This window comes from Psilocybe cubensis (assembly GCF_017499595.1).
Source record: "Psilocybe cubensis strain MGC-MH-2018 chromosome Unknown contig2, whole genome shotgun sequence".
Lineage (NCBI taxonomy): Eukaryota > Fungi > Basidiomycota > Agaricomycetes > Agaricales > Agrocybaceae > Psilocybe > Psilocybe cubensis.
The window spans coordinates 977-72,518 of NW_025952840.1; the positions used below are offsets into that span (position 1 = coordinate 977).

The 71,542-nt window shown below is 47.1% G+C and overlaps 9 protein-coding genes across 9 annotated transcripts; 7 read left to right on the forward strand and 2 right to left on the reverse strand.

Annotated features, from left to right (window-relative positions):
* Positions 1 to 13,684: 13,684 nt before the first annotated feature.
* Positions 13,685 to 14,210, forward strand: JR316_0013479 (uncharacterized protein; the record flags this gene model as incomplete). Its single annotated transcript, XM_047899069.1, has 2 exons — positions 13,685 to 14,161; positions 14,190 to 14,210. The coding sequence occupies 2 exons, from the start codon at positions 13,685 to 13,687 to the stop codon at positions 14,208 to 14,210; spliced, it is 498 nt and encodes a 165-aa protein (XP_047741831.1).
* Positions 14,211 to 15,233: 1,023 nt separating this feature from the next.
* On the forward strand, positions 15,234 to 15,759 carry JR316_0013480 (uncharacterized protein; the record flags this gene model as incomplete). The annotated part of the gene is made up of 3 exons (XM_047899070.1): positions 15,234 to 15,317; positions 15,342 to 15,710; positions 15,739 to 15,759. The coding sequence occupies 3 exons, from the start codon at positions 15,234 to 15,236 to the stop codon at positions 15,757 to 15,759; spliced, it is 474 nt and encodes a 157-aa protein (XP_047741832.1).
* A 9,323-nt stretch (positions 15,760 to 25,082) lies between these two features.
* Positions 25,083 to 28,613, forward strand: JR316_0013481 (uncharacterized protein; the record flags this gene model as incomplete). Its single annotated transcript, XM_047899071.1, has 2 exons — positions 25,083 to 26,270; positions 26,559 to 28,613. The coding sequence occupies 2 exons, from the start codon at positions 25,083 to 25,085 to the stop codon at positions 28,611 to 28,613; spliced, it is 3,243 nt and encodes a 1,080-aa protein (XP_047741833.1).
* A 948-nt stretch (positions 28,614 to 29,561) lies between these two features.
* JR316_0013482 (uncharacterized protein) lies at positions 29,562 to 30,842 on the forward strand (the record flags this gene model as incomplete). The annotated part of the gene is made up of 1 exon (XM_047899072.1): positions 29,562 to 30,842. One exon carries the CDS (start codon positions 29,562 to 29,564, stop codon positions 30,840 to 30,842), a length of 1,281 nt encoding a protein of 426 aa, XP_047741834.1.
* A 2,519-nt stretch (positions 30,843 to 33,361) lies between these two features.
* JR316_0013483 (uncharacterized protein) lies at positions 33,362 to 36,892 on the forward strand (the record flags this gene model as incomplete). The annotated part of the gene is made up of 2 exons (XM_047899073.1): positions 33,362 to 34,549; positions 34,838 to 36,892. The coding sequence occupies 2 exons, from the start codon at positions 33,362 to 33,364 to the stop codon at positions 36,890 to 36,892; spliced, it is 3,243 nt and encodes a 1,080-aa protein (XP_047741835.1).
* Positions 36,893 to 45,147: 8,255 nt separating this feature from the next.
* JR316_0013484 (uncharacterized protein) lies at positions 45,148 to 48,440 on the forward strand (the record flags this gene model as incomplete). The annotated part of the gene is made up of 2 exons (XM_047899074.1): positions 45,148 to 48,082; positions 48,136 to 48,440. 2 exons carry the CDS (start codon positions 45,148 to 45,150, stop codon positions 48,438 to 48,440), a joined length of 3,240 nt encoding a protein of 1,079 aa, XP_047741836.1.
* An 11,053-nt stretch (positions 48,441 to 59,493) lies between these two features.
* On the forward strand, positions 59,494 to 60,560 carry JR316_0013485 (uncharacterized protein; the record flags this gene model as incomplete). The annotated part of the gene is made up of 8 exons (XM_047899075.1): positions 59,494 to 59,500; positions 59,606 to 59,666; positions 59,944 to 59,986; positions 60,035 to 60,114; positions 60,182 to 60,229; positions 60,279 to 60,384; positions 60,443 to 60,486; positions 60,545 to 60,560. The coding sequence occupies 8 exons, from the start codon at positions 59,494 to 59,496 to the stop codon at positions 60,558 to 60,560; spliced, it is 405 nt and encodes a 134-aa protein (XP_047741837.1).
* A 3,600-nt stretch (positions 60,561 to 64,160) lies between these two features.
* Positions 64,161 to 64,477, reverse strand: JR316_0013486 (uncharacterized protein; the record flags this gene model as incomplete). Its single annotated transcript, XM_047899076.1, has 2 exons — positions 64,161 to 64,412; positions 64,463 to 64,477. The coding sequence occupies 2 exons, from the start codon at positions 64,475 to 64,477 to the stop codon at positions 64,161 to 64,163; spliced, it is 267 nt and encodes an 88-aa protein (XP_047741838.1).
* A 2,486-nt stretch (positions 64,478 to 66,963) lies between these two features.
* Positions 66,964 to 67,816, reverse strand: JR316_0013487 (uncharacterized protein; the record flags this gene model as incomplete). Its single annotated transcript, XM_047899077.1, has 2 exons — positions 66,964 to 67,572; positions 67,622 to 67,816. The coding sequence occupies 2 exons, from the start codon at positions 67,814 to 67,816 to the stop codon at positions 66,964 to 66,966; spliced, it is 804 nt and encodes a 267-aa protein (XP_047741839.1).
* Positions 67,817 to 71,542: the final 3,726 nt, after the last annotated feature.

Below are 71,542 nucleotides of genomic sequence, written 5' to 3' on the forward strand. Positions count from 1 at the left end.
TTTTCGATAACAACTATGTTATTACGATGACAGATAAGAATCTTGGCCTCGCGGTGTCTGAACGCGACTGGATATTAAGGAATGAGCTCAATCTTCTTGAAGATGAACGCAACTACGAAGAGTTAGAATTCGAAGTTGCGCAAGAAGTTATGAAGAGCAAAATGATTCAGATGCAAACTCTCGCACGTACCGTCGAAGATGAACATCTGTTTCTATTTGAACTTGGGTTGTCTCGATTCTTTCTATCGAATGTACCGGAAGACGGATCATCGTTCAAGTATCCTCAATTTCATGGTATACCTAAAATCCACAAGAAACCTACTGGATTTAGGCCCATAATTCCGTGTCACTCTGTAGTATTTAATCCTGCAGCCAAGTTTGTATCAAAAGAGCTTAAGCCGATTATTAAATCGACTCCTTCAATCATTCACGGAACGAAGGATCTCTTTACGAGATTAAGCCAATTGCGTATAGACCCCAAACGACAATGGTATTTTGTCACCGGGGATGTAGTTGCTTTCTATCCCAATATTCCGTTGGACTTGTGCATCGAAATCGTTTGTAATATGTACGAGGAATGGTTACTCAACGCTTCGGAAGAGAACACTGCATTAGCCCATATTAATCCAAATTCGTTAGAGAATAACTTGGTTAAATTGGGCATCTTTAAACGTGCTATCGAGATTGGCAATACGCAATTGATAACACAACATGGGTCTAGATATTTTAGACAAAAAAATGGCCTCGCAATGGGCGTCGCGGATTCTCCGGACCTTGCTAACCTCTTTGGAGCCCATTTTGAAATAAAGTCAAAAATCTTAGACCACCCAAACGTGGCCTTCTATGGAAGGTACATCGACGATTGTTTCGCAATTGTTTACGCCGAGTCCGAAGCACTTGCACTTAATCTTATTAAAGAAACAATAAAGTTCGATGGTTGTGTTATCGAATGGGCTGTTTCCTCGTCGGGATGTCAATTTCTCGATGCTTTCATATTCAAGGAGTCTGGAAAACTTCATTGGAAGCCATTTGTCAAGACAGGAAACAACCGAGAACGAGTTCCATGGGTATCACATCATCCTTTGGACGTCAAACGTGGCGTCTACATTGGAGAGTTATCCAGGTTAGCCGTGCTATGTAGTACTAAGGAAATCTACATCGGAGCAATTAGAGACCTTAACGCTCTCTATTTGATGCGCGGTTATCCCGAAAACCTAGTCATGTCTTGGTGTAAGAAGAATATACAAGAACGTTGGGAAAAGCGATTCGCTTTACGAGTCGCAGAGCACGACGAATCCATTCTTGTACTTAAAACCAGATTTGATCAGGTATGGAATTGGTTTTCAGCTGCTGAACTTGGAAAGACTGTTACCGAGTACTGGTCGGCATGGTATGAACATGCCGAGAAAGGTCTGTATAGTGCAGACTCGTCCAGACCCCTTATCAAACCAGATCCAAATTACGTTCACGACCTCGATGATGTTCGCCCGGAGCTGTTCACACAGATCCTCGTGGACGGAGAAACTGAGTTCGTACCGGATTTGAGGAAGATAGGACTACTCGGAAGTCGTTGGATAGTATCGCGAAAGCGCAATACTAATCTTTTCGACCTTGCAAATGTGTGGAAGAAAACAGTCTTTCGTAAACTGGATGAAAACATCGCTGAAAAAGGTGGTGTTGTTCCCGAAACTCAAAACGTTAATGAAACTTATCATTCTGCTCTAGTTGAAGCTGCTGAACAGATAAGTATCGAAAGTGATAACGAGATAATACTTCATAGACGTTCAATCTCACAAGAGAGGGAACATCCAGAATTCGGCAGAATATCCAAATTTTACAACCGATGAAAAGAATACTAGCGCGTAAGGCGTAAAGCATTAGAAAAAAACCCTAACCGTAAGTATTCCTTGCTATAAAGTAACAAACATCTACTTACAAGCAACACTTTGGATTAAATAGCTAAACCTAAACCCTAAACCCTAAACCCTAAACCCTAACCTAACCCCAACCCTAAGCTAACTAAGTCTAACCTTAGTAGGAAGTAAGGTAGGCGTGTGAACTTCCGAACGGCATGTGATTGTGAAGGGCCGGATCTAATTTAGTACATGGGAAAAGTTACTTAGTACTTCGGGAAAAGTTCCTTAGTACCGTGGAAACATTTTTGATGGACCGGATCATGAACTGTCCAATTAAGATTCACAACAATCAATCATTCTATTGTTTGATTGTTAGGTAAGGACCCAGGTAAGCTATTTATACTCTAGACATGTGAATATTCCCATGTCGCGGTTACTCGGAGCCACGTAACCAGAGTAATCTATATCCATGTGATTCACATCACAGTCAATAACCCACGATGTCAAAGAACAAAAGTGTTGGATCCACTTTTGACAGGTTACCATGTGCCACATCGACCCGTGACACTCTGTTCATCAGAGACCTGTCTAACTTGACAATAAACATTGACAGATTTGTGATAGTCGGTAAGATACATGACAGCTGCGCAGCATCACTTCACGCGCTGTCATCGGATGTCTAGAACATTCCTTCTAAGAATAGCCACTGAAGAGTCTATAAAGACGAAAGGGCTGGTTGTTGGGATCCCCCAACAGCCCTCTGGCCTTCTTTCTATTTCAAACTCACAGTTTAAACTAGTCGCTCGCACCTCGCTTCGCTCGGTGCTCGCTCCCCCCCTAAACCCTAAACCCTAAACCCTAAAACCCTAACCCTAAACCTAAACCTAAACCCTAAACCCTAAACCCTAAACCCTAACCTAACCCCAACCCTAAGCTAACTAAGTCTAACCTTAGTAGGAAGTAAGGTAGGCGTGTGAACTTCCGAACGGCATGTGATTGTGAAGGGCCGGATCTAATTTAGTACATGGGAAAAGTTACTTAGTACTTCGGGAAAAGTTCCTTAGTACCGTGGAAACATTTTTGATGGACCGGATCATGAACTGTCCAATTAAGATTCACAACAATCAATCATTCTATTGTTTGATTGTTAGGTAAGGACCCAGGTAAGTTATTTATACTCTAGACATGTGAATATTCCCATGTCGCGGTTACTCGGAGCCACGTAACCAGAGTAATCTATATCCATGTGATTCACATCACAGTCAATAACCCACGATGTCAAAGAACAAAAGTGTTGGATCCACTTTTGACAGGTTACCATGTGCCACATCGACCCGTGACACTCTGTTCATCAGAGACCTGTCTAACTTGACGATAAACATTGACAGATTTGTGATAGTCGGTAAGATACATGACAGCTGCGCAGCATCACTTCACGCGCTGTCATCGGATGTCTAGAACATTCCTTCTAAGAATAGCCACTGAAGAGTCTATAAAGACGAAAGGGCTGGTTGTTGGGATCCCCCAACAGCCCTCAAGTACTCGTCCTCTCCCAAACTCCTGCCGCTTGTGCCTTCCCAACTCATCCGGGAGCCCTTTCGTCACTGATCTTGCCCTTGACTCGGGGACGTTTCATCGACATGTTGGCTGCCTCACGGCAAGCGGGGCCCTTTTTCTTTCACTCGCTCACGCCTTCTATGTTGGGTTACGGAGGTCATACAAACTCGTTTTAGTCTAGCTGCGGGGATATCCAGCTATGATGACTTTGTAATTCGAGGGCGCGCAGTTCTTCAATGGGTATGGACATCAGGTGAGAGTACACTGGGGGTTGTCAGGACCAGCTCTGCTGGATACGCTCCTGGCAAGTCGGTTGCAGCCGGCGACACTACCGAATTGCTGGGACGTCCTAAAGCTTGTGGGTACCGCCGACCGCTGGAAACAGCCTAGGCACCGGTGGCGACCGGGTATGGTAACAATCCCCAAGATTCAGCGAAAGCTGGAATGGATAATCAGCAGCGAATCCGTAACGGTCACGCCGACGGAAGCGTTCAACGACTAGGTGGTAGTGGGGTCTTCGGATCTTAAGATATAGTCTTGGGAGTGGGGAAACCCACATCTGGTATCTAAACCGCGCCTCGCTGCTTACGAGGACGGCCCGAAGTCCAGAACCGCTTAAAACGCGGGTGACCCGGCCTCCCCTTAGTAAAGGGAGTTAACACAAGGATGGACAAATAGTTCGTCGCCGGAAATGAACCTGTGGCTGTAATGGCTGATGTGGCGCCCCTTGGTAAAGGGCTTAAAGGGTATTAGCCTGCCATGTCCAATGGCATGAGAGTGTCCCTTGGTAAAGGACTTAATAGGCAATAGCCTGCTCTTTTGTCATGAGCGGTATGTAGTGATCGTTTGCCTGTACGGTAGCGCCCATTGCTTGCACTGGTCCACGCCCGTAAAAAATCACGAGCCGCTGGCTACTTTCCATTTAACTCCCAGTTTAAACTAGTCGCTCGCACCTCGCTTCGCTCGGTGCTCGCTCCCCCCCTAAACCCAACGACTTTGCTATTATCCATCAGCCACTATGTCATCTCAATACTCTGCTGCTTTCTCTCGTGCCATGTCCCCCACCCTGGACGCACTCACCCAGGCCGTCGTCAACAACACCGTTTTCGGCGTCAACGATGAAGCAGGCCGCCATAACGCTCTGATCGACGAGCTGGCCACTGTGGTCATCAAAAAAATAGCTGAGTGCCGCTCCGTTGACCAAGTCATAGACTGCGTCTTTTTTGACTATCGTGCTGCCCTTAGGGAGTTTCTCCTCAACCTCGCATCGTGGTGCGATAAGAGGGAAACAGTCAAGGCTAGCCTCGAGCGCCTTGAATCTGCCGTTAGCGCAGGCAACACGCCCAATCGCCTTAAGGTGAAGGCACCCGAGTTCCAACTTACGAAGGAATTCGCGGATGCCGGGTCAGCGGAGGCTCTTCGAGTCTCCACTACGTTCTCTACCGCTCGTGACGCCTTCCAAAAGGCAATTAACGACGGCGCCATTCAGGCGAAAAAGGACGAGCTGACTTTTTGGGATGATAAATGCGCACTCAACTCTTGCTACGAAGCTGCTGCCCTCATCGTTAAGGCAACTTACGATGATCGCAAATCCAGCTACAAGCTCCCTGTTTTCTCTACAGATAACAAGGGAGTTCGACGTATAGCAGAGTGGGTAGTGTCTCCGCAAAAGAAAGCCGAATGCAGTGCGCTGCAAACCATACTGCCGGCGATCTTTTCTCACATCAAACAAATTGTCAACATGCGCCACCGCGCTTTGGCAATTAAGATTGAGAAAAAGCGGACGACTGCGGCAACAGCCGATGTCGAGATGGCCGACGCGACCAAACCAGGTCCGTCGATTCAATCCCTTATTGATAAGGGCTTGAATGCACGTCTCAAGAAGCTCAACCTTGGATCTGTGGGCAAGAAGGCAAGTTTTCGTAACCCTTCACCCATAATTCTGGATACTAATTACTACTCTAATTACCCAGACTTTGTCTGGCCAGAATTCGTCCAAGGCTCCTCAACCTCAGGCCAAGAAAGCTGGCCCTTCGAAACCCAAGTCGTCGTCGACGCCTTCGCAACGCAAGCCTCAAACCAAGGCTTCCAACAAGGTCGACAACAAGAAGAAAGGGAAGGGGAGAGCTCCCGTCAAGAACGATCCAAAGGGAAAGGGAAAGGCAAGAGCCTAGATGCGCGGTCTAATGTAGTACCTTTTACGTCGGTGAGACCCGCCTTCCCCAACTCTATTCCTGACGATATACTCACCATGACTAAAACAGACGCAGTTTCTTTCGTACACTTACATACTCCAATATCATTCTTGTTGGCTGGCCAGTATCGTAGTAGTGTACATTGTAGTCCTGGTGTTTCTGTCCCTGTTGATGTAGCAAACGATCTCTCTCTCGGACTTAATTATATGTTTTTCACTCTGCCTTCTAAAAGTCTGATCATGCAAGCATGGAATGATTTCCAACGAAGAATAAGATGGCGTATCTATTTTTTGTTTAAGGAAGGCATGAATAAACCTTTTGATCCAGATTATGGAGTAAGCTCAAAAAAGAAAGAGAAACCTCCTGTATTACCGCAATATATGGAACTTGGCCTTTCGATGGGACGTCGGTACGTGCAACGCACGATCGCAAGTATCCCGGAAGAAGCCCTTACGGAGATGCGAAAGCACGCGTTCTCTCCTAAAAGGGACAAGATCCGTAAGTTTCTTATCGATAACAACTATGTTATTACGATGACAGATAAGAATCTTGGCCTCGCGGTGTCTGAACGCGACTGGATATTAAGGAATGAGCTCAATCTTCTTGAAGATGAACGTAATTACGAAGAGTTAGAATTCGAAGTTGCGCAAGAAGTTATGAAGAGCAAAATGATTCAGATGCAAACGCTCGCACGTACTGTCGAAGATGAACATCTGTTTCTATTTGAACTTGGGTTGTCTCGATTCTTTCTATCGAATGTACCGGAAGACGGATCATCGTTCAAGTATCCTCAATTTCATGGTATACCTAAAATCCACAAGAAACCTACTGGATTTAGGCCCATAATTCCGTGTCACTCTGTAGTATTTAATCCTGCAGCCAAGTTTGTATCAAAAGAGCTTAAGCCGATTATTAAATCGACTCCTTCAATCATACACGGAACGAAGGATCTCTTTACGAGATTAAGCCAATTGCGTATAGACTCCAAAAGACAATGGTATTTTGTCACTGGAGATGTAGTTGCTTTCTATCCCAATATTCCGTTGGACTTGTGCATCGAAATCGTTTGTAGTATGTACGAGGAATGGTTACTCAACGCTTCGGAAGAAAACACTGCATTAGCCCATATTAATCCAAATTCGTTAGAGAATAACTTGGTTAAATTGGGCATCTTTAAACGTGCTATCGAGATTGGCAATACGCAATTGATAACACAACATGGGTCTAGATATTTTAGACAAAAAAATGGCCTCGCAATGGGCGTCGCGGATTCTCCGGACCTTGCTAACCTCTTTGGAGCCCATTTTGAAATAAAGTCAAAAATCTTAGACCACCCAAACGTGGCCTTCTATGGAAGGTACATCGACGATTGTTTCGCAATTGTTTACGCCGAGTCCGAAGCACTTGCACTTAATCTTATTAAAGAAACAATAAAGTTCGATGGTTGTGTTATCGAATGGGCTGTTTCCTCGTCGGGATGTCAATTTCTCGATGCTTTCATATTCAAGGAGTCTGGAAAACTTCATTGGAAGCCTTTTGTCAAGACAGGAAACAACCGAGAACGAGTTCCATGGGTATCACATCATCCTTTGGACGTCAAACGTGGCGTCTACATTGGAGAGTTATCCAGGTTAGCCGTGCTATGTAGTACCAAGGAAATCTACATCGGAGCAATTAGAGACCTTAACGCTCTCTATTTGATGCGCGGTTATCCCGAAAACCTAGTCATATCTTGGTGTAAGAAGAATATACAAGAACGTTGGGAAAAGCGATTCGCTTTACGAGTCGCAGAGCACGACGAATCCATTCTTGTACTTAAAACCAGATTTGATCAGGTATGGAATTGGTTTTCAGCTGCTGAACTTGGAAAAACTGTTACCGAGTACTGGTCGGCATGGTATGAACATGCCGAGAAAGGTTTGTATAGTGCAGACTCGTCCAGACCCCTTATCAAACCAGATCCAAATTACGTTCACGACCTCGATGATGTTCGCCCGGAGCTGTTCACACAGATCCTCGTGGACGGAGAAACTGAGTTCGTACCGGATTTGAGGAAGATAGGACTACTCGGAAGTCGTTGGATAGTATCGCGAAAACGCAATACTAATCTTTTCGACCTTGCAAATGTGTGGAAGAAAACAGTCTTTCGTAAACTGGATGAAGACATCGCTGAAAAAGGTGGTGTTGTTCCCGAAACTCAAAACGTTAATGAAACTTATCATTCTGCTTTAGTTGAAGCTACTGAGCAGATAAGTATCGAAAGTGATAACGAGATAATACTTCATAGACGTTCAATCTCACAAGAGAGGGAACATCCAGAATTTGGCAGAATATCCAAATCTTACAACCGATGAAAAGAATACTAGCGCTTAAGGCGTAAAGCATTAGAAAAAAACCCTAACCGTAAGTATTCCTTGCTATAAAGTAACAAACATCTACTTACAAGCAACACATTGGATTGAATAGCTAAACCTAAACCTAAACCCTAAACCCTAAACCCTAAACCCTAACCTAACCCCAACCCTAAGCTAACTAAGTCTAACCTTAGTAGGAAGTAAGGTAGGCGTGTGAACTTCCGAACGGCATGTGATTGTGAAGGGCCGGATCTAATTTAGTACATGGGAAAAGTTACTTAGTACTTCGGGAAAAGTTCCTTAGTACCGTGGAAACATTTTTGATGGACCGGATCATGAACTGTCCAATTAAGATTCACAACAATCAATCATTCTATTGTTTGATTGTTAGGTAAGGACCCAGGTAAGTTATTTATACTCTAGACATGTGAATATTCCCATGTCGCGGTTACTCGGAGCCACGTAACCAGAGTAATCTATATCCATGTGATTCACATCACAGTCAATAACCCACGATGTCAAAGAACAAAAGTGTTGGATCCACTTTTGACAGGTTACCATGTGCCACATCGACCCGTGACACTCTGTTCATCAGAGACCTGTCTAACTTGACGATAAACATTGACAGATTTGTGATAGTCGGTAAGATACATGACAGCTGCGCAGCATCACTTCACGCGCTGTCATCGGATGTCTAGAACATTCCTTCTAAGAATAGCCACTGAAGAGTCTATAAAGACGAAAGGGCTGGTTGTTGGGATCCCCCAACAGCCCTCTGGCTACTTTCCATTTAACTCCCAGTTTAAACTAGTCGCTCGCACCTCGCTTCGCTCGGTGCTCGCTCCCCCCCTAAACCCTAAACCCAAACCCTAACCCCTTAGTAAAGGGAGTTAACACAAGGATGGACAAATAGTTCGTCGCCGGAAATGAACCTGTGGCTGTAATGGCTGATGTGGCGCCCCTTGGTAAAGGGCTTAAAGGGTATTAGCCTGCCATGTCCAATGGCATGAGAGTGTCCCTTGGTAAAGGACTTAATAGGCAATAGCCTGCTCTTTTGTCATGAGCGGTATGTAGTGATCGTTTGCCTGTACGGTAGCGCCCATTGCTTGCACTGGTCCACGCCCGTAAAAAATCACGAGCCGCTGGCCTTCTTTCTATTTCAAACTCACAGTTTAAACTAGTCGCTCGCACCTCGCTTCGCTCGGTGCTCGCTCCCCCCCTAAACCCAACGACTTTGCTATCACCCATCAGTTACCATGTCATCCCAATACTCTGCTGCATTCTCTCGTGCCATGTCCCCTACCCTGGACGCACTCACCCAGGCCGTCGTCAACAACACTGTCTTCGGCGTCAACGATGAAGCAGGCCGCCATAACGCTCTTATCGACGAGCTGGCCACTGTGGTCATCAAAAAAATAGCTGAGTGCCGCTCCGTTGACCAAGTCATAGACTGCGTCTTTTTTGACTATCGTGCTGCCCTCAGGGAGTTTCTCCTCAACCTCGCATCGTGGTGCGACAAGAGGGAAACAGTCAAGGCTAGCCTCGAGCGCCTTGAATCTGCCGTTAGCGCAGGCAACACGCCCAATCGCCTTAAGGTGAAGGCACCCGAGTTCCAACTTACGAAGGAATTCGCGGATGCCGGGTCAGCGGAGGATCTTCGAGTCTCCACTACGTTCTCTTCCGCTCGTGATGCCTTCCAAAAGGCAATTAACGACGGCGCCGTTCAGGCGAAAAAGGACGAGCTGGCTTTTTGGGATGATAAATGCGCGCTCAACTCTTGCTACGAAGCTGCTGCCCTCATCGTTAAGGCAACTTACGATGATCGCAAATCCAGCTACAAGCTCCCTGTTTTCTCTACAGACAACAAGGGAGTTCGACGTATAGCAGAGTGGGTAGTGTCTCCGCAAAAGAAAGCCGAATGCAGTGCGCTGCAAACTATACTGCCGGCGATCTTTTCTCATATCAAACAGATTGTCAACATGCGCCACCGCGCCTTGGCAATTAAGATTGAGAAAAAGCGGACGACTGCGGCAACAGCCGATGTCGAGATGGCCGATGCGACCAAACCAGGTCCATCGATTCAATCCCTTATTGATAAGGGCTTGAATGCACGTCTCAAAAAGCTCAACCTTGGATCTGTGGGCAAGAAGGCAAGTTTTCGTAACCCTTCACCCATAATTCTGGACACTAATTATTACTCTAATTACCCAGACTTTGTCTGGCCAGAATTCGTCCAAGGCTCCTCAACCTCAGGCCAGGAAAGCTGGCCCTTCGAAACCCAAGTCGTCGTCGACGCCTTCGCAGAGGAAGCCTCAAACCAAGGCTTCCAACAAGGTCGACAACAAGAAGAAAGGGAAGGGGAGAGCTCCCGTCAAGAACAACGATCCAAAGGGAAAGGGAAAGGCAAGAGCCTAGACGCGCGGTCTACTGTAGCATCATTTACGTCGGTGAGACCCGCCTTCCCCAACTCTATTCCTGACGATATACTCACCATGACTAAAACAGACGCAGTTTCTTTTGTACACCTCAATACCCCGATTTCATTCTTATTGGCTGGCCAGTATAGATCTAGTGTACACTGTAGTCCTGGTGTTTCGGTCCCTGTTGATGTAGCAAATGATTTATCTCTTGGACTCAATTATATGTTTTTTACACTGCCTTCTAAAAATCTGATCATGCAAGCATGGAATGATTTTCAACGAAGAATAAGATGGCGTATCTATTTTTTGTTTAAAGAAGGCATGAATAAACCTTTCGATCCAGACTATGGAGTAAGCTCTAAAAAGAAAGAGAAACCTCCAATGTTACCGCAATTTATGGAACTTGGCCTTTCAATGGGACGTCGGTACGTTATTAAAACGATCGCAAGTATCCCGGAAGAAGCCCTTAAAGAGATGCGAAAGCACGCGTTCTCTCCTAAAAGGGACAAGATCCAAAAGTTTCTTTTCGATAACAACTATGTTATTACGATGACAGATAAGAATCTTGGCCTCGCGGTGTCTGAACGCGACTGGATATTAAGGAATGAGCTTAATCTTCTTGAAGATGAACGCAACTACGAAGAGTTAGAATTCGAAGTTGCGCAAGAAGTTATGAAGAGCAAAATGATTCAGATGCAAACTCTCGCACGTACCGTCGAAGATGAACATCTGTTTCTATTTGAACTTGGGTTGTCTCGATTCTTTCTATCGAATGTACCGGAAGACGGATCATCGTTCAAGTATCCTCAATTTCATGGTATACCTAAAATCCACAAGAAACCTACTGGATTTAGGCCCATAATTCCGTGTCACTCTGTAGTATTTAATCCTGCAGCCAAGTTTGTATCAAAAGAGCTTAAGCCGATTATTAAATCGACTCCTTCAATCATTCACGGAACGAAGGATCTCTTTACGAGATTAAGCCAATTGCGTATAGACCCCAAACGACAATGGTATTTTGTCACCGGGGATGTAGTTGCTTTCTATCCCAATATTCCGTTGGACTTGTGCATCGAAATCGTTTGTAATATGTACGAGGAATGGTTACTCAACGCTTCGGAAGAGAACACTGCATTAGCCCATATTAATCCAAATTCGTTAGAGAATAACTTGGTTAAATTGGGCATCTTTAAACGTGCTATCGAGATTGGCAATACGCAATTGATAACACAACATGGGTCTAGATATTTTAGACAAAAAAATGGCCTCGCAATGGGCGTCGCGGATTCTCCGGACCTTGCTAACCTCTTTGGAGCCCATTTTGAAATAAAGTCAAAAATCTTAGACCACCCAAACGTGGCCTTATATGGAAGGTACATCGACGATTGTTTCGCAATTGTTTACGCCGAGTCCGAAGCACTTGCACTTAATCTTATTAAAGAAACAATAAAGTTCGATGGTTGTGTTATCGAATGGGCTGTTTCCTCGTCGGGATGTCAATTTCTCGATGCTTTCATATTCAAGGAGTCTGGAAAACTTCATTGGAAGCCATTTGTCAAGACAGGAAACAACCGAGAACGAGTTCCATGGGTATCACATCATCCTTTGGACGTCAAACGTGGCGTCTACATTGGAGAGTTATCCAGGTTAGCCGTGCTATGTAGTACCAAGGAAATCTACATCGGAGCAATTAGAGACCTTAACGCTCTCTATTTGATGCGCGGTTATCCCGAAAACCTAGTCATGTCTTGGTGTAAGAAGAATATACAAGAACGTTGGGAAAAGCGATTCGCTTTACGAGTCGCAGAGCACGACGAATCCATTCTTGTACTTAAAACCAGATTTGATCAGGTATGGAATTGGTTTTCAGCTGCTGAACTTGGAAAGACTGTTACCGAGTACTGGTCGGCATGGTATGAACATGCCGAGAAAGGTCTGTATAGTGCAGACTCGTCCAGACCCCTTATCAAACCAGATCCAAATTACGTTCACGACCTCGATGATGTTCGCCCGGAGCTGTTCACACAGATCCTCGTGGACGGAGAAACTGAGTTCGTACCGGATTTGAGGAAGATAGGACTACTCGGAAGTCGTTGGATAGTATCGCGAAAGCGCAATACTAATCTTTTCGACCTTGCAAATGTGTGGAAGAAAACAGTCTTTCGTAAACTGGATGAAAACATCGCTGAAAAAGGTGGTGTTGTTCCCGAAACTCAAAACGTTAATGAAACTTATCATTCTGCTCTAGTTGAAGCTGCTGAACAGATAAGTATCGAAAGTGATAACGAGATAATACTTCATAGACGTTCAATCTCACAAGAGAGGGAACATCCAGAATTCGGCAGAATATCCAAATCTTACAACCGATGAAAAGAATACTAGCGCGTAAGGCGTAAAGCATTAGAAAAAAACCCTAACCGTAAGTATTCCTTGCTATAAAGTAACAAACATCTACTTACAAGCAACACTTTGGATTAAATAGCTAAACCTAAACCCTAAACCCTAAACCCTAAACCCTAACCTAACCCCAACCCTAAGCTAACTAAGTCTAACCTTAGTAGGAAGTAAGGTAGGCGTGTGAACTTCCGAACGGCATGTGATTGTGAAGGGCCGGATCTAATTTAGTACATGGGAAAAGTTACTTAGTACTTCGGGAAAAGTTCCTTAGTACCGTGGAAACATTTTTGATGGACCGGATCATGAACTGTCCAATTAAGATTCACAACAATCAATCATTCTATTGTTTGATTGTTAGGTAAGGACCCAGGTAAGCTATTTATACTCTAGACATGTGAATATTCCCATGTCGCGGTTACTCGGAGCCACGTAACCAGAGTAATCTATATCCATGTGATTCACATCACAGTCAATAACCCACGATGTCAAAGAACAAAAGTGTTGGATCCACTTTTGACAGGTTACCATGTGCCACATCGACCCGTGACACTCTGTTCATCAGAGACCTGTCTAACTTGACAATAAACATTGACAGATTTGTGATAGTCGGTAAGATACATGACAGCTGCGCAGCATCACTTCACGCGCTGTCATCGGATGTCTAGAACATTCCTTCTAAGAATAGCCACTGAAGAGTCTATAAAGACGAAAGGGCTGGTTGTTGGGATCCCCCAACAGCCCTCTGGCCTTCTTTCTATTTCAAACTCACAGTTTAAACTAGTCGCTCGCACCTCGCTTCGCTCGGTGCTCGCTCCCCCCCTAAACCCTAAACCCTAAACCCTAAACCCTAAACCCTAAACCCCTAAACCCTAAACCCTAAACCCGGTTATCCCGAAAACCTAGTCATGTCTTGGTGTAAGAAGAATATACAAGAACGTTGGGAAAAGCGATTCGCTTTACGAGTCGCAGAGCACGACGAATCCATTCTTGTACTTAAAACCAGATTTGATCAGGTATGGAATTGGTTTTCAGCTGCTGAACTTGGAAAAACTGTTACCGAGTACTGGTCGGCATGGTATGAACATGCCAAGAAAGGTTTGTATAGTGCAGACTCGTCCAGACCCCTTATCAAACCAGATCCAAATTACGTTCACGACCTCGATGATGTTCGCCCGGAGCTGTTCACACAGATCCTCGTGGACGGAGAAACTGAGTTCGTACCGGATTTGAGGAAGATAGGACTACTCGGAAGTCGTTGGATAGTATCGCGAAAACGCAATACTAATCTTTTCGACCTTGCAAATGTGTGGAAGAAAACAGTCTTTCGTAAACTGGATGAAGACATCGCTGAAAAAGGTGGTGTTGTTCCCGAAACTCAAAACGTTAATGAAACTTATCATTCTGCTTTAGTTGAAGCTGCTGAACAGATAAGTATCGAAAGTGATAACGAGATAATACTTCATAGACGTTCAATCTCACAAGAGAGGGAACATCCAGAATTCGGCAGAATATCCAAATCTTACAACCGATGAAAAGAATACTAGCGCGTAAGGCGTAAAGCATTAGAAAAAAACCCTAACCGTAAGTATTCCTTGCTACAAAGTAACAAACATCTACTTACAAGCAACACATTGGATTAAATAGCTAAACCTAAACCTAAACCCTAAACCCTAAACCCTAAGCCCTAACCTAACCCCAACCCTAAGCTAACTAAGTCTAACCTTAGTAGGAAGTAAGGTAGGCGTGTGAACTTCCGAAAGGCATGTGATTGTGAAGGGCCGGATCTAATTTAGTACATGGGAAAAGTTACTTAGTACCTCGGGAAAAGTTCCTTAGTACCGTGGAAACATTTTTGATGGACCGGATCATGAACTGTCCAATTAAGATTCACAACAATCAATCAATTGATTGTTAGGTAAGGACCCAGGTAAGCTATTTATACTCTTGACATGAGAATATTCCCATGTCACGGTTACTCGGAGCCACGTAACCAGAGTATTTTATATCCATGTGATTCACATCACAGTCAATAACCCACGATGTCAAAGAACAAAAGTGTTGGATCCACTTTTGACAGGTTACCATGTGCCACATCGACCCGTGACACTCTGTTCATCAGAGATCTGTCTAACTTGACAATAAACATTGACAGATTTGTGATAGTCGGTAAGATACATGACAGCTGCGCAGCATCACTTCACGCGCTGTCATCGGATGTTCCAGAACATTCCTTCTAAGAATAGCCACTGAAGAGTCTATAAAGACGAAAGGGCTGGCTGCTGATAACAATCAACAGCCCTCTGGCCTTCTTTCCATTTAACTCACAGTTTAAACAAGTCGCTCGCACCTCGCTTCGCTCGGTGCTCGCTCCCCCCCTAAACCCTAAACCCTAAACCCTAAACCCTAAACCCCTAAACCCTAAACCCTAAACCCGGTTATCCCGAAAACCTAGTCATGTCTTGGTGTAAGAAGAATATACAAGAACGTTGGGAAAAGCGATTCGCTTTACGAGTCGCAGAGCACGACGAATCCATTCTTGTACTTAAAACCAGATTTGATCAGGTATGGAATTGGTTTTCAGCTGCTGAACTTGGAAAAACTGTTACCGAGTACTGGTCGGCATGGTATGAACATGCCGAGAAAGGTTTGTATAGTGCAGACTCGTCCAGACCCCTTATCAAACCAGATCCAAATTACGTTCACGACCTCGATGATGTTCGCCCGGAGCTGTTCACACAGATCCTCGTGGACGGAGAAACTGAGTTCGTACCGGATTTGAGGAAGATAGGACTACTCGGAAGTCGTTGGATAGTATCGCGAAAACGCAATACTAATCTTTTCGACCTTGCAAATGTGTGGAAGAAAACAGTCTTTCGTAAACTGGATGAAGACATCGCTGAAAAAGGTGGTGTTGTTCCCGAAACTCAAAACGTTAATGAAACTTATCATTCTGCTTTAGTTGAAGCTGCTGAACAGATAAGTATCGAAAGTGATAACGAGATAATACTTCATAGACGTTCAATCTCACAAGAGAGGGAACATCCAGAATTCGGCAGAATATCCAAATCTTACAACCGATGAAAAGAATACTAGCGCGTAAGGCGTAAAGCATTAGAAAAAAACCCTAACCGTAAGTATTCCTTGCTACAAAGTAACAAACATCTACTTACAAGCAACACATTGGATTAAATAGCTAAACCTAAACCTAAACCCTAAACCCTAAACCCTAAGCCCTAACCTAACCCCAACCCTAAGCTAACTAAGTCTAACCTTAGTAGGAAGTAAGGTAGGCGTGTGAACTTCCGAAAGGCATGTGATTGTGAAGGGCCGGATCTAATTTAGTACATGGGAAAAGTTACTTAGTACCTCGGGAAAAGTTCCTTAGTACCGTGGAAACATTTTTGATGGACCGGATCATGAACTGTCCAATTAAGATTCACAACAATCAATCAATTGATTGTTAGGTAAGGACCCAGGTAAGCTATTTATACTCTTGACATGAGAATATTCCCATGTCACGGTTACTCGGAGCCACGTAACCAGAGTATTTTATATCCATGTGATTCACATCACAGTCAATAACCCACGATGTCAAAGAACAAAAGTGTTGGATCCACTTTTGACAGGTTACCATGTGCCACATCGACCCGTGACACTCTGTTCATCAGAGATCTGTCTAACTTGACAATAAACATTGACAGATTTGTGATAGTCGGTAAGATACATGACAGCTGCGCAGCATCACTTCACGCGCTGTCATCGGATGTTCCAGAACATTCCTTCTAAGAATAGCCACTGAAGAGTCTATAAAGACGAAAGGGCTGGCTGCTGATAACAATCAACAGCCCTCTGGCCTTCTTTCCATTTAACTCACAGTTTAAACAAGTCGCTCGCACCTCGCTTCGCTCGGTGCTCGCTCCCCCCCTAAACCCTAAACCCTAAACCCCTAAACCCTAAACCCTAAACCCGGTTATCCCGAAAACCTAGTCATGTCTTGGTGTAAGAAGAATATACAAGAACGTTGGGAAAAGCGATTCGCTTTACGAGTCGCAGAGCACGACGAATCCATTCTTGTACTTAAAACCAGATTTGATCAGGTATGGAATTGGTTTTCAGCTGCTGAACTTGGAAAAACTGTTACCGAGTACTGGTCGGCATGGTATGAACATGCCGAGAAAGGTTTGTATAGTGCAGACTCGTCCAGACCCCTTATCAAACCAGATCCAAATTACGTTCACGACCTCGATGATGTTCGCCCGGAGCTGTTCACACAGATCCTCGTGGACGGAGAAACTGAGTTCGTACCGGATTTGAGGAAGATAGGACTACTCGGAAGTCGTTGGATAGTATCGCGAAAACGCAATACTAATCTTTTCGACCTTACAAATGTGTGGAAGAAAACAGTCTTTCGTAAACTGGATGAAGACATCGCTGAAAAAGGTGGTGTTGTTCCCGAAACTCAAAACGTTAATGAAACTTATCATTCTGCTTTAGTTGAAGCTGCTGAACAGATAAGTATCGAAAGTGATAACGAGATAATACTTCATAGACGTTCAATCTCACAAGAGAGGGAACATCCAGAATTCGGCAGAATATCCAAATCTTACAACCGATGAAAAGAATACTAGCGCGTAAGGCGTAAAGCATTAGAAAAAAACCCTAACCGTAAGTATTCCTTGCTACAAAGTAACAAACATCTACTTACAAGCAACACATTGGATTAAATAGCTAAACCTAAACCTAAACCCTAAACCCTAAACCCTAAGCCCTAACCTAACCCCAACCCTAAGCTAACTAAGTCTAACCTTAGTAGGAAGTAAGGTAGGCGTGTGAACTTCCGAAAGGCATGTGATTGTGAAGGGCCGGATCTAATTTAGTACATGGGAAAAGTTACTTAGTACCTCGGGAAAAGTTCCTTAGTACCGTGGAAACATTTTTGATGGACCGGATCATGAACTGTCCAATTAAGATTCACAACAATCAATCAATTGATTGTTAGGTAAGGACCCAGGTAAGCTATTTATACTCTTGACATGAGAATATTCCCATGTCACGGTTACTCGGAGCCACGTAACCAGAGTATTTTATATCCATGTGATTCACATCACAGTCAATAACCCACGATGTCAAAGAACAAAAGTGTTGGATCCACTTTTGACAGGTTACCATGTGCCACATCGACCCGTGACACTCTGTTCATCAGAGATCTGTCTAACTTGACAATAAACATTGACAGATTTGTGATAGTCGGTAAGATACATGACAGCTGCGCAGCATCACTTCACGCGCTGTCATCGGATGTTCCAGAACATTCCTTCTAAGAATAGCCACTGAAGAGTCTATAAAGACGAAAGGGCTGGCTGCTGATAACAATCAACAGCCCTCTGGCCTTCTTTCCATTTAACTCACAGTTTAAACAAGTCGCTCGCACCTCGCTTCGCTCGGTGCTCGCTCCCCCCCTAAACCCTAAACCCTAACCTAACCCCAACCCTAAGCTAACTAAGTCTAACCTTAGTAGGAAGTAAGGTAGGCGTGTGAACTTCCGAACGGCATGTGATTGTGAAGGGCCGGATCTAATTTAGTACATGGGAAAAGTTACTTAGTACTTCGGGAAAAGTTCCTTAGTACCGTGGAAACATTTTTGATGGACCGGATCATGAACTGTCCAATTAAGATTCACAACAATCAATCATTCTATTGTTTGATTGTTAGGTAAGGACCCAGGTAAGTTATTTATACTCTAGACATGTGAATATTCCCATGTCGCGGTTACTCGGAGCCACGTAACCAGAGTAATCTATATCCATGTGATTCACATCACAGTCAATAACCCACGATGTCAAAGAACAAAAGTGTTGGATCCACTTTTGACAGGTTACCATGTGCCACATCGACCCGTGACACTCTGTTCATCAGAGACCTGTCTAACTTGACAATAAACATTGACAGATTTGTGATAGTCGGTAAGATACATGACAGCTGCGCAGCATCACTTCACGCGCTGTCATCGGATGTCTAGAACATTCCTTCTAAGAATAGCCACTGAAGAGTCTATAAAGACGAAAGGGCTGGTTGTTGGGATCCCCCAACAGCCCTCAAGTACTCGTCCTCTCCCAAACTCCTGCCGCTTGTGCCTTCCCAACTCATCCGGGAGCCCTTTCGTCACTGATCTTGCCCTTGACTCGGGGACGTTTCATCGACATGTTGGCTGCCTCACGGCAAGCGGGGCCCTTTTTCTTTCACTCGCTCACGCCTTCTATGTTGGGTTACGGAGGTCATACAAACTCGTTTTAGTCTAGCTGCGGGGATATCCAGCTATGATGACTTTGTAATTCGAGGGCGCGCAGTTCTTCAATGGGTATGGACATCAGGTGAGAGTACACTGGGGGTTGTCAGGACCAGCTCTGCTGGATACGCTCCTGGCAAGTCGGTTGCAGCCGGCGACACTACCGAATTGCTGGGACGTCCTAAAGCTTGTGGGTACCGCCGACCGCTGGAAACAGCCTAGGCACCGGTGGCGACCGGGTATGGTAACAATCCCCAAGATTCAGCGAAAGCTGGAATGGATAATCAGCAGCGAATCCGTAACGGTCACGCCGACGGAAGCGTTCAACGACTAGGTGGTAGTGGGGTCTTCGGATCTTAAGATATAGTCTTGGGAGTGGGGAAACCCACATCTGGTATCTAAACCGCGCCTCGCTGCTTACGAGGACGGCCCGAAGTCCAGAACCGCTTAAAACGCGGGTGACCCGGCCTCCCCTTAGTAAAGGGAGTTAACACAAGGATGGACAAATAGTTCGTCGCCGGAAATGAACCTGTGGCTGTAATGGCTGATGTGGCGCCCCTTGGTAAAGGGCTTAAAGGGTATTAGCCTGCCATGTCCAATGGCATGAGAGTGTCCCTTGGTAAAGGACTTAATAGGCAATAGCCTGCTCTTTTGTCATGAGCGGTATGTAGTGATCGTTTGCCTGTACGGTAGCGCCCATTGCTTGCACTGGTCCACGCCCGTAAAAAATCACGAGCCGCTGGCTACTTTCCATTTAACTCCCAGTTTAAACTAGTCGCTCGCACCTCGCTTCGCTCGGTGCTCGCTCCCCCCCTAAACCCAACGACTTTGCTATTATCCATCAGCCACTATGTCATCTCAATACTCTGCTGCTTTCTCTCGTGCCATGTCCCCCACCCTGGACGCACTCACCCAGGCCGTCGTCAACAACACCGTTTTCGGCGTCAACGATGAAGCAGGCCGCCATAACGCTCTGATCGACGAGCTGGCCACTGTGGTCATCAAAAAAATAGCTGAGTGCCGCTCCGTTGACCAAGTCATAGACTGCGTCTTTTTTGACTATCGTGCTGCCCTTAGGGAGTTTCTCCTCAACCTCGCATCGTGGTGCGATAAGAGGGAAACAGTCAAGGCTAGCCTCGAGCGCCTTGAATCTGCCGTTAGCGCAGGCAACACGCCCAATCGCCTTAAGGTGAAGGCACCCGAGTTCCAACTTACGAAGGAATTCGCGAATGCCGGGTCAGCGGAGGCTCTTCGAGTCTCCACTACGTTCTCTACCGCTCGTGACGCCTTCCAAAAGGCAATTAACGACGGCGCCATTCAGGCGAAAAAGGACGAGCTGACTTTTTGGGATGATAAATGCGCACTCAACTCTTGCTACGAAGCTGCTGCCCTCATCGTTAAGGCAACTTACGATGATCGCAAATCCAGCTACAAGCTCCCTGTTTTCTCTACAGATAACAAGGGAGTTCGACGTATAGCAGAGTGGGTAGTGTCTCCGCAAAAGAAAGCCGAATGCAGTGCGCTGCAAACCATACTGCCGGCGATCTTTTCTCACATCAAACAAATTGTCAACATGCGCCACCGCGCTTTGGCAATTAAGATTGAGAAAAAGCGGACGACTGCGGCAACAGCCGATGTCGAGATGGCCGACGCGACCAAACCAGGTCCGTCGATTCAATCCCTTATTGATAAGGGCTTGAATGCACGTCTCAAGAAGCTCAACCTTGGATCTGTGGGCAAGAAGGCAAGTTTTCGTAACCCTTCACCCATAATTCTGGATACTAATTACTACTCTAATTACCCAGACTTTGTCTGGCCAGAATTCATCCAAGGCTCCTCAACCTCAGGCCAAGAAAGCTGGCCCTTCGAAACCCAAGTCGTCGTCGACGCCTTCGCAACGCAAGCCTCAAACCAAGGCTTCCAACAAGGTCGACAACAAGAAGAAAGGGAAGGGGAGAGCTCCCGTCAAGAACGATCCAAAGGGAAAGGGAAAGGCAAGAGCCTAGATGCGCGGTCTAATGTAGTACCTTTTACGTCGGTGAGACCCGCCTTCCCCAACTCTATTCCTGACGATATACTCACCATGACTAAAACAGACGCAGTTTCTTTCGTACACTTACATACTCCAATATCATTCTTGTTGGCTGGCCAGTATCGTAGTAGTGTACATTGTAGTCCTGGTGTTTCTGTCCCTGTTGATGTAGCAAACGATCTCTCTCTCGGACTTAATTATATGTTTTTCACTCTGCCTTCTAAAAGTCTGATCATGCAAGCATGGAATGATTTCCAACGAAGAATAAGATGGCGTATCTATTTTTTGTTTAAGGAAGGCATGAATAAACCTTTTGATCCAGATTATGGAGTAAGCTCAAAAAAGAAAGAGAAACCTCCTGTATTACCGCAATATATGGAACTTGGCCTTTCGATGGGACGTCGGTACGTGCAACGCACGATCGCAAGTATCCCGGAAGAAGCCCTTACGGAGATGCGAAAGCACGCGTTCTCTCCTAAAAGGGACAAGATCCGTAAGTTTCTTATCGATAACAACTATGTTATTACGATGACAGATAAGAATCTTGGCCTCGCGGTGTCTGAACGCGACTGGATATTAAGGAATGAGCTCAATCTTCTTGAAGATGAACGTAATTACGAAGAGTTAGAATTCGAAGTTGCGCAAGAAGTTATGAAGAGCAAAATGATTCAGATGCAAACGCTCGCACGTACTGTCGAAGATGAACATCTGTTTCTATTTGAACTTGGGTTGTCTCGATTCTTTCTATCGAATGTACCGGAAGACGGATCATCGTTCAAGTATCCTCAATTTCATGGTATACCTAAAATCCACAAGAAACCTACTGGATTTAGGCCCATAATTCCGTGTCACTCTGTAGTATTTAATCCTGCAGCCAAGTTTGTATCAAAAGAGCTTAAGCCGATTATTAAATCGACTCCTTCAATCATACACGGAACGAAGGATCTCTTTACGAGATTAAGCCAATTGCGTATAGACTCCAAAAGACAATGGTATTTTGTCACTGGAGATGTAGTTGCTTTCTATCCCAATATTCCGTTGGACTTGTGCATCGAAATCGTTTGTAGTATGTACGAGGAATGGTTACTCAACGCTTCGGAAGAAAACACTGCATTAGCCCATATTAATCCAAATTCGTTAGAGAATAACTTGGTTAAATTGGGCATCTTTAAACGTGCTATCGAGATTGGCAATACGCAATTGATAACACAACATGGGTCTAGATATTTTAGACAAAAAAATGGCCTCGCAATGGGCGTCGCGGATTCTCCGGACCTTGCTAACCTCTTTGGAGCCCATTTTGAAATAAAGTCAAAAATCTTAGACCACCCAAACGTGGCCTTCTATGGAAGGTACATCGACGATTGTTTCGCAATTGTTTACGCCGAGTCCGAAGCACTTGCACTTAATCTTATTAAAGAAACAATAAAGTTCGATGGTTGTGTTATCGAATGGGCTGTTTCCTCGTCGGGATGTCAATTTCTCGATGCTTTCATATTCAAGGAGTCTGGAAAACTTCATTGGAAGCCTTTTGTCAAGACAGGAAACAACCGAGAACGAGTTCCATGGGTATCACATCATCCTTTGGACGTCAAACGTGGCGTCTACATTGGAGAGTTATCCAGGTTAGCCGTGCTATGTAGTACCAAGGAAATCTACATCGGAGCAATTAGAGACCTTAACGCTCTCTATTTGATGCGCGGTTATCCCGAAAACCTAGTCATATCTTGGTGTAAGAAGAATATACAAGAACGTTGGGAAAAGCGATTCGCTTTACGAGTCGCAGAGCACGACGAATCCATTCTTGTACTTAAAACCAGATTTGATCAGGTATGGAATTGGTTTTCAGCTGCTGAACTTGGAAAAACTGTTACCGAGTACTGGTCGGCATGGTATGAACATGCCGAGAAAGGTTTGTATAGTGCAGACTCGTCCAGACCCCTTATCAAACCAGATCCAAATTACGTTCACGACCTCGATGATGTTCGCCCGGAGCTGTTCACACAGATCCTCGTGGACGGAGAAACTGAGTTCGTACCGGATTTGAGGAAGATAGGACTACTCGGAAGTCGTTGGATAGTATCGCGAAAACGCAATACTAATCTTTTCGACCTTGCAAATGTGTGGAAGAAAACAGTCTTTCGTAAACTGGATGAAGACATCGCTGAAAAAGGTGGTGTTGTTCCCGAAACTCAAAACGTTAATGAAACTTATCATTCTGCTTTAGTTGAAGCTGCTGAGCAGATAAGTATCGAAAGTGATAACGAGATAATACTTCATAGACGTTCAATCTCACAAGAGAGGGAACATCCAGAATTTGGCAGAATATCCAAATCTTACAACCGATGAAAAGAATACTAGCGCTTAAGGCGTAAAGCATTAGAAAAAAACCCTAACCGTAAGTATTCCTTGCTATAAAGTAACAAACATCTACTTACAAGCAACACATTGGATTGAATAGCTAAACCTAAACCTAAACCCTAAACCCTAAACCCTAAACCCTAACCTAACCCCAACCCTAAGCTAACTAAGTCTAACCTTAGTAGGAAGTAAGGTAGGCGTGTGAACTTCCGAACGGCATGTGATTGTGAAGGGCCGGATCTAATTTAGTACATGGGAAAAGTTACTTAGTACTTCGGGAAAAGTTCCTTAGTACCGTGGAAACATTTTTGATGGACCGGATCATGAACTGTCCAATTAAGATTCACAACAATCAATCATTCTATTGTTTGATTGTTAGGTAAGGACCCAGGTAAGTTATTTATACTCTAGACATGTGAATATTCCCATGTCGCGGTTACTCGGAGCCACGTAACCAGAGTAATCTATATCCATGTGATTCACATCACAGTCAATAACCCACGATGTCAAAGAACAAAAGTGTTGGATCCACTTTTGACAGGTTACCATGTGCCACATCGACCCGTGACACTCTGTTCATCAGAGACCTGTCTAACTTGACAATAAACATTGACAGATTTGTGATAGTCGGTAAGATACATGACAGCTGCGCAGCATCACTTCACGCGCTGTCATCGGATGTCTAGAACATTCCTTCTAAGAATAGCCACTGAAGAGTCTATAAAGACGAAAGGGCTGGTTGTTGGGATCCCCCAACAGCCCTCTGGCTACTTTCCATTTAACTCCCAGTTTAAACTAGTCGCTCGCACCTCGCTTCGCTCGGTGCTCGCTCCCCCCCTAAACCCTAAACCCTAACCCTAAACCTAAACCTAAACCCTAAACCCTAAACCCTAAGCCCTAACCTAACCCCAACCCTAAGCTAACTAAGTCTAACCTTAGTAGGAAGTAAGGTAGGCGTGTGAACTTCCGAACGGCATGTGATTGTGAAGGGCCGGATCTAATTTAGTACATGGGAAAAGTTACTTAGTACTTCGGGAAAAGTTCCTTAGTACCGTGAAAACATTTTTGATGGACCGGATCATGAACTGTCCAATTAAGATTCACAACAATCAATCAATTGATTGTTAGGTAAGGACCCAGGTAAGCTATTTATACTCTTGACATGTGAATATTCCCATGTCGCGGTTACTCGGAGCCACGTAACCAGAGTAATCTATATCCATGTGATTCACATCACAGTCAATAACCCACGATGTCAAAGAACAAAAGTGTTGGATCCACTTTTGACAGGTTACCATGTACCACATTGACCCGTGACACTCTGTTCATCAGAGACCTGTCTAACTTGACAATAAACATTGACAGATTTGTGATAGTCGGTAAGATACATGACAGCTGCACAGCATCACTTCACGCGCTGTCATCGGATGTCTAGAACATTCCTTCTAAGAATAGCCACTGAAGAGTCTATAAAGACGAAAGGGCTGGTTGTTGGTACCCCCCAACAGCCCTCTGGCCTTCTTTCCATTTAACTCACAGTTTAAACAAGTCGCTCGCACCTCGCTTCGCTCGGTGCTCGCTCCCCCCCTAAACCCAACGACTTTGCTATTACCCAACAGCTACCATGTCTTCCACTTACTCTGCTGCCTTCTCTCGTGCCATGTCCCCCACCCTGGACGCACTCACCCAGGCTGTCGTCAACAACACAGTTTTTGGCGTCAACGACGAAGCTGGCCGCCACAACGCCCTCATCGACGAGTTGGCCACTGTCGTCATCAAGAAAATAGCTGAGTGCCGCTCCATTGACCAGATTGTAGACTGCGTCTTTTTTGACTATCGTGCTGCCCTTAGGGAGTTTCTCCTCAACCTCGCATCGTGGTGCGATAAGAGGGAAACAGTCAAGGCTAGCCTCGAGCGCCTTGAACTTGCCGTTAGCGCAGGCAACACCCCCAATCGCCTTCGGGTGAAGGCTCCCGAGTTCCAACTTACGAAGGAATTCGCGGATGCCGGGTCAGCGGAAGCTCTTCGAGTTTCCTCTACGTTCTCCACCGCTCGTGATGTCTTCCAAAAGGCAATCAACGACGGCGCCATTCAGGCGAAAAAGGACGAACTGGCCTTTTGGGATGATAAATGCGCACTCAATAACTGTTATGAAGCTGCTGCCCTCATCGTTAAGACAACTTACGATGATCGCAAATCCAGCTATAAGCTCCCCGTTTTCTCTACAGACAACAAGGGAGTTCGTCGAATAACAGATTGGGTAGTGTCACCGCAGAAGAAGGCTGAATGCAGCGCATTGCAAACCATTTTGCCAGCCATCTTCTCTCATATCAAACAGATTGTCAACTTGCGCCACCGCGCTTTGGCAATCAAGATTGAGAAAAAGCGGTCGACTGCGGCAACAGCCGATGTCGAGATGGCCGATGCGACCAAACCAGGTCCATCGATTCAATCCCTTATTGATAAGGGCTTGAATGCACGTCTCAAGAAGCTCAACCTTGGATCTGTGGGCAAGAAGGCAAGTTCTCGTAACCCTTCACCCATAATTCTGGATACTAATTACTATTCTAATTACCCAGACTTTGTCTGGCCAGAATTCGTCCAAGGCTCCTCAACCTCAGGCCAAGAAAGCTGGCCCTTCGAAATTCAAACCCTCGTCGACGCCTTCGCAGAAGAAGCCCCAAACCAAGGCTTCCAACAAGGTCGACAACAAGAAGAAAGGGAAGGGGAGAGCTCCCGTCAAGAACGATCCAAAGGGAAAGGGAAAGGCAAGAGCCTAGACGCGCGGTCTAATGTAGTACCTTTTACGTCGGTAAGACCCGCCTTCCCCAACTCTATTCCTGACGATATACTCACCATGACTAAAACAGACGCAGTTTCTTTTGTACACTTACATACGCCGATCTCATTCTTGTTGGCTGGCCAGTATCGTAGTAGTGTACACTGTAGTCCTGGTGTGGTGGTCCCTGTAGATATAGCAAATGATTTGTCGCTCGGACTCAATTATATGTTTTTTACTCTGCCTTCTCAAAGTCTGATCATGCAAGCATGGAATGATTTTCAACGAAGAATAAGATGGCGTATCTATTTTTTGTTTAAGGAAGGCATGAACAAACCTTTTGATCCAGATTACGGAGTAAGCTCAAAAAAGAAAGAGAAACCTCCAGTATTACCGCAATACATGGAACTTGGCCTTTCGATGGGACGTCGGTACGTGCAACGCACGATCGCAAGTATCCCGGAAGAAGCCCTTACGGAGATGCGAAAGCACGCGTTCTCTCCTAAAAGGGACAAGATCCGTAAGTTTCTTATCGATAACAACTATGTTATTACGATGACAGATAAGAATCTTGGCCTCGCGGTGTCTGAACGCGACTGGATATTAAGGAATGAGCTCAATCTTCTTGAAGATGAACGTAACTATGAAGAGTTAGAATTCGAAGTTGCGCAAGAAGTAATGAAGAGCAAAATGATCCAGATGCAAACTCTTGCACGTACCGTCGAAGATGAACATCTGTTTCTATTTGAACTTGGGTTGTCTCGATTCTTTCTATCGAATGTACCGGAAGACGGATCATCGTTCAAGTATCCTCAATTTCATGGTATACCTAAAATCCACAAGAAACCTACTGGATTTAGGCCCATAATTCCGTGTCACTCTGTAGTATTTAATCCTGCAGCCAAGTTTGTATCAAAAGAGCTTAAGCCGATTATTAAATCGACTCCTTCAATCATTCACGGAACGAAGGATCTCTTTACGAGATTAAGCCAATTGCGTATAGACCCCAAACGACAATGGTATTTTGTCACCGGGGATGTAGTTGCTTTCTATCCCAATATTCCGTTGGACTTGTGCATCGAAATCGTTTGTAGTATGTACGAGGAATGGTTACTCAATGCTTCGGAAGAAAACACTGCATTAGCCCATATTAATCCAAATTCGTTAGAGAATAACTTGGTTAAATTGGGCATCTTTAAACGTGCTATCGAGATTGGCAATACGCAATTGATAACACAACATGGGTCTAGATATTTTAGACAAAAAAATGGCCTCGCAATGGGCGTCGCGGATTCTCCGGACCTTGCTAACCTCTTTGGAGCCCATTTTGAAATAAAGTCAAAAATCTTAGACCACCCTAATGTGGCCTTCTATGGAAGGTACATCGACGATTGTTTTGCAATTGTTTACGCCGAGTCCGAAGCACTTGCACTTAATTTAATTAAAGAAACAATAAAGTTCGATGGTTGTGTTATCGAATGGGCTGTTTCCTCGTCGGGATGTCAATTTCTCGATGCTTTCATATTCAAGGAGTCTGGAAAACTTCATTGGAAGCCTTTTGTCAAGACAGGAAACAACCGAGAACGAGTTCCATGGGTATCACATCATCCTTTAGACGTCAAACGTGGCGTTTACATTGGAGAGTTATCCAGGTTAGCCGTGCTATGTAGTACCAAGGAAATCTACATTGGAGCAATTAGAGACCTTAACGCTCTCTATTTGATGCGCGGTTATCCCGAAAACCTAGTCATGTCTTGGTGTAAGAAGAATATACAAGAACGTTGGGAAAAGCGATTCGCTTTACGAATCGCAGAGCACGACGAATCCATTCTTGTACTTAAAACCAGGTTTGATCAGGTATGGAATTGGTTTTCAGCTGCTGAACTTGGAAAAACTGTTACCGAGTACTGGTCGGCATGGTATGAACATGCCGAGAAAGGTCTGTATAGTGTAGACTCGTCCAGACCCCTTATCAAACCAGATCCAAATTACGTTCACGACCTCGATGATGTTCGCCCGGAGCTGTTCACACAGATCCTCGTGGACGGAGAAACTGAGTTCGTACCGGATTTGAGGAAGATAGGACTACTCGGAAGTCGTTGGATAGTATCGCGAAAGCGCAATACTAATCTTTTCGACCTTGCAAATGTGTGGAAGAAAACAGTTTTTCGTAAACTGGATGAAGACATTGCCGAAAAAGGTGGTGTTGTTCCCGAAACTCAAAACGTTAATGAAACTTATCATTCTGCTCTAGTTGAAGCTGCTGAACAGATAAGTATCGAAAGCGATAACGAGATAATACTTCATAGACGTTCAATCTCACAAGAGAGGGAACATCCAGAATTCGGCAGAATATCCAAATCTTACAACCGATGAAAAGAATACTAGCGCTTAAGGCGTAAAGCATTAGAAAAAAACCCTAACCGTAAGTATTCATTGCTATAAAGTAACAAACATCTACTTACAAGCAACACATTGGATTAAATAGCTAAACCTAAACCTAAACCCTAAACCCTAAACCCTAAGCCCTAACCTAACCCCAACCCTAAGCTAACTAAGTCTAACCTTAGTAGGAAGTAAGGTAGGCGTGTGAACTTCCGAACGGCATGTGATTGTGAAGGGCCGGATCTAATTTAGTACATGGGAAAAGTTACTTAGTACTTCGGGAAAAGTTCCTTAGTACCGTGAAAACATTTTTGATGGACCGGATCATGAACTGTCCAATTAAGATTCACAACAATCAATCAATTGATTGTTAGGTAAGGACCCAGGTAAGCTATTTATACTCTTGACATGTGAATATTCCCATGTCGCGGTTACTCGGAGCCACGTAACCAGAGTAATCTATATCCATGTGATTCACATCACAGTCAATAACCCACGATGTCAAAGAACAAAAGTGTTGGATCCACTTTTGACAGGTTACCATGTACCACATTGACCCGTGACACTCTGTTCATCAGAGACCTGTCTAACTTGACAATAAACATTGACAGATTTGTGATAGTCGGTAAGATACATGACAGCTGCACAGCATCACTTCACGCGCTGTCATCGGATGTCTAGAACATTCCTTCTAAGAATAGCCACTGAAGAGTCTATAAAGACGAAAGGGCTGGTTGTTGGTACCCCCCAACAGCCCTCTGGCCTTCTTTCCATTTAACTCACAGTTTAAACAAGTCGCTCGCACCTCGCTTCGCTCGGTGCTCGCTCCCCCCCTAACCCTAAACCCTAAACCCTAACCCCTAAACCCTAAACCCTAAACCCTAAAACCCTTTCTATCCCAATATTCCGTTGGACTTGTGCATCGAAATCGTTTGTAGTATGTACGAGGAATGGTTACTCAACGCTTCGGAAGAAAACACTGCATTAGCCCATATTAATCCAAATTCGTTAGAGAATAACTTGGTTAAATTGGGCATCTTTAAACGTGCTATCGAGATTGGCAATACGCAATTGATAACACAACATGGGTCTAGATATTTTAGACAAAAAAATGGCCTCGCAATGGGCGTCGCGGATTCTCCGGACCTTGCTAACCTCTTTGGAGCCCATTTTGAAATAAAGTCAAAAATCTTAGACCACCCAAACGTGGCCTTCTATGGAAGGTACATCGACGATTGTTTCGCAATTGTTTACGCCGAGTCCGAAGCACTTGCACTTAATCTTATTAAAGAAACAATAAAGTTCGATGGTTGTGTTATCGAATGGGCTGTTTCCTCGTCGGGATGTCAATTTCTCGATGCTTTCATATTCAAGGAGTCTGGAAAACTTCATTGGAAGCCTTTTGTCAAGACAGGAAACAACCGAGAACGAGTTCCATGGGTATCACATCATCCTTTGGACGTCAAACGTGGCGTCTACATTGGAGAGTTATCCAGGTTAGCCGTGCTATGTAGTACCAAGGAAATCTACATCGGAGCAATTAGAGACCTTAACGCTCTCTATTTGATGCGCGGTTATCCCGAAAACCTAGTCATATCTTGGTGTAAGAAGAATATACAAGAACGTTGGGAAAAGCGATTCGCTTTACGAGTCGCAGAGCACGACGAATCCATTCTTGTACTTAAAACCAGATTTGATCAGGTATGGAATTGGTTTTCAGCTGCTGAACTTGGAAAAACTGTTACCGAGTACTGGTCGGCATGGTATGAACATGCCGAGAAAGGTTTGTATAGTGCAGACTCGTCCAGACCCCTTATCAAACCAGATCCAAATTACGTTCACGACCTCGATGATGTTCGCCCGGAGCTGTTCACACAGATCCTCGTGGACGGAGAAACTGAGTTCGTACCGGATTTGAGGAAGATAGGACTACTCGGAAGTCGTTGGATAGTATCGCGAAAACGCAATACTAATCTTTTCGACCTTGCAAATGTGTGGAAGAAAACAGTCTTTCGTAAACTGGATGAAGACATCGCTGAAAAAGGTGGTGTTGTTCCCGAAACTCAAAACGTTAATGAAACTTATCATTCTGCTTTAGTTGAAGCTGCTGAGCAGATAAGTATCGAAAGTGATAACGAGATAATACTTCATAGACGTTCAATCTCACAAGAGAGGGAACATCCAGAATTTGGCAGAATATCCAAATCTTACAACCGATGAAAAGAATACTAGCGCTTAAGGCGTAAAGCATTAGAAAAAAACCCTAACCGTAAGTATTCCTTGCTATAAAGTAACAAACATCTACTTACAAGCAACACATTGGATTGAATAGCTAAACCTAAACCTAAACCCTAAACCCTAAACCCTAAACCCTAACCTAACCCCAACCCTAAGCTAACTAAGTCTAACCTTAGTAGGAAGTAAGGTAGGCGTGTGAACTTCCGAACGGCATGTGATTGTGAAGGGCCGGATCTAATTTAGTACATGGGAAAAGTTACTTAGTACTTCGGGAAAAGTTCCTTAGTACCGTGGAAACATTTTTGATGGACCGGATCATGAACTGTCCAATTAAGATTCACAACAATCAATCATTCTATTGTTTGATTGTTAGGTAAGGACCCAGGTAAGTTATTTATACTCTAGACATGTGAATATTCCCATGTCGCGGTTACTCGGAGCCACGTAACCAGAGTAATCTATATCCATGTGATTCACATCACAGTCAATAACCCACGATGTCAAAGAACAAAAGTGTTGGATCCACTTTTGACAGGTTACCATGTGCCACATCGACCCGTGACACTCTGTTCATCAGAGACCTGTCTAACTTGACAATAAACATTGACAGATTTGTGATAGTCGGTAAGATACATGACAGCTGCGCAGCATCACTTCACGCGCTGTCATCGGATGTCTAGAACATTCCTTCTAAGAATAGCCACTGAAGAGTCTATAAAGACGAAAGGGCTGGTTGTTGGGATCCCCCAACAGCCCTCTGGCTACTTTCCATTTAACTCCCAGTTTAAACTAGTCGCTCGCACCTCGCTTCGCTCGGTGCTCGCTCCCCCCCTAAACCCTAAGCCCTAACCTAACCCCAACCCTAAGCTAACTAAGTCTAACCTTAGTAGGAAGTAAGGTAGGCGTGTGAACTTCCGAACGGCATGTGATTGTGAAGGGCCGGATCTAATTTAGTACATGGGAAAAGTTACTTAGTACTTCGGGAAAAGTTCCTTAGTACCGTGGAAACATTTTTGATGGACCGGATCATGAATTGTCCAATTAAGATTCACAACAATCAATCAATTGATTGTTAGGTAAGGACCCAGGTAAGCTATTTATACTCTTGACATGTGAATATTCCCATGTCGCGGTTACTCGGAGCCACGTAACCAGAGTAATCTATATCCATGTGATTCACATCACAGTCAATAACCCACGATGTCAAAGAACAAAAGTGTTGGATCCACTTTTGACAGGTTACCATGTGCCACATTGACCCGTGACACTCTGTTCATCAGAGACCTGTCTAACTTGACAATAAACATTGACAGATTTGTGATAGTCGGTAAGATACATGACAGCTGCACAGCATCACTTCACGCGCTGTCATCGGATGTCTAGAACATTCCTTCTAAGAATAGCCACTGAAGAGTCTATAAAGACGAAAGGGCTGGTTGTTGGTACCCCCCAACAGCCCTCAAGTACTCGTCCTCTCCCAAACTCCTGCCGCTTGTGCCTTCCCAACTCATCCGGGAGCCCTTTCGTCACTGATCTTGCCCTTGACTCGGGGACGTTTCATCGACATGTTGGCTGCCTCACGGCAAGCGGGGCCCTTTTTCTTTCACTCGCTCACGCCTTCTATGTTGGGTTACGGAGGTCATACAAACTCGTTTTAGTCTAGCTGCGGGGATATCCAGCTATGATGACTTTGTAATTCGAGGGCGCGCAGTTCTTCAATGGGTATGGACATCAGGTGAGAGTACACTGGGGGTTGTCAGGACCAGCTCTGCTGGATACGCTCCTGGCAAGTCGGTTGCAGCCGGCGACACTACCGAATTGCTGGGACGTCCTAAAGCTTGTGGGTACCGCCGACCGCTGGAAACAGCCTAGGCACCGGTGGCGACCGGGTATGGTAACAATCCCCAAGATTCAGCGAAAGCTGGAATGGATAATCAGCAGCGAATCCGTAACGGTCACGCCGACGGAAGCGTTCAAAGACTAGGTGGTAGTGGGGTCTTCGGATCTTAAGATATAGTCTTGGGAGTGGGGAAACCCACATCTGGTATCTAAACCGCGCCTCGCTGCTTACGAGGACGGCCCGAAGTCCAGAACCGCTTAAAACGCGGGTGACCCGGCCTCCCCTTAGTAAAGGGAGTTAACACAAGGATGGACAAATAGTTCGTCGCCGGAAATGAACCTGTGGCTGTAATGGCTGATGTGGCGCCCCTTGGTAAAGGGCTTAAAGGGTATTAGCCTGCCATGTCCAATGGCATGAGAGTGTCCCTTGGTAAAGGACTTAATAGGCAATAGCCTGCTCTTTTGTCATGAGCGGTATGTAGTGATCGTTTGCCTGTACGGTAGCGCCCATTGCTTGCACTGGTCCACGCCCGTAAAAAATCACGAGCCGCTGGCCTTCTTTCCATTTAACTCACAGTTTAAACAAGTCGCTCGCACCTCGCTTCGCTCGGTGCTCGCTCCCCCCCTAAACCCAACGACTTTGCTATTACCCAACAGCTACCATGTCTTCCACTTACTCTGCTGCCTTCTCTCGTGCCATGTCCCCCACCCTGGACGCACTCACCCAGGCTGTCGTCAACAACACAGTTTTTGGCGTCAACGACGAAGCTGGCCGCCACAACGCCCTCATCGACGAGTTGGCCACTGTCGTCATCAAGAAAATAGCTGAGTGCCGCTCCATTGACCAGATTGTAGACTGCGTCTTTTTTGACTATCGTGCTGCCCTTAGGGAGTTTCTCCTCAACCTCGCATCGTGGTGCGATAAGAGGGAAACAGTCAAGGCTAGCCTCGAGCGCCTTGAACTTGCCGTTAGCGCAGGCAACACCCCCAATCGCCTTCGGGTGAAGGCTCCCGAGTTCCAACTTACGAAGGAATTCGCGGATGCCGGGTCAGCGGAAGCTCTTCGAGTTTCCTCTACGTTCTCCACCGCTCGTGATGTCTTCCAAAAGGCAATCAACGACGGCGCCATTCAGGCGAAAAAGGACGAACTGGCCTTTTGGGATGATAAATGCGCACTCAATAACTGTTATGAAGCTGCTGCCCTCATCGTTAAGACAACTTACGATGATCGCAAATCCAGCTATAAGCTCCCCGTTTTCTCTACAGACAACAAGGGAGTTCGTCGAATAACAGATTGGGTAGTGTCACCGCAGAAGAAGGCTGAATGCAGCGCATTGCAAACCATTTTGCCAGCCATCTTCTCTCATATCAAACAGATTGTCAACTTGCGCCACCGCGCTTTGGCAATCAAGATTGAGAAAAAGCGGTCGACTGCGGCAACAGCCGATGTCGAGATGGCCGATGCGACCAAACCAGGTCCATCGATTCAATCCCTTATTGATAAGGGCTTGAATGCACGTCTCAAGAAGCTCAACCTTGGATCTGTGGGCAAGAAGGCAAGTTCTCGTAACCCTTCACCCATAATTCTGGATACTAATTACTATTCTAATTACCCAGACTTTGTCTGGCCAGAATTCGTCCAAGGCTCCTCAACCTCAGGCCAAGAAAGCTGGCCCTTCGAAATTCAAACCCTCGTCGACGCCTTCGCAGAAGAAGCCCCAAACCAAGGCTTCCAACAAGGTCGACAACAAGAAGAAAGGGAAGGGGAGAGCTCCCGTCAAGAACGATCCAAAGGGAAAGGGAAAGGCAAGAGCCTAGACGCGCGGTCTAATGTAGTACCTTTTACGTCGGTAAGACCCGCCTTCCCCAACTCTATTCCTGACGATATACTCACCATGACTAAAACAGACGCAGTTTCTTTTGTACACTTACATACGCCGATCTCATTCTTGTTGGCTGGCCAGTATCGTAGTAGTGTACACTGTAGTCCTGGTGTGGTGGTCCCTGTAGATATAGCAAATGATTTGTCGCTCGGACTCAATTATATGTTTTTTACTCTGCCTTCTCAAAGTCTGATCATGCAAGCATGGAATGATTTTCAACGAAGAATAAGATGGCGTATCTATTTTTTGTTTAAGGAAGGCATGAACAAACCTTTTGATCCAGATTACGGAGTAAGCTCAAAAAAGAAAGAGAAACCTCCAGTATTACCGCAATACATGGAACTTGGCCTTTCGATGGGACGTCGGTACGTGCAACGCACGATCGCAAGTATCCCGGAAGAAGCCCTTACGGAGATGCGAAAGCACGCGTTCTCTCCTAAAAGGGACAAGATCCGTAAGTTTCTTATCGATAACAACTATGTTATTACGATGACAGATAAGAATCTTGGCCTCGCGGTGTCTGAACGCGACTGGATATTAAGGAATGAGCTCAATCTTCTTGAAGATGAACGTAACTATGAAGAGTTAGAATTCGAAGTTGCGCAAGAAGTAATGAAGAGCAAAATGATCCAGATGCAAACTCTTGCACGTACCGTCGAAGATGAACATCTGTTTCTATTTGAACTTGGGTTGTCTCGATTCTTTCTATCGAATGTACCGGAAGACGGATCATCGTTCAAGTATCCTCAATTTCATGGTATACCTAAAATCCACAAGAAACCTACTGGATTTAGGCCCATAATTCCGTGTCACTCTGTAGTATTTAATCCTGCAGCCAAGTTTGTATCAAAAGAGCTTAAGCCGATTATTAAATCGACTCCTTCAATCATTCACGGAACGAAGGATCTCTTTACGAGATTAAGCCAATTGCGTATAGACCCCAAACGACAATGGTATTTTGTCACCGGGGATGTAGTTGCTTTCTATCCCAATATTCCGTTGGACTTGTGCATCGAAATCGTTTGTAGTATGTACGAGGAATGGTTACTCAATGCTTCGGAAGAAAACACTGCATTAGCCCATATTAATCCAAATTCGTTAGAGAATAACTTGGTTAAATTGGGCATCTTTAAACGTGCTATCGAGATTGGCAATACGCAATTGATAACACAACATGGGTCTAGATATTTTAGACAAAAAAATGGCCTCGCAATGGGCGTCGCGGATTCTCCGGACCTTGCTAACCTCTTTGGAGCCCATTTTGAAATAAAGTCAAAAATCTTAGACCACCCAAACGTGGCCTTCTATGGAAGGTACATCGACGATTGTTTCGCAATTGTTTACGCCGAGTCCGAAGCACTTGCACTTAATCTTATTAAAGAAACAATAAAGTTCGATGGTTGTGTTATCGAATGGGCTGTTTCCTCGTCGGGATGTCAATTTCTCGATGCTTTCATATTCAAGGAGTCTGGAAAACTTCATTGGAAGCCATTTGTCAAGACAGGAAACAACCGAGAACGAGTTCCATGGGTATCACATCATCCTTTAGACGTCAAACGTGGCGTTTACATTGGAGAGTTATCCAGGTTAGCCGTGCTATGTAGTACCAAGGAAATCTACATTGGAGCAATTAGAGACCTTAACGCTCTCTATTTGATGCGCGGTTATCCCGAAAACCTAGTCATGTCTTGGTGTAAGAAGAATATACAAGAACGTTGGGAAAAGCGATTCGCTTTACGAATCGCAGAGCACGACGAATCCATTCTTGTACTTAAAACCAGGTTTGATCAGGTATGGAATTGGTTTTCAGCTGCTGAACTTGGAAAAACTGTTACCGAGTACTGGTCGGCATGGTATGAACATGCCGAGAAAGGTCTGTATAGTGTAGACTCGTCCAGACCCCTTATCAAACCAGATCCAAATTACGTTCACGACCTCGATGATGTTCGCCCGGAGCTGTTCACACAGATCCTCGTGGACGGAGAAACTGAGTTCGTACCGGATTTGAGGAAGATAGGACTACTCGGAAGTCGTTGGATAGTATCGCGAAAGCGCAATACTAATCTTTTCGACCTTGCAAATGTGTGGAAGAAAACAGTTTTTCGTAAACTGGATGAAGACATTGCCGAAAAAGGTGGTGTTGTTCCCGAAACTCAAAACGTTAATGAAACTTATCATTCTGCTCTAGTTGAAGCTGCTGAACAGATAAGTATCGAAAGCGATAACGAGATAATACTTCATAGACGTTCAATCTCACAAGAGAGGGAACATCCAGAATTCGGCAGAATATCCAAATCTTACAACCGATGAAAAGAATACTAGCGCTTAAGGCGTAAAGCATTAGAAAAAAACCCTAACCGTAAGTATTCATTGCTATAAAGTAACAAACATCTACTTACAAGCAACACATTGGATTAAATAGCTAAACCTAAACCTAAACCCTAAACCCTAAGCCCTAACCTAACCCCAACCCTAAGCTAACTAAGTCTAACCTTAGTAGGAAGTAAGGTAGGCGTGTGAACTTCCGAACGGCATGTGATTGTGAAGGGCCGGATCTAATTTAGTACATGGGAAAAGTTACTTAGTACTTCGGGAAAAGTTCCTTAGTACCGTGGAAACATTTTTGATGGACCGGATCATGAACTGTCCAATTAAGATTCACAACAATCAATCAATTGATTGTTAGGTAAGGACCCAGGTAAGCTATTTATACTCTTGACATGTGAATATTCCCATGTCGCGGTTACTCGGAGCCACGTAACCAGAGTAATCTATATCCATGTGATTCACATCACAGTCAATAACCCACGATGTCAAAGAACAAAAGTGTTGGATCCACTTTTGACAGGTTACCATGTGCCACATTGACCCGTGACACTCTGTTCATCAGAGACCTGTCTAACTTGACAATAAACATTGACAGATTTGTGATAGTCGGTAAGATACATGACAGCTGCACAGCATCACTTCACGCGCTGTCATCGGATGTCTAGAACATTCCTTCTAAGAATAGCCACTGAAGAGTCTATAAAGACGAAAGGGCTGGTTGTTGGTACCCCCCAACAGCCCTCTGGCCTTCTTTCCATTTAACTCACAGTTTAAACAAGTCGCTCGCACCTCGCTTCGCTCGGTGCTCGCTCCCCCCCAACCCTAAGCTAACTAAGTCTAACCTTAGTAGGAAGTAAGGTAGGCGTGTGAACTTCCGAACGGCATGTGATTGTGAAGGGCCGGATCTAATTTAGTACATGGGAAAAGTTACTTAGTACTTCGGGAAAAGTTCCTTAGTACCGTGGAAACATTTTTGATGGACCGGATCATGAACTGTCCAATTAAGATTCACAACAATCAATCATTCTATTGTTTGATTGTTAGGTAAGGACCCAGGTAAGCTATTTATACTCTAGACATGTGAATATTCCCATGTCGCGGTTACTCGGAGCCACGTAACCAGAGTAATCTATATCCATGTGATTCACATCACAGTCAATAACCCACGATGTCAAAGAACAAAAGTGTTGGATCCACTTTTGACAGGTTACCATGTGCCACATCGACCCGTGGCACTCTGTTCATCAGAGACCTGTCTAACTTGACAATAAACATTGACAGATTTGTGATAGTCGGTAAGATACATGACAGCTGCGCAGCATCACTTCACGCGCTGTCATCGGATGTCTAGAACATTCCTTCTAAGAATAGCCACTGAAGAGTCTATAAAGACGAAAGGGCTGGTTGTTGGGATCCCCCAACAGCCCTCTGGCTTCTTTCCATTTTAACTCCCAGTTTAAACTAGTCGCTCGCACCTCGCTTCGCTCGGTGCTCGCTCCCCCCCTAAACCCTAACCCTAAGCCCTAACCTAACCCCAACCCTAAGCTAACTAAGTCTAACCTTAGTAGGAAGTAAGGTAGGCGTGTGAACTTCCGAACGGCATGTGATTGTGAAGGGCCGGATCTAATTTAGTACATGGGAAAAGTTACTTAGTACTTCGGGAAAAGTTCCTTAGTACCGTGGAAACATTTTTGATGGACCGGATCATGAACTGTCCAATTAAGATTCACAACAATCAATCAGTCTATTGTTTGATTGTTAGGTAAGGACCCAGGTAAGCTATTTATACTCTAGACATGTGAATATTCCCATGTCGCGGTTACTCGGAGCCACGTAACCAGAGTACTCTATATCCATGTGATTCACATCACAGTCAATAACCCACGATGTCAAAGAACAAAAGTGTTGGATCCATTTTTGACAGGTTACCATGTGCCACATTGACCCGTGACACTCTGTTCATCAGAAACCTGTCTAACTTGACAATAAACATTGACAGATTTGTGATAGTCGGTAAGATACATGACAGCTGCGCAGCATCACTTCACGCGCTGTCATCGGATGTCTAGAACATTCCTTCTAAGAATAGCCACTGAAGAGTCTATAAAGACGAAAGGGCTGGTTGTTGGGATCCCCCAACAGCCCTCTGGCTACTTTCCATTTAACTCCCAGTTTAAACTAGTCGCTCGCACCTCGCTTCGCTCGGTGCTCGCTCCCCCCCTAAACCCTAAACCCTAAACCCTAAACCCTAAACCCTAAAACCATCACTTCACGCGCTGTCATCGGATGTCTAGAACATTCCTTCTAAGAATAGCCACTGAAGAGTCTATAAAGACGAAAGGGCTGGTTGTTGGGATCCCCCAACAGCCCTCTGGCTTCTTTCCATTTTAACTCCCAGTTTAAACTAGTCGCTCGCACCTCGCTTCGCTCGGTGCTCGCTCCCCCCCTAAACCCTAAACCCTAAACCCTAAACCCTAAACCCTAAACCCTGATTTCCTTGAGTCAGGGCTCCTATGATACGCAGACCACTGACGACGCACCTTGACAGGATGTCCTTTAGACCCATCTACCATGAGTTGATACGAAGGTTGCTGGAAATGTTCAAGACGGTGTTGACACGTCAAATGATGGTAAGTAGCAGAATAATAACTGTCATAGTCTTTACTGACATACCTTGGAAGTGGATTCCCCACCCGCCTCTCTCACCGCAAGTTGGATCGACCGGACTATGGGGGACAAAACATGTGTCCTAAATCCGCTCCTGATGTCTGTGCCACGGTGAGTGTTGAGAGCAACTGACGGTGCTTGCTGGTTAATCTGACGCTTGCTGGATAGGCTGAACGGCGACACAATAAACGAGGTAAGCAGCCGATGACTATCATACAATCTACTGACGCACTTTGGGAGTAGATTCCCCTTGTGATTCTCCTCTGCCCGCCTCTGTAACGACCAAAAACGACGCCTGGCCCCTACCCAGCAGCGAGGGACACCCCTCGCCATTGATGCAGAGTAGGCTGCAAGGGACGAAACACAGTCTCGATGCTTTTTGACTGTTCCGTCCCGCTCTCGAGCTTTCGGCCGCCTCGACTGTTGAGGGTGAATAACGATGGATACGGGTCGATGTGATGTCTGTGCCACGGTGAGTGTTGAGGGCAACTGACGGTGTGAGCTGTTTGATAAGAAACTTGCTGGACAGGTCAAAAGCAACAGCGACAACGGTAAGCAAAAGCATGATGATTGTCATACAACGCACTGACGCACCTTGAAAGTAGATTCTCCCCTGCCCGCCTCTGTAACGCCCAAAAAGACGCCTTGGACATACCAACAGCGAGCTGCGCCTGTTGCCATCGATGCAGAGTGGACTGCGAGGGACAAAACACGGTCTTGATGCATCCTGACTGTTCCACCTCGCTCTTGGCGGGCCACGGCGACTGTTAATGGCGAATAACGGTGGATGGTGGTTGATACAAGTGTTGAGGGTAATTGGCATTGTGCGTTGGTTCTTACGGTACGTGTTGGATGACACAGTGAGTACTAGGGCGACTGATGGTGTGAGCTGGTTGATATGATACTTACTAGGTGGGTTGAAGGCAACAGCGATGACGGTAAGCAGCAGAATTTCGACTGTTGTAAGCTTTACTGTCGCTGAAGTGATGTTCCCAGTTAGTTGTATCCAAGAAACTACAAGGGACAAGACGCACTCTTGATGCCTCCCAAGATAGGTTGAGAACAACGACGATGACGGTAAGCAACTGTATGATGACTGGCATAAGCTATACTGACGCACCTTGAATGTGAATGATCCATCCGTGATGTTCCCTGTTAGTTGGATCTACCGGGTTACAAGGGAAAAATACAATCTTAACGACATCCCGCACCTCTGCCACGGTGCGTTGAAGGAAACTGACGGCGGGTGGTTATTGATCTGATGCTGGCTGGATAGAGTGGCAACACAATGAAGACGGTAAGCAGCTTCCCAATAACTGTCATGAAATTTACTGACCGATTTTCGAAGCACACCCTCCAGTTCTCCATCGAGTTCTGAGACTACCATGACGGGATTGATGCAATGATAGGGGTAGATTGCGATGGTAAGTTGCAACCACTCATCGACGGACAGATGATCAAGCGGTTTGGCAGTTTCAGCAGCGTGCACATAAACTCGCAGTGTTGGGGAGACACCCCATGCGCATATATGCGCAATTTCGATGACTGTGCTCAAGTGTTGCAAAAGATTCATTTGATCATTATATTATACACATATATTTTTGACACAGAGGATACAATGTATATAAACACTGATCTACTTAAAGTTGTTTGTGTACTCTGGAGTCTGAACAAGAGAGATAGATATTGGAAAATCCATTGCCATAGGTGCTACAGTCAGATTCGGGTTCAGCGAGCAACATCACTGTCATTTTGCTTTGTCAGAACGGGTGAATGGTGTGTAAGTAAGAAGAAACCGGAATAGGTGCGGGAGCGGGAACGGCGGGAGATGTGTTGAGAGGATGGGGAGGCGTCAAAAAGATGGGCGAATTGCTAGGGAGTAGGGGGTTGATCGACAAAGAAGTGGAAAACGTTCGTTACATCATACATACATACTCGTTCGTGCTCTGTGAGTTATAGAGATAGATGTCGGCACACCCAATACCGATTCCGTTGCCATTACAATCACCGTCAGCAAACACGAGCGATTTCACTGTTGTTTTTGTTTTGTCAGCAGTCAGCATGGGTGAAAGGGATTGGTAGAAAGGGTCCGGTTCAGGTGTGGAACCAGCAGGACATTTGTCGAGTAAGTGGAGGCATGTCGAAAGAGAAGACGGTGTGGTAGAATCTCGGGTTGTGGCAAAGAGGTGGTTTTAGCCTACAATTGTGTCAAAAGAAATAACTACTTGGATAACAGCGGAAATGACGAGACATGGCCCATAGTTGTCCAAACTTGTATGTCCTTTCCAAGATGCCGGTGTGCGAAGTGAGAATGAGTGCTGCTGCGCTCTGCGAGAGCCACATTTGCTCTAGACGCTCACATCAATCTCTGGCTAGACAGGGAACCCGTTATTAGTCAAATATATGCGTCATTTGATGGATATTTTTGCACCGTTTGATGACATCCATGGTTGTCTAATTCATACATTCATTTAACAATGAGAATTTGAGGTCCCTATGCTATGCTACGTGATTCACGCGTTTGGAGTGTGTGAGATATCATGCTCACCATTTACAGTGTGTTTCACGGAGCGTCGAGCAGTGTAGTTTAGAAAAAGAGGGACAAATGGTGCCGGAAAACACACTTATGGTTCGGCACGCCATGTACGCGTTAACAATAGAGGTGTTATGGTGTCCACCCAGCACACGGTGGAAGAGGGTTGGCAGGCAGGGGGTTGCGGAGAATCCCATACACGGGCACTGTGTGCATCCGCAATGTGTACAGCAAGGATAAAAAGCCCTAATCTTAAATTCGCGATTTGCGTCAAACACACACCCTGTCATTGTTTGTTATACGTGGTTTGTAATGTGGAACGGAGGGTAATCGACTCGGAAGCAAAGTTCACCATTTAGCACTGTGCAGGTGAGTTTGGGAGGGTTTCGATGACGACATGAGCATGGAAACAGGAGTAGGGGTGCGAGACCGAGAGCAATGATGTGGCATAGGCGGGATGGGGTCTGAAAGTTGAAGGGCACGGAGGATTTAGAGGATAGAGGGAGCAACTGCACTGTACTGACACCTTACAAATGCACGATCACGCTGCGTACAATACACCAAGAGTCGTTAGTTCACTTGGTGTAGCTGCCGCGGCGTCGATGGTTTTTTTCACATGGTTCGGAGTTTGAATGTCCTTGACAACAGCAAGGACAAACAACGCGACTCTTGGGCGGCGAGTATTGGTGGCGGCAGCGGCAGCAACTGCGGCTGCATGGGGGTGGCGGCGGCAGCGGCGGCCCGGGGGTAGCGGCGAGCAAAGACGTCGGGCAGGTGGCAAGGGCATGCGTCGGGATGGCGAGCGCAGGCGTCGGGGGCAGTGAGACAGGCGGGAGGCCGGCCAACAGTGGCTGGCGCGTACAAGTGGAGGCCGGCCTCCACTCACACGTACGTTGCGCATACAAATTGAGGCCGGCCTCAGGTGGCCTCGACGCGTTTATTTTTAGATGGAGGCCGGCCTCCAGTGCCTGTCACTTTTTATTTTTAGACGGAGGCCGGCCTCCAGTGCCTGTCAAAAGTTATTTTTAGACGGAGGCCGGCCTCCAGTGACCTCCATCAATTTGGAGGCCGGCCTCCAGTGGCCTCCATCAATTTGGAGGCCGGCCTCGGTAAAATACACCTTTAATTACATAGCACCTCCGTATGCACAAAATAAAATATTTTGAAAGTGTATTTGGGGGTTTTTGGGGTCCAGGAATCCGAATCTGGCATCAGATTTCTGGAATTCTGAACAGGAGGCCCAATGCAACGAAGGCCCCCCCTTTTGGGGGGAATAAGCTTAGGAAGAGATAATGTAAGCAAACACAGACAAACACAAAGGCTTCCTCTGCCGCGTGTCGTTGTGGGCGGCGAGTGGACGCGACAGCGGGACGGCAGCCGGCGAGGGGAGGCGGCGCGGCAGCAGCGACAGGCGTCGAGTGGAGGAGGCGGCGGCAGCAGCGGCCCGGGGGTGGCGGCGCAACGACACGCAGTGGCGAGCGCGAGTGTCGGGACAGCGAGCGCAGGCATTGGGATGGTGAGCGGAGGCGTCGGGGGCGGTGAGACAGGCGGGAGGCCGGCCTCCAGTGGCTGGCGTGTACGAGTGGAGGCTGGCCTCCACTCACGCGTACAACGCGCGTACGAATCGAGGCCGGCCTCAGGTGGCCTCGACACGTTTATTTTTAGACGGAGGCCGGCCTCCAGTGCCTGTCAAAAATTATTTTTAGACGGAGGCCGGCCTCCAGTGACCTCCATCAATTTGGAGGCCGGCCTCCAGTGGCCTCCATCAATTTGGAGGCCGGCCTCCATAAATTACATATTTAATTATGTAGCACCTCCGTATGTACCAAATAAAATATTTTAAAAGTGCATTTGGGGGTTTTTGAGGTCGAGAAATCCGAATCTAGCATCAGATTTCCGGAATTCTAAACAGGAGGCCCAATGCAACGAAGGCCCCCCCTTCGGGGGGGAATAAGCCTAGAGCTTTGGAGGTGGACAGAAGCCACGATCTCTTGAGGATCAGAGCACCGTGAGGGGGGGTGCGACACGGAGAAGGATGGACTAACCAGTACCAAAGAGCTTTGGTACTGACGGCCCACGATCCACGACCAAAGAGCTTTGGAGGTGGATAGAACCTGAGATCTCTTGAGGATCAGAGCACCGTGAGGGGGGGTGCGACACGGAGGAGGATGGACTAACCAGTACCAAAGAGCTTTGGTACTGTTCGCCCACGATCCACGACCAAAGAGCTTTGGAGGTGGATGGAGAACAGGAACACTCTGGGGGTTGCGATCAACAGGGCCCGCGAGCGGTCACGTGATTAATTGAAACTCCGCTCTGGGCGTTTTTTCAACATTCCAACGCTAAGTCCACTTCCTTCTTTAGCACGCACGCACACTACAGAAGCTCTTCTGTAGCACGCCGCGTCTGCCATCCCAGAAAGGTTACAGAAGCTCTTCTGTAGCCACTCTGGTTCTTCCCTGCCCCGACGTTTGACACTTCACGTCAGCCGTCCGAGAATCGTTACAGAAGCTCTTCTGTAGCCAGCCTCGTTCTTCCCTCCACCCCCATTTTCGACTTTGCGTGTACCATCCGAGATAGGCTACAGAAGCTCTTCTGTAGCCGCCCTCACTCTTTCCTCCGCCCTTGTTTCCAAACGCGTCCACCGACACCCACGGCCCCGACCTCTGAGAACTACAGAAGATCTTCTGTAGCGATCTGAGGCGACTGCAGAAGCTCTTCTGCAGCCATCTAAGGTCATCGACACCCTCCCAACCGTTCAACCCGCTCTCTCCTACCCCATCGCTCTCTCCTCCCCCGTCGCTCTCTCCTCCCCCATCGCTCTCTCCTCCGCCCTTGTAGCCAGACGCGTCCACCGACACCCATTGCCCCAACCTCTGAGAACTACAGAAGATCTTCTGTAGCGATCTGAGGCGACTGCAGAAGCTCTTCTGCAGCCATCTAAGGCCATCGCCATCGTCCTAACCGTTCTGCTCTGCCCCCACCGTAAGTGTTCACGTTCGTTGCCCACATATGCTTGTTACTTACTCTGCTGCAGATGTCCCAGCAAACCCACATCGATTGGGCCCAAGGGTCCGCGTTTGTCCAGAAGGGCACCATATACGTGTCCCCCAACTGCAAGCGTGTCGTCATCATCCCACCCGCTGAGGTCGACGTCACCAACCCCTTCGAACAAAAGGCGACACGAGCAGAACCTCGGCGACGAGACCTGGATTTAGAGGGCGTCAAACAGCCAGTGCGCTGGCACGATCAGTACGGGTGGATCGCCTTCATACCCTTGGCGCCATCATTCGTGTCCTTGCCGTTTAATTTTTTGTGCTGGTCTCCAAAGATTTTGCGCAATAAACCGCACAAGTCTCCGGCCACGTATGAAATGGAGTGGCACAGCGTAAAAGAATGGCGCCAATTGGATGAAAACATAACCCTTCTGTGCGAAAAGATCCGCTTATGGTGTCGCGTTCCTGGAACCCCACCTCCTAGCCCCAAAAGCTTCGGTTATGATCTCAGGTATAGCTCTGAAGCAGACGCGCAAAGGAGCTTTGAGGCCACCCGAAACGCGTTTATCCTGTGGATGGGCTACCTGTCGTATCTTGTCGCCCAAAGTCGTCGCGAGATCTATTCAAAGCACATCAAGCACGATCCCAAAAGCCCCGTCCCTGCATGGCATGAACGCCTCCGCGCTGAGCATCCTGACATCTCAGAAGTATGGCTGGATGGCTTGTATCATTCCAACGTATTTTCGTTTAACGCCAGAACCCCTCGTGTCGGCATGGTCTACGAGTTGAGCAGCACCCACGCGACACGCCCTCCCATCGAATGGCTTCTGGAACACCATGTTCCAGTCTATTATCCGTGGCGGATGCGGGAAGAGGAAATCTTCCTCACCCATAAAATACTCAATCTCGAACTTCGCCCCCCGCGCGACTTGTTGGCGGCGACACTTACAGACCTATTCAAGTCAATGGACGTGTCTCTCGCAGCCGCCTTTGCGCGCAAATTTTTTAATAAATCTCATTCGACGGAGGGCCTCACGATGAAGTTGCTGGGAGATGAGTACTCCACTACTTTGGTGTATTCTATCCTCAGTAACGATTTCGCCCACAACTCAGAGGCATTGGACCAGCACATGTCCCAGCCGTATGAAGAATTGGAACGGAAGCTCCAAAAGAGAGACGAGGAACAGCGTCAGCTCGCCATTGACAGCGCCAACCTGCCTACGCTGCGCATGATTGAACTGGCGAATGAAAACCACAAGCTGCTGACCTCCGTGCATGACGACTGGGATGCTTACTGGGCTGCAAGGGTGGAAGAACGGCGACGGATTCTGGCCAAAGAGACGCCAGAAGCTAGACAGGCTCGGCTGAACCGAGAGAACAACCCATCGGTGGTACGTAGCAAAGTATTTGTCTGGAAAACGCTGGTGTCCACAGAGGGAGCCAGCGTTTACATGCGCGAACACATCGCAACGTCACGAAACAGCATCGAGGAGGCCAAACTTCGCCCACACCGCAAGGTCTACAACGGTGTGACCGACGAATGGGATCTCTGTCGAGATTTGGAACCACCAGCCGAGTTGGCAGGCGCATCCGCAATGTTGGACCAGCGCAATCAGGCACAGACAAGGCCTGCTAGAGGCCAGCATCGCCGCGGTAGAGGTGTACGTCCCGCAAAACAACCCAGGCAGCACCCGAAACCAGCACCTGCCGAGGAAGAGTGGGAAGGCGTACCCTGGTACGACACCATTGAACCTGACCCCGATGCGCCGGTGGCCTCAACGTCGGCCCTTCCCCCCGCTCGTAATCCTTCCCCACCCCCTTTGCCTCCAAACAACCCGCCTGTCATTGAGGTTCCGACACCCTCGTCATCGCGAGATAGACCCCGCCGCGCACCCACGACACCCCCACGGCCCACACTAGGACGCCGACCGCGCAGTCGCTCGCCAACACCCCCAGAGGTTGCAACGCGCTCTCGCCCACGAGCACGTCGTTCCCCAGAGAGCGAGTCGCGGGTCCAACAGAGCCCCCCTGCCGTCGTCGAAGATTTCGAGATGGAGGAAGCAGGCCCATCTGTTGAGGATGAAAATGCGGATGTTGAGATGACCACGGACGCGCCCGCCACGGATGTTGTGCAACCCCAGCCCATTACACCCGACAACGATATGGTCAGATGCCTGCGCCAATCTTACGGCTACCTCCCTGGCACAACGACGACGCCCTGTGCCGCTGCAGACTGGGATGAACTGGTCGAAACCTTTGGGTTTACAGAGTTACTTACCCCAGAAGTTGCCCTGGACGCTCAACAACAGATCAAACAGTTTTATCTGGCTTGCATTGAACCCACAAGCACAGAAATGCCCGCCGCCCTCTCTGACCTCAATACGCACAGCCTGACATCCCTGTCTCGTCTGCTGGACCTCTCGCAAATACACCGCCCCCATGAAAATCTGTTTGTTTTTTCAGAACCTCGTTCAGAGGAACACGAGTGGATGTTGGGTGTCGAAACGGCGGAGATCGCCCTTTACGTGTGTCGGCTCAGGTTAGAGCACTCCTGGGCTCGCATCGACTCCCTCACAAAAATGCTGCTGGAGAGAGGTGTGCCCTGTCGCACTCTCATGGGCATTGAAATGTCGGGTCGCTGCTCCACTGTCCAGGAGCCGTACACCCCTCGATCTGTCCGCCCGTCAGCGTATAAATTTGGTGTTGATGACTTTGAAGCATACCGATTGCAATGCGAGAACATCATCAAACACCAACAACACGGTCGGGCTGCCTTGCTGAGGGGTGGATTGGTGGGTAGGATAGCCAGTGAGTTTCTGAGCGTCGACGATGGGCTGGCTGGCCCCTCTAAGGAAATCATTCAGAACCGGCAGGGGTTCATCGTGCCAGCTGGCGACACGACTTGGTGTTATTGCGACGACCAGCTCACCGAGAACGAGCTGTCCATTATATGCGGCACCTACACGCTGTACACAGGTATGTTTTCCTTGTTTATTCTCAATTTTATGCACTAACAACATTTTTCTCAGCTACTAAAGGTCAAATAACTGTAAAATCGTGGTTCCCTCCCCCGAACCTGTGGCAGGTGCCCCCCAGCATGAACGGATCACAATGGGTGGAATGGACGCCTGCCAACGAGGCATGGTACCGTGAACGCGTAGAAGACATCCGCACTCGGCAGGCCCAGCCATTAACAAGAGTGCAATGGAAATCAATATTGCGCGGCACTCCTCCCAGTAGGAAGCTTCTGGCGGCAGCGTCTCAACGAGCTCAGGCCTTTGTCAACGGGCACGTACCGGTGGTGCCAACTTATCGTGTTCGCCCAGGCCTGTAGTTACATTGTCAATGTAAGTGTTTTTTCATTTAAGAATAGCCCATTCTAACAAAAATATGTAGATATATGCGTGTTTTTTTGGTCAATATGTCATATAAATTTATTTTTTGGTGTCTACACAAGAGAGCTCGCGTGAGATATATACAAGTTGATATCAGGGTAAGATGACTAGTTATAAAAAATCTAACAAAATTACAGTACAGCAAGGCCGAGGTGTATCAAATACAAAACAGCGAAATGGCAGCGACAGGAGGCGAGTAGAGGCAGCGCGGCGGCAGCGACAGGCGGCGACGGCGGGACGACAGGCGGCGACGGCGGAATGACAGGCGGGGAGGGGAGGCGGCAGTGGCAGCGGCGGCCCGGTGTGGCGGCGCAACAACACGCAGCAGAGTGCGTGTCGTGGTGGGCGGCGAGTGGACGCGACGGCGGGACGACGCGCGGTGACGTCGTGACGACAGGCGGCGACGGCGGGACGACAGGCGGCGACGGCGGGACGACAGGCGGCGACGGCGGGACGACAGGCGTTGACAGCGGAATGACAGGCGGCGAGGCAGGCGGCAGCGGCAGCGGCGGCCCGGTGTGGCGGCGCAACAACACGCAGCAGAGTGCGTGTCGTGGTGGGCGGCGAGTGGACGCGACGGCGGGACGACGCGCGGTGACGTCGTGACGACAGGCGGCGACGGCGGGACGACAGGCGGCGACGGCGGGACGACAGGCGTTGACAGCGGAATGACAGGCGGCGAGGCAGGCGGCAGCGGCAGCGGCGGTCCGGTGTGACGGCGCAACAACACGCAGCAGAGTGCGTGTTGTGGTGGGCGGCGAGTGGACGCGAAGGCGGGACGACAGGCGGCGACGGCGGGACGACACGCGCTGACGGCGGAATGACAGGCGGCGAGGGAAGGCGGCAGCGGCATGACAGGGGACGAGGAGAGGCGGCAGCAGCAGCAGCGGCACGGGTGTGGCGGCGCAACAACACGCAGCAGAGTGCGTGTTGTGGTGGGCGGCGACTAGACGCGACGGCGGGACGACGCGCGGTGACGTCGTGACGACAGGCGGCGACGGCGGGATGACACGCGGTGACGGCTGAACGACAGGCGTCGAGTGGAGGTGGCGGCAGCAGCAGCGGCCCGGAGGTGGCAGCGCAACAACATGCAGCGGCAAGCGCAGGCGTCGGGCAGACGGCGAGCGCAAGCTTTGGGACGGCGAGCGCTGGCGTTGGGACGGCGAGCGCAAGCTTTGGGACGGCGAGCGCTGGCATCGGGAGACAGGCGGGAGGCCGGCCTCCAGTGCCTGTCAAAAATTTATTTTTAGACGGAGGCCGGCCTCCAGTGCCTGTCAAAAGTTATTTTTAGACGGAGGCCGGCCTCCAGTGGCCTCCATCAATTTGGAGGCCGGCCTCCATAAATTACACATTTAATTACGTAGCACCTCCGTATGTACAAAATAAAATATTTTGAAAGTGTATTTGGGGGTTTTTGGGGTCCAGGAATCCGAATCTGGCATCAGATTTCAGGAATTCTGAACAGGAGGCCCAATGCAACGAAGGCCCCCCCTTCGGGGGGGAATAAGCCTAGACGCGTGGAAAGATTTCGAAAGACGGGTGCGTTGGCGCCTGTACTTCTCCTTTATACAAAAGGAGTCTGATTATGATCCTGACTTTGAGTACGAACGCACTCCCAGTGAATACGTACCTAAGTTTCCGCAATATATCGAAAGAGGGTTCGCTCGCGGTGAAGCTTTTGTATCAAAAGCAATTCTTAATATTCCGCCCGAACAAGACAAGGACATTAGAAAATCGTTCAGTCCGAGTTATTCCTTAATCGAAAAGTTTTTACTGGATAACGACTATGTTGTTACTGGAACAGATAAGAACCTAGGCATCGCGGTGTCCGAACGAACCTGGATCATTAATAAATGTCTCGAATTACTTAGTAATCCGCTCGATTACGAGTGCATTACTCCCCTAAGAAGAGACAAATTCTTTAAGCTACAATGCGATACTGCTGTAGAACTAGCTAACTTTGCGCTAGTTAATAAAGTGCGATACTACGGCCAACTTCAACACTTCTTGCGGTCCAACGCACCTCCATACGAGTTAGTTGGCGGAAAGTGGAAGTGGGATGATAATAATCCAGTGAAGGTGCCTGTCTTTTACGGGATACCCAAAATTCACAAAACACCCGTAAAGATGCGGCCTATTATACCGTGTCACTCCGCGATTCAAAATCCCGCGGCCAAATATTGTAGCAAAAAACTTAAACCGCTTATCAAGGCGGCGCCATCCATTATACATGGAACCAAAGACCTGGCGATAAAATTAAGTAAGCTCGAGTTGAATACGAGTCGTCAGTACTTTATTGTCACTGGCGACGTAGTTGCCTATTACCCGAATATACCAATCGATTCATGTCTACAAATTGTGTCTGATATGTACGACGAGTATTATACGGCCGAAGAGAATAGAGCATGGGATGAAGATCCCGACTACGTCCCGATTTCACCCGATGAACACGAACTGTTCAGACGATGCTTGAGATTCGGAAATACTCAGCTTATAGCACAGTTTCAAGATAAATTCTACTTGCAGAAAAGAGGATTAGCGATGGGGGTCGCGTCTTCGCCGGACTTAGCCAATCTCTACGGCTGGCATTTCGAGCGCGCAAGTGGAATTATGAATCACCCGTCCGTAGCTTTCTATGGCAGGTACATCGACGATTGTCTTGCAATCGTTTACGCTTCTTCAGAACTAGAAGCCGTAAACATTATGAAGACTTTAACATTCGCCGGCTGTGTAATAGAATGGTCCGCTTCAAAGGCTCAGCCTTTCCTCGACATGCTTCTCTACATCGATTTTGCCAATAATCGACGTCTAGAACACATGCCGTACCGCAAGAGCGGAAACCATCAGGAAAGAATTCCATTCGTTAGCCATCATCCCATGGACGTCAAAAGAGGCACGTTCATCGGCGAGATGAGTAGGATGGCCACCCTCAGTAGTACTATAGTCCACTACCGAGATGCGATCAAACAACTTGTTGCTTTGTATATCGCGCGTGGTTATCCGAGCGGCTTGGTATCTAAATGGATGCGAGAAAACATCAAAGTACGATGGCAAAAACGGCTGAATGTCCCTGTCCGTGCGCACGAAGACGTACTTGTTCTCAAATCAGAATTTAATACCGCATGGAATTGGTTTTCCGCGCAAGAGCTCAAAGACGTACTTGTGGAATATTGGCAGAACTATATGATAAAAGCTGCCAATGGGTCGTTCGATGATGAATACCCCATTTTGTCCCATCGTACTGGAAGCCTGGAAGGGCCGACCATTCCCTATGAGGTGCTTACGCAAATCAGAGTGAGTGATCTGCCTTCTCCTTTCCATATGGTGGACATCAGGAAAATTGATGTCCCACGAAGAAGAATTCTTGTGTCGCGGAAACGCACCAAGAATCTTTTCGACTATACAAGTCTTTGGAAAAAACTCGTCGTTGAGAAGCTCGACAAGGATGTTCTTAATCCTGACGACAACGCTAATATGGCGCATGATATTAACAACGCCTCGAACGATTCCCGCTCCGGTGGGTCTCTAGTAGGGCCGCGCGAAATTGTGCTGCCAGGCGAAGTCGACGATGCTCCGTCTCCCATGTCTATAAATCTTCACGCGGGAAGTGATGATCCCATGGAAGGCGATTTGGAGTACGTCGAACGTCAAGATGTCCTTCTCGATAACTTATTCAGATAAAGCAGCACACGCTTAGATGTGTAAGGGTCTACACATAGGCCTTCTGCGGCGTGTCTAAACTAGACGTTTAATGCTAAAACCTGGTAATTCCTCTTCTGTTGTTGTATGACTTCGTCGAGGTTCTGTCCTGCTAGTTTGGGAGTGTAATTAGATTTCCCTTGGGGTCGCCCATCTAGTAAAGATCAGGCAGTACGCTGGAAACAGCTGGTCTGGGCCTTAGGGTATCCAGTCAGTGACTGCTCCAACGTCCCGATTCCGAAAGGACAAAGGTGGTTCGACTCGTGAACGAATGAAAATGCATTACTCTGATGGCTTGCCATAGCCGTAATGGATAAGTTCAGCACTCTTGCGTTATAATATTATTCCTAACGAAAACCTATATTTGTTTTCACAGGACTTACGGTCCAACCGCGCTCGTCGATGAGGGTATCGGCGAATATTCTTGGGAAGCGGTGTCCACATAACCAGTGGTAGAGAGTTTTTAACACATTCTAAAAAAACCCTAACCGTAAGTCGACTCGATTAATCTCGAGATACTTTGTTGTATTGATTATTCGGCGGTTTTGGCTTTAGCTAACCCTAAACCCTAAACCCTAAACCCTAAATGCCCTAACCCTACTAGCGTGGTAGGGTTGTCACATGACGTGATGAGTCACGCGACCTAGTAAGTCACATGACTCGGCCGGCATTTCGGCGATCAAGCCGAAATTCAAGCGGAGTTTAAAATTCGGAGATATTACTAATCCTCGGAGAAATTGCCAAACTTCGGAACAACAAAGGTGAAAACTCGCTCCGAGGTTTCTTTAACTTCGGACCTCGGATTAATATAGGTAAAATGGCTATATATGGACCTGATGAGCCTTATAAAAAGGCGAAAAAGTGGAAGGGAGCTTCTCCAAGCCCCCACTTTTGTCCACAAGCCTTAGGCCATCCAGCCTTTTCTAACCAACTCGCAGCTCGCTTCGCTCGCTGCTCGTTGGGCACCCTAAACCCTAAACCCTAAACCCTAAAACCACTGACGACAATGTCTTGCACCCAACGTGGTACACAGCGAGGAATTCTCTGGCAAGGTTTGTCAGCGCCGTCTACGATAATCATGGTGCGTCTACTCACTGTCATGCTCCCAGTGTACTTTAGCTTCAGATACATTCGACGCGTCCAACATCAATCCAACCGCATTACATTACGAATCGACTCACCATGGCGTCGCATTCTGCGGACACACAGCAGACGAGCCTGGTTGGGAGGACGTGATGTCAAGGTGCGTCATTACCATTCCACGTGGTGGGTAATGGGCGACTGTGCAGCGAGGAACGGGGCCAGCACCAGTGTGTCGGATGAAAAATTAGCTCTTATCGCTCACCATGACATCGTGCTCAGCGGGAACGGCTGCCGACGAGATGGACGCGACGAGAGGACTTCGGAGGGCACGTACACTGGAGGCCCGCTCAGACGGCAATGTTTTGTCAAGACAAAGACAGGGGACAAGTAGTGGGTTGGGTTGGTTAACAAGCCATGGGGGCGGTTTGTCTGCGCATCATCAGATGTGTCATCCTGTGCGGTGCCACACACGTTCTGCCATGGTCCGTCAACGCTGTCAAGGATAATCATGCTGCTAATGCTCACCGTTGTGTGTTATGTTTCTTCTAGTATCCAACATCAAACCATGTCCCGCACATCACGAGTCACTCTCCACAACCGCGTGCGCACGCTGGACAAGGGTACAAACGAAACCGCCACTTGAAGATCGAGGTGTGGGTGGTGGTGGCATCGAATCAGCGAGTTGATAATAGTGGGGCGGCCGGCTTACCCACGTGTCGGCATTGTGAATTGTGTTGTATGTTGGAAATACAGGGTTCGAGGCGCTAGAATGTGCGCAATGGCATTAATGACATTGAAGGGTGAGTTGCATACTCGAATTCGTATCTTCAATCTGACTATTGCGAAACTACAGACATCCTAGTCTATAGATATATTACCATACCGCAGAGACCTTCAACAAGTCTGCGAATCAAACGAGCACTCCGAGGATTGCAGATCTTGATTTGTGAATGGGATGACTCGGACCTCGTTCGCTGCGTCGAGAAATCTCGACATGATCTCTCGTAGCTGACATGTCGTTATCTCGCTAGGAGACACACGGGGACCTACTTACGTTGCGGCATAAACTATCTGTGGTGTGATGTCTGGAAACACCGCGATCTTGGAATGCGGGTAGGAGGGTTGCTTCCACTAGCTCGAGTCCAAGGATCCATCGACTTGTAATTCGGTGTGTTGGGACGTAATGAATATGTTCTGGTGACGATGGTGAGTTCTCAATTCATTCTAGGCCTTGTTTCCGATGTTTGAATATTGGTGTTTTGAGCAGGTGTGTTGTTATTCGAACCTGGATGTGTCGTACTTGAACACTTTCTCGTGTTTATTGCAAACCTGGATCCGAAATTTTGTGATTACGGATTACGGTATGTACTAGTCTCGTTTCCAAGACCGATTTATTGCACTGATAGCAATCCCGGTCGATTTACAACTCGAAGATGTCGAGATGTGAATGGAGGAGAGGTTTGTACAAAGGTATTGTGCGAATATACGGGTAGGTTCTGAGCTCTGTATTCTGGGAATACTAACTTTGTTTTTCTGAAGGTCTTTGTGTTTGATATGCATGCGTTGAACGATGCATTCGAGCATACTTTGTTTTGGAAAGATATGCTCTGCTCTTCGTGTGGTATGGCTCAACATTCTCATTCTCAGCTGAACCACCGTTCTCATTCACAGAAGTATCCCTCACAGATTGTTCATTAAACGTACATATTTCTTCACTCCTCAATTACCATGTTTTCGCTCTTTCTCAATTCCACAGAAACTCTATGTACGTGCTTGTCCGATTCATCTTTTACATTCTAAACTAACATTCTTCGTTGCCAAATTGCTTACGACAGCCCCTTGATGGCGCTAGCACCGCAAAGGATTGGGCAGGCGAACAGGAACTTGCGTTTCCAACGGCGAACTTGGGTGATTTGGGGGAGGAGTACATGTCGGAATGGGATGTTAACTTGTAAGTTTACATTGTTGAATCTTCCCGTTCCACTCGCTGTGTGGATATACCTGGTATGTACGATTAGGGTGTTGTTTCTGCAGTGCGCTAACGGATACCGTTGTGTGTACTCGACTATTTAGAAGTGTATGTGCAGTTTTTCATTTACAACGACTTTGATTTGATTGAAGAAATTCTACAACTTGCACCTCGTCTATCCGTATTCAAACCTACTGTGCATTTACAGACCGCCTTTCCATTCCCCCTCAAACTCTTAGAAGGTCAGGAAACCTTTAATTACGCTTAAACGAACCCGGTGAGTAAATTCCGCACCATCATAGCTCATATGCATCAGGATGTATTTTGCCTTCTTATTTACGTTTGACAGGACCCTACATACGGCATGCACACAGGAGTCGAGGGTTGTGTGTTAACTGGGTGCGTTCTGAGCGGGATACGGCGATTTGAACATTGAGACGAAGAGGGCCGTGTCAAGATGTTTGCAAGATTCTTTTCACTGCTGACTAGTTATGTGCATTGCATACATATGTAGTACGTAGATACATTGAAATATAGCTGATATTTGTGTATCTACTAATCTGAATTGAATGAGATGAAGAAATGAACGTGGAATGTGTTGCACCTCATTGAAATTCAACTTTCGAGAGTCGTATCTCCACACTGGAGTTGATTCAGCTCAAACGGTTGCAACCACATCTGTAACCTACCTATACCTACCCTCTCAAATACTGCAAACTCTCCCAAATGAACTGAACCGGCGGAAGCGCCCTATTCAGCACACCACACCTCCAACGTTACCTTCCAATTTCCGTTCGCTTCTGAGTCAAAAATGCAATATATTAGCATGGAGACTAGTGATTACATCACTTACGACATATGCAGAGGCCGTTGAATGTGCAGGGGTGCAGTGGAAACGCGCGTTTTTGAGAAGATTGACCCGAGAGGAGGGGTGCGAGGAGAAGAAGTTGACATACGCCGACAACCGAATTTTGCGCTTGGTTCGGAGGTGGCCTTGGAGGACAGGTGGTACGTCAGCGCCGATTACAATTGTCCTGGTGTTTGCTACTTACCATCGTCGTTCCAGTGGCCATCCTGTCAAACCAACGCTTTCGCATCATGAATGAACTCGCTGTCGCGTTCTGCGGGAATGTTGCTCATGAAAGGTGCGTCAGATGGGGAGCATTGTGAGCACACTGTCTTGCAAGGGAAAATGTCGCGTTGACGCTGCGAGGAGGCGTGTCAGCACCAGCATGTCGGGTGTTCTTACTACTCACCATGGCATCGCGTTTGACGGGCTTGGCTGCCGACGAGAGGGGCTTGGATGGACAAGACAAGAGGGTGTTCTGTCAAGGTGCGTCAGGTGTTGTGTGACTGCAAGGATTACCTTGCGAGGCGGAAATGTTGCGTGGAGCTGTGTAGCGACGAGGCAGGTCAGCACCACTGCATCGTTGACCGTTTGAAACTTACCGTGTCGCGGTCAACTGTGTGTCGTTGACTCGCTGTTGGTAACGCCGTCAGCGCTGTCGTCATCAGAAGACAGGCATCAAGACTTACCGTGATGATGCAGATGCTATTGGAGACGAGAACGCTGGGGGAAGAGGTTGTGAGACTGGACAAGGTAGAGAAGCCATTTTGTGTGTTTGGCTGTGCCAAACAACCATTGTTAATGTGCACGGTCGCCACTCTTGAGCCACATCGTTCAATAAGTTCTTGTCTTGCTTTTCTTTTTTACACAATGCTGACAATTCTCTGCAAAGTGTGATTCGATTTTTGGACGTCCGCGGTGCGCCATTGCGAGGTTAAACAAAGGTATGTCCCGTCTGTGACTTTGCTGATCCATTATTGACACGATGTTGTAGTTTTATCTCGACACTATATATCGATTTCCAGTGAACAGGACAGCAATTTTGAGGTCATATCAACTGTAAGTTGAAGTCTCGTACTTGTTTCAAGCCGCCCTTAACCTTTTTACTCAGATTTTGCACTCGTGATGCTCTGACGCAACATATCAACGTCCGCCGAGCTGGGGTGTCGTGCCGCGGCCCTTGCTTCTCAAGACAATGTATGAAGTTTCCCTGATCCTCTGGATGTGTACGACAGCACATGATTTGGTAAGTACTCGGTGTCATGTTTTTCCTGACCTATACTTATGCTCTTGTCACAGTTTTAACCCAAGACGATGTATTGACATCTGCTGAGCCGTTTGGTGCTGGTATGCTGACTATATCATGTATATCGAGCCTCTGCTTACCTGGAATTGTTAGTTATGTTCCCGACGCAATGTATTGCTTTCCGGCGGCCTGGATTGACTTATTACGGGTGAGTTGAATCTATTATTTGTATCGAATCTCTGTTTACCTGGAACTATGGTCATGATCTCACTTTGCGTATCGCTTTCCGGTGGCCTGGATATTGGGTCCATGGCGATATCAAGTGGTACGCACTGCGCCTTGTAATGACGAATCGGGCGTTCTCAACGGCATGCTTCTCAACATCACGTTACGAATCCGGCCCATCGTCATCGTCAACCCCCAAATTAAGAACATCGACTGTTCACTTCACTACAAGGAGTGTTCAAGCCGTCTTTGTTAATCATGCGGAATTGTGTTCGGGTGCGTATTCCCCTTGTCATCATGCTCTCTCTGAACAGCCTTATATACAGACCTCGTGCAGCATGTGTTTGTGCTAAACAACACCACCGCCCTGCTCTGCGTGCGCAAATTGTACAATAACCATGTCGCGATTGCTATCGACGTCACCGTCGTCATTCACATTGGAGGAAGAGCGGCATTGAGGGTTTGGTTGATTTCCTTGACAATGAAAACTACCTGCACAGACTGACCAACGACGTCAAACATGTTCTGCGCAATATCGACGCCACGACGCTCATCGTGAAGGACATGCTTTGGATGGGAAGCATGCCGGATGAGGTGTGCGGTGAGTTTTTTTTCTTTCTCAACGCAAAACACCCATCGAAGGACGCCCACAAGACCCACACTCTTGTCGAAATCCGCACCACCAATCACATCTCAATTCAATCCCCATCCCGACCTTCGCTGACACCGAGACGCTCTCCCCCCAAGTCATCTCGACCTTTACTGGGGCCATATCGTGTAAGGATAGTGCAATCTTCAATTGCATTGTCGATACGAAATGGTACGCTTTGCAGTTCAAGAAGATTTCGGGGGGAGGGGAGGTCGAGGAGCCCCGCATGCTCAACGGTGTCCTGCTCCACAAAATGTTGCACACCCGGTACACCATTAACGGTTAACGTACTCGCCGTACGAGCCAGCGGCCGACTCAGCGGTCTCTTTACCCACCACCACCTCCTGGCTCTCGTCCTCATGTACGGCCGTTGTATCTTGTTTCCCCCCTCCTTGAGAGCAAGATTGTGTGCTAGCTTTACCTCACTCACCGGCTGTAGTCCGCGTGTCATCGTCGCCTTGTCCATTTCAGCGCAGTCAAACTGGAACAAAAACGCGAATGCGAATAAAAGAAACAGAAAGTCGCACAACCAGACTCCCCGAGGCGATACAAGTGTATACACGTACTCAGATCTGAACATCGATGGTCTCTAAACATGGTAGACACGTGTGGGTCTGTGGGGGAATGTACTGGAGGTGGAGATGCATCGTGTTGACGATCTTGAGGATACGCTGAACATCAGCGCAAGGGTTCGAGATGGGGGAGTTGTGACGGAGTACGCGTGTTTGCGGGAGATCGAAGATCGTGAGTTAGTGGTTGTGTTTGTTCGTCTTTGCTTACCTTCTTCCTTGTCCTTTCCCGCCTTCAAGCTTCCTTCTTATGCCACTTCTTAGCATCCAAAATTTGTCCCGCTGAGTCAACACCCGCCCCGCTGCCGAGGATAAAGGTGTCCGCTAACGAAGACACTTTATGTGACCCAAAAAAACATGTCCGCCTCTTTCCTCCCTTGCTTCCCCTCCCCTCTATTCCACTCCATCTCCTGCATCTTCTCCTCCAGATGCCAGGCACCTCAAAAAATCCCATTATATCGCGTGAAAAGGCTTGGTTGATAGCGAGATTGACTCACGAGGGATTGCTGTTGTTACGCCTTGACTGCGGCCTTGTACCATGGGGGTTGGTAAGGTTCTTGCCGGGTTCGTGTTGTTGAGGTTGAGATGATAATGAGAGTTGAAAGAGGGGATGCTCGGATGTTGTGGGGTGTTGTGGTTGTCTGTGTGAGTGTTCTTTGTGGATATCAAATGCCGGCTAACTGTGCAGTTGAAAGATTGATGACAATGGCTAGTAAGCAACGTGCGACGATGGACCCAGTATGCGTTCGGAACAGGTCGAGTAAGAGCAGGTGTTGTGGGTACCTTTTTCTCATCCCGCCCCTCCTCCTCTGCTCAGCTCAGGGGGTCTCTCCCCTCTCCTCTGCTCTCCAATTTTCTCCTGTTCGCTCCACCTCCAGGTAAGCTAACACTGAGCTGGGGATTTGCCGCCGCGACTGACAACTTCTTTTTGTTGTTTGAATGCCAGGTCATCATCTGTGAAGACCCGAGGTAAGCAAACCAGCACAGGCGCGTCCAGAAACTCACCTTGACACCCACACAAACCCTTTGACACAACGGCGACCTTACCCGTGCAGCTGGTGAAGAACGACGTGGTGCCGTCATTAATGAGTCCCAGACATAACAAAGTCAAGGAAAAACATTCTCACTCACCTCTTTCCGACGCGTTTCTTTCAGTCAGCAGCATCTCAAAGGTCATCGTGTCGTCTGGTGCCCAAAGGTGAGTAGTCCAGCACAGACGTTTTCGGCTACTCACCTTGACACATAGACGCCACGTCGATACATTCAAGCCGCTCGACGCACACAAGACCCCTCAAAACGACGACCTCGACTATCACAACGTTGTCAGTGAGTCCCAGTATAATGAAATGACAAAAAACTGCGCACTCACCTCATCCCGACGCATTTCTTCCAGCCAGCCACCCGTCGAATGCCAGGTCATCGTTTCGGCTGACCCCCAAAGGTGAGTGATTGTGCACAGAAGTTTTTGGCTACTCACCTCTGACACATAGGCGCCACGTCAACACAAGCACCCTTGCCGCACACAAGACCCCTCAATACCACAACCACGACCATAACCAACCGCGTTCGCTGGTGAAGATGCACAACAACATTGTTGTCCAAAGACACAATATAACGGACACGCACCTCATCCCGACGCGCCTCTTTCAGCCAGCGGCTTCTTGAATGCCAGGCCATCGTGTCGTCTGGTGCCCAAAGGTGAGTATTAATGACTCTGGTATGCTGTGTGCAGCGTACTTAAATTCTCTCAAATTAGTGATGCGTCAGTGTAGTGGAATGTAAGTTGTATTTTTTTCTATACACTTTTTTGCATATCTCAATCTGTTTATACACACCATCTACCACCCCGCATGTGCGTATGGCGCATACACAAAGAACCTCCGCCTTTTGGACCCTCGACCAACCTACACCGCTTCATCCTCGTATTCCCATGCTCCCCTTTCCATCGAAGACCTTCCAACTCATCGGTACGTCTACATTTTTAGCTTCGCCGATACTACACACTAACACACGATTAATATAATCTTCAAGTGTCTTTGGATCGTTGAATCCATCGTGAAGACAGCCCCGCACCTTGTGTGAGATTGCACTGGCAGGACGGACACTAGGAGCGTGTACCAACCACCAGGTGAGCTATCTTACATTATTGACATCCTTAAGTGGTCTCTAAGAAAATAGCAATTCAGCATTTCAGGGACAGGAACTCACCGGTTTGAACAGACGGTCATGACGTGTTGTGTATGTCCTTTTGATTTTTGCTTTCAGACAACATTTAGCTTATACACATGAGATCGTATGTACGTCCGCGCAAATGGAATGTCAATTTGTTCTCCAGATTCAAATCAATCCGAACAGGCATTGGAGAACAACAAACAGAAGCGACTTTACCGTGCCAATTTCGCAACGGAGCGTTTATCAAATCAATATGCCGCTCCTCGTCTCCCCATCCGTTTTTACACCACTTTTCAAACGTATGTATTCAGCTTGATTCTATATATGGACTAGTGCTAATTATCTGCGTAGCGTTGCCTTGAGAAACTACTTGGATTATGGAGGATGTCTTGTTTGAAGGAGACACGTGGAGGCTCTCCCGAGCCGTTTCACGCATTTCACGGGCTTTTGGAGAGTCAAAAGACGTTGAATTAGACACGCCCCTATGTCAGTATGTAATAAAAACTGATGTAATGTTCGGAACTTGTGTTATTGCTCGCGTTTTCATGCGGACGGACATGCAGGTACACACCCTTTAAATGTGTTTCTGTGCATGTATTGCCGTTTAAACGATCATGCTGTCCTGTATAGCCCTCTAGTTAGGTACTTGTGTACTTTTTAAGACGTGAGTGAAATGATAAATAACAACACTCGTTGCAGCATGCTACGTACATGGAATGTGGTTCTGCATTGTTCTCGGGGATTGGAGGGGTGGGGCATTTTGAATGGTGCATTTGGGTGGGTGTAGATAAGAGATTTCGGTGTGGATGTGGTGTTGGTGTAGTGTAGAAGAGATGCGGGTGTCTTGTACATACCCTCATCGTCTAATCGATACTCTTACTCCAATATGCTAATGTTCAGGAGCCCCTGATGGATGTTGTTTTCTTGATTCAGTCTGTGAGTGAGTGTTAAAGTTGTACTGCAGCTGCTAATCCGTTGTGGAAATCAATATCGTGGAGTTGCATGCAGTTAAGCGCCGAAATGAACAAGTTCTATATACATATAATTGAATGCACAAATCTCGTATAAAGACGATCCATATACCTACCAGCATACCAAAGATTTTCAAACACTCCAAGGCATCCGCAAAGCACAACTTATTGTGCAATTCCATCCCATGTAACCGGATTCTCTCCTCCTCGCCCAAATCGCCGTTACACGACATTTCAATGCATTTTTTTTTCGATTTTGATCCGATATGGTACTAGGCTCGGCTATTCATAATGTCAGAGCGCACTAGCGGGGACACTGTGTTCAATTTTCTGCATCCAAAAGATGGAATATGTACGCACTGCAACGAACACGAAATGTGCAAAGCATCAATTTCTGCTCGTAGTGTACGTACGTGCATACGAGTCTTGAATGCGTGAATTGAATACCGCATTCCACAAATCACAGTAAATCAAACATAGCAGTTTACCAACTGCACCAGAACGCCGTGAAATGCACATTGGATAAATTGGTACATACACACCAACCCTAAAACCTGCTACATATATAATTGTATTTACCAACCCTAACCAGCCTAATCTGTGCTTTTATGGTATTATCAAATCCTAACCAACCCTAAAATCTAAACCCTAAACCATCCTAATCTGTATTTTTGTGGTCACCACCAACCCTAAACTATAAACCCTAACCAACGCTAATATGTGCTTTGTGGGAGCCTCCGTCGTTAATATGTAAAAAAGCTGGATGTACTTGAATCAAAGTTGAACAAAGTTGAACATGGATCAAAGCCACACACTCGGTTTCAACGTACCTGGGCAGTAAACAAAGGAATACAGTTGTTCCATGGATATTATGTGTATTAGCATACTATGGGCCGATGTGGAATATGTAATATAGAGAGAATCAAACACTCACACGACTGTTGGGTGAAAAATGAGAGTGGCATTCGTTAAGCGCCCAAAACATACGCCGTGAGTACTAATGCGACATTAGCGGCGACATTAGGAAAGCGAGAATGCATTGAATTGAGGGTACGGGGATCATATACCTCGTATTTCCCGTCCGTATTTTGCACGTATAGCAAATAATGGTTGAATTATACACCTCTGACATATTACAAGTCTAAGCTAAATGAAAAAATCAGTATTTTCTATGAATTGAAATTTAATGGATACTCGCCATAATCACACCTCCCACTTGTCATTTTCTAGATTCGTGTTAATGACACATTCAAATGAAAGATATATTTGATACTACTCACACATTCAATAGCAGTAACATGGTACACCGATAGTCAGACTCGAAACGATAACTCAAAATGTCAAGTCATCTATCCTTCCCTCCTGCCCCATTTCGCTGTTTCTCACCTTTTCAAACGCCGTTTCTTCTGGAACGCATGTGAGTATCTCTGCCTATTACCATATGTATCCGAGTGACGTGAGTTGGGATGCTGTGTAGACGGACAATTAGTGGACTTGAGATTGAAAGCGAATGAAGGCACACCTACGTTATCCTTGTTTTCTGGAACTCCAAGCGTGTTTGCATAATCTGTCCTTGTATGAGTAAAGCTGGGAGAATATATTGTATACTGAATGACGTACAATGGTTGATAATGTCCTCAGCAATTCTGCAAGAACTAATCGTCGTGATACGCACCTAATATCCATGATTTTGTATGTACATACCATTCTCATACGGCCGCCACGCGTTCAAAGTATCTAGGTATTCAATTCAGTGTATTGAGGTCGTATGAGAATGGTATTTCAAGTTGATACACAACTCACTGGACTTGGATATCTGAATCTCGATTCTCAACCCTCCTCCATCCCCCATTCACCCTAGCTCTCATTTGCAAACAATTTCTTTGCTTCCAGGTGTTTGAAATATTCCCATCAGTCCTAAACATAATTACAACACCTGTCAGTGGAGATGTAACTGAGAACGAAGGAAGTGCCAACAAAATTTTTATGAATGCGTGGAGAACCTGGACATTGGTTCTGAATGGAGAACGGTGCTTATGGTTGTAATTGAGGTGTGTTGCATGTTTGGGAGACTTGGGGGTTACAATACCTTTATCTGGGTGGCGCTCATAGGGAATCTAGAGCTGAGTGCAGTCGAAATTGAACCGACACCTGTTTGAAGTTGAATCCCAATACACCAATTCACATTCACATCTCATTCTTCAACACCAGCCTTCTGTGCAGGCTACCCTACCCATCAAGACGCCGCGGGATACGAGTGTATGTTTTGTAGGACACTTGCAGGTAAGTAATACGCTGTTCGACATGGATATGCGTTGACACGTAGCTGTTTGCGACAGCGACAAGCCTCTGCCAGCGGCGGACCGGTGTTGAAAATGTAAGTTGTTCCGTGTTTTGCTCGTCGGGTACCACTCTTGATTGACCGCCCCATAACAGTGTTGAATCGACCTGGAAGTCGACGCCGGCGACGGACAACGACGCCTAGGTAAGTAAATCAACGCACTTTTTGTTGAGAATCTGCCTGAACTGACCTTGACACGCAGCATTCTCTGCAATACAGTAGCTGACATCCAACCACACCTTCTTGTCCATCATTCCAAGCAGCATACACGCTTTTGGCTTGCACAACCTTGGATCCGGCGATGTTGAAGTTGGATGAGGGCGAAGGGTGGTACCGCTGGAGTGTTGCGAGGTGAGTACACTGTATAACACAGTTAACAAAGCGGACTCACTAGAAACCCAAACGTTTCCAGTTGGTACATATCTTATTATAGCCTGCTCTAGTATTGCTTGGATAGCAAATTTGATGTTAATATGGTGCTACAGAACCCGGAAGCCCGCTGCAACACGTACTCAGTGACATTCAGCGCAAGCTCGTAAGAACGACGTGGTGTACGTATCATGGCCGTTTGCTGCATTTTGGTCATTTGAATGGCATCGGGGTACACAATTGGGTGCAGTGATGTCCGGTTGAAGACTTGGTGGTGCGTGGTATAGAGATAATGGTCAAAAATGGGACAGGTTCACGCTGAGCCGTGAACCTGCTTATTTCTCACATTTTGACAGTTTCACAAGTGCTATGGTATTATTTGAGTACTACAGAGATGAATTAATATGTCCTGTACCTGAATTAGTGCGTAAATAAAGTTGAGTGCGGCTGAGCAAAGATGAAAGTGTCAAAACATGTTAAGCGCCCGAATACACCCTCAACGAAATCAAACAAAAATGAAGAAATACCTGAATGTTAAACTCATTTCGTAGACTCCCCTGTACAGGTAGACTACGCAGTACACCCCTTAGTACTCATACCATCCATAGAAAGTCAACAATCACAAAAGTTTTATCAAAATTTTCAACACACGTACATGTCCACATCCTCTCCCTCCCCCAATTCGCAATTCCAGCCTGTTTCCAACGTTTACTTTCGTTACAGGTCTTCTCGGGCACTAGCGGGGACATGCTTGGCTCGGATATACTGCCGTTATGCGCCCTAGAAGGTCAGAAGAAATGAGGGAAACAACATCGGTCCCATTGCATTTTGGAGGATTCAACTTACCTGGAGAGCGATTCTGCGTCGTTTCCGCGTCTGTCCCGGATTTTGGAGCCTCTGAGTACGTTGTTGGTGGTGCAGGACTGCCGATTGTGCCCGGATTAATGATTGGTAGGTCGGAAATTTTGTTCTAGTCGCGTATCGTTGTGCGGAGTCATGATTGGAATACCCTCATCATTCCAATAATGCTTTTACCTAGTGTACGTCTTTTTCAATGTAAAGTAGCCCCTGATTGGAAGGGGAGTCGTTACCTGGACTGTCTGTATGACTTTGGGATTCACTGTGCCTGGCGTACGATATTCAAGTTTACATTGAATACGAACATCAATTAAGCTCCGAGAATGCACATCTTTGCATACAACGCAAATAACACTTTAATCAGAGATCACATACCTATACTCGGCTGATATAGGAGTCAGCAGGTTTTAGGGTTTAGCCGTACGAGTCTTGAATGCGTGAATTGAATACCGCATTCCACAAATTGCATCGCGATACGTTGAAATGGGGGATATTGGTCCAGATCTGCGCAACGGCCAACCGGTCCAGCATCGCGTAACACTGCAGCAAAAGACAAGGGAGTATATTTGGGCTACTTCCGACATGCAGCGGACACTAGTAGGTATATAAGGACGACTGACCTCGGCAATACCCTTCATTCCCTCATCCCCTCTCTTTTTCCCTCTCAGAGGTGTCCAGCACTTGTGCCCGCTCCCTTTTTATATGCCCCCTCCGACAAGTCGATGTTGACGGGCGTTGCAGCAGGTGTCTGACGGTGGGCGTTCTGGAGCATGGACAATGGTGAGCCTGACGGTGTGCAATGTGTGGGACAACACTGACGTACCTTTGCCCATTGTTGCGGTTTAGGGTTTCCGCGCGACGTGGCCGACGACACGGTATGTATCCTTTTCTTGCATTCTCTTGCTCTGCCCTCCGCTCAACGCCATTCAGCTCGCCCTCTCCGCTGTCCTACGCCTCGCAACTACGTGAATGCACCGCAACACCATGAGTATCGGAGTCCGCCCTTGCATTCTGAGCCGCTCCTGACCATCACCCTCGTAGAACATTATTGCCGACGAGTGAAGGATCTGGGAGGTAGGATTTAGGGTTCTCGGCAAGAACGTCAGAAGTGTCTGCAAATGCGGTGCGAAGAGGATAGGATGTGTGCTCGCGAGCGGTGTGAGTGTCGAGAGGAAGGTGGATAGGTAGTGGTAGTTGGACGTTTTTGGTCGTGAGAGTGCGTATGTGTATGTAGAGGAAGATGTAGATGGGGGAGGGAGGGGAGCGTGTAATGGTGGTTAGGAGAGCGCGTTGGAGAGGGCTGGGAGGGTGTTGAGCATTGGTGAGAGCAGGGAAATGGACTGTGCGAGTTGTGTGGCGTCTGCTGAAGAGAGGAATGCTACGGACGCCAGGAGCGCTGCATGGCGGACCTATTCAATACCATACGTTGTATAAACCACCACCACTACCACAAAAACCCAGCCGTCAGCACCTTCCTACCGAAATTATAAAGTAAAGCAGACACACCTCGATATTCTCTGGATCCTGCAAGCCGCACTGAAACACACCGAGCATGGCATTGATCTGGAGGTCCATCACAAGGTTCGGACATCCCGCAAAAACTCTATACGCGCTCTCCCTCAACATCCACCCGGGCACCGCACCACCACCCACACTGCCTGAACCCTCCTCACCTCCAAGCCCCTGTGCATGTGTCATACTAAACGCCTGCGCCTGCAACGCATGCCACGGTCTACCCCTCGCCATCCCCTGATTCGCAACATCACATATCATATCCACCGTCTTCCGCCTCACACTCCCTGCGCACTCATGTGCCAATGAGAACAGCAGTAACCGCTCGAGGGGGTTGAGGGTCTGATGCGAGAGGTGGTCGTACAGCAAGGAATGGTTCGCGTGTGTGGTGTGCGAGGGTATGTGCTGCTGTTGCTGCTGCTGTCGGTGGTGCTGTTGTTGTTGCAGTTGTTGGTGGATGTCAGGGCCGGGGGCGGGCGGGCCGCCATTATTCACTGTGAGAACAGGTGCCGGGAGGAAGAGGCGGCGGCGGAGGAGAATGCGCGAAAGCGAGCGCATCGTCTATATGCACGGATTCAGGAAGAGATAATGTAAGCAAACACAGACAAACACAAAGGCTTCCTCTGCCGCGTGTCGTTGTGGGCGGCGAGTGGACGCGACAGCGGGACGGCAGCCGGCGAGGGGAGGCGGCGCGGCAGCAGCGACAGGCGTCGAGTGGAGGAGGCGGCGGCAGCAGCGGCCCGGGGGTGGCGGCGCAACGACACGCAGTGGCGAGCGCAAGTGTCGGGACAGCGAGCGCAGGCATTGGGATGGTGAGCGGAGGCGTCGGGGGCGGTGAGACAGGCGGGAGGCCGGCCTCCAGTGGCTGGCGTGTACGAGTGGAGGCTGGCCTCCACTCACGCGTACAACGCGCGTACGAATCGAGGCCGGCCTCAGGTGGCCTCGACACGTTTATTTTTAGACGGAGGCCGGCCTCCAGTGCCTGTCAAAAATTATTTTTAGACGGAGGCCGGCCTCCAGTGACCTCCATCAATTTGGAGGCCGGCCTCCAGTGGCCTCCATCAATTTGGAGGCCGGCCTCCATAAATTACATATTTAATTATGTAGCACCTCCGTATGTACCAAATAAAATATTTTAAAAGTGCATTTGGGGGTTTTTGAGGTCGAGAAATCCGAATCTAGCATCAGATTTCCGGAATTCTAAACAGGAGGCCCAATGCAACGAAGGCCCCCCCTTCGGGGGGGAATAAGCCTAGGGTTTCAAGTACGGAGTTATTTCCACATTAACGTGTGATATCTAAATTAGAGGTGCAGATGCATAGAGCACGATGCAGCGGTTGGATGTTGCAAAGTTGTAGCCAGGTACATTCCTGTTAAACACTATTCCACACATGTTTACTGCATATAACTGCAATTGAACAGCACTCCCGGACACTATACCGCTCACACGAAAATGCCAATGGAAACCCATGAAATATGCACGTAACGTATCCTCACCTCCTTTCCCGGCTCGATTTCGCCATGCTCGATATTCAATCAGTTTCCAACTGTCCAATGGCACGAAGATATATTTATAGACTTGCCTGGCTGTCGTTTAAAGCCATAGGGAAGTGGGAACTTTGCAATTAGCCTCTGTAGGAGATGCTTCATTTTTGTTTAATTACTATTAAATAGACTATACCAGCCGGTCATCGATTGTAATATACAGTGTAGAAGAGGAGCACCATTCACTAACCATTAACATCATCATTCCCCATTCTCCAGCGAGTCATCAAATGGATATTGTCCGTAACGGTGAGTTGCACCCACCCAACAATGTGCTGCTACTCACTCCGCTTCTCGCTGCACAGACAAGGCGTGATTTCCTTGAGTCAGGGCTCCTATGATACGCAGACCACTGACGACGCACCTTGACAGGATGTCCTTTAGACCCATCTACCATGAGTTGATACGAAGGTTGCTGGAAATGTTCAAGACGGTGTTGACACGTCAAATGATGGTAAGTAGCAGAATAATAACTGTCATAGTCTTTACTGACATACCTTGGAAGTGGATTCCCCACCCGCCTCTCTCACCGCAAGTTGGATCGACCGGACTATGGGGGACAAAACATGTGTCCTAAATCCGCTCCTGATGTCTGTGCCACGGTGAGTGTTGAGAGCAACTGACGGTGCTTGCTGGTTAATCTGACGCTTGCTGGATAGGCTGAACGGCGACACAATAAACGAGGTAAGCAGCCGATGACTATCATACAATCTACTGACGCACTTTGGGAGTAGATTCCCCTTGTGATTCTCCTCTGCCCGCCTCTGTAACGACCAAAAACGACGCCTGGCCCCTACCCAGCAGCGAGGGACACCCCTCGCCATTGATGCAGAGTAGGCTGCAAGGGACGAAACACAGTCTCGATGCTTTTTGACTGTTCCGTCCCGCTCTCGAGCTTTCGGCCGCCTCGACTGTTGAGGGTGAATAACGATGGATACGGGTCGATGTGATGTCTGTGCCACGGTGAGTGTTGAGGGCAACTGACGGTGTGAGCTGTTTGATAAGAAACTTGCTGGACAGGTCAAAAGCAACAGCGACAACGGTAAGCAAAAGCATGATGATTGTCATACAACGCACTGACGCACCTTGAAAGTAGATTCTCCCCTGCCCGCCTCTGTAACGCCCAAAAAGACGCCTTGGACATACCAACAGCGAGCTGCGCCTGTTGCCATCGATGCAGAGTGGACTGCGAGGGACAAAACACGGTCTTGATGCATCCTGACTGTTCCACCTCGCTCTTGGCGGGCCACGGCGACTGTTAATGGCGAATAACGGTGGATGGTGGTTGATACAAGTGTTGAGGGTAATTGGCATTGTGCGTTGGTTCTTACGGTACGTGTTGGATGACACAGTGAGTACTAGGGCGACTGATGGTGTGAGCTGGTTGATATGATACTTACTAGGTGGGTTGAAGGCAACAGCGATGACGGTAAGCAGCAGAATTTCGACTGTTGTAAGCTTTACTGTCGCTGAAGTGATGTTCCCAGTTAGTTGTATCCAAGAAACTACAAGGGACAAGACGCACTCTTGATGCCTCCCAAGATAGGTTGAGAACAACGACGATGACGGTAAGCAACTGTATGATGACTGGCATAAGCTATACTGACGCACCTTGAATGTGAATGATCCATCCGTGATGTTCCCTGTTAGTTGGATCTACCGGGTTACAAGGGAAAAATACAATCTTAACGACATCCCGCACCTCTGCCACGGTGCGTTGAAGGAAACTGACGGCGGGTGGTTATTGATCTGATGCTGGCTGGATAGAGTGGCAACACAATGAAGACGGTAAGCAGCTTCCCAATAACTGTCATGAAATTTACTGACCGATTTTCGAAGCACACCCTCCAGTTCTCCATCGAGTTCTGAGACTACCATGACGGGATTGATGCAATGATAGGGGTAGATTGCGATGGTAAGTTGCAACCACTCATCGACGGACAGATGATCAAGCGGTTTGGCAGTTTCAGCAGCGTGCACATAAACTCGCAGTGTTGGGGAGACACCCCATGCGCATATATGCGCAATTTCGATGACTGTGCTCAAGTGTTGCAAAAGATTCATTTGATCATTATATTATACACATATATTTTTGACACAGAGGATACAATGTATATAAACACTGATCTACTTAAAGTTGTTTGTGTACTCTGGAGTCTGAACAAGAGAGATAGATATTGGAAAATCCATTGCCATAGGTGCTACAGTCAGATTCGGGTTCAGCGAGCAACATCACTGTCATTTTGCTTTGTCAGAACGGGTGAATGGTGTGTAAGTAAGAAGAAACCGGAATAGGTGCGGGAGCGGGAACGGCGGGAGATGTGTTGAGAGGATGGGGAGGCGTCAAAAAGATGGGCGAATTGCTAGGGAGTAGGGGGTTGATCGACAAAGAAGTGGAAAACGTTCGTTACATCATACATACATACTCGTTCGTGCTCTGTGAGTTATAGAGATAGATGTCGGCACACCCAATACCGATTCCGTTGCCATTACAATCACCGTCAGCAAACACGAGCGATTTCACTGTTGTTTTTGTTTTGTCAGCAGTCAGCATGGGTGAAAGGGATTGGTAGAAAGGGTCCGGTTCAGGTGTGGAACCAGCAGGACATTTGTCGAGTAAGTGGAGGCATGTCGAAAGAGAAGACGGTGTGGTAGAATCTCGGGTTGTGGCAAAGAGGTGGTTTTAGCCTACAATTGTGTCAAAAGAAATAACTACTTGGATAACAGCGGAAATGACGAGACATGGCCCATAGTTGTCCAAACTTGTATGTCCTTTCCAAGATGCCGGTGTGCGAAGTGAGAATGAGTGCTGCTGCGCTCTGCGAGAGCCACATTTGCTCTAGACGCTCACATCAATCTCTGGCTAGACAGGGAACCCGTTATTAGTCAAATATATGCGTCATTTGATGGATATTTTTGCACCGTTTGATGACATCCATGGTTGTCTAATTCATACATTCATTTAACAATGAGAATTTGAGGTCCC